The sequence below is a fragment of the Amblyomma maculatum genome, chromosome 3, assembly GCF_055883805.1.
Source record: "Amblyomma maculatum isolate TAMU_Amacu chromosome 3, ASM5588380v1, whole genome shotgun sequence".
In the NCBI taxonomy this organism is placed as follows: Eukaryota; Metazoa; Arthropoda; class Arachnida; order Ixodida; family Ixodidae; genus Amblyomma; species Amblyomma maculatum.
In genome coordinates, this window is record NC_139346.1 from 36,130,214 (window position 1) to 36,189,894 (window position 59,681).

Genomic DNA, 59,681 nt, shown 5'->3' on the forward strand with positions numbered 1-59,681 from the left:
AAAACGAAATGTTTCGCTTTTTAGGCACAGAAAAGTTTACACGAATTTTATTTTAGAGCAAAAGGTCTACTACTACATGTACAACAATGTTTTTGTCAATGCGTTTGCCACCCTTCTACGTCTGTGCATTACTCAGAGAGGAAAAAGCGATGCAGTGTTCGTTGACAATAATGCAAAAAAGGGGCCAGTTGGTTGATCATACTGGGGAAACTGCGCTACTTGATAGACAGGGACAAGTGAAAGACGACACACGAATGAAGCGGCTAATTCATTCATATGTCGTCTTTCACTTGCCTCTGTCTATCAAGTAGCGCAGTATTCCCCAGATTGTTCGTTGGCAGCTTGATGAAATTCCCGATTGTTGTAGAGACCTCATCTTGAGCATGCATTTTCTGCAACTTTATGGAGACGTACGCGACGTTCATGACATCGTTGCTGAATTCCCCTGGAGTATTCGGTTGCTTTCCTATGTAGAAGTTTTTATAATTGCCTTGCGCGTCGGCAGTGACGAGGTGATATTACATATGGGACCATGCTCTCGAAGAAGCTTCGAGGAGGTTCATAGGTCCGTCATAATGTCTCCGTATCGCGAGGGCTAGTCAGTTTGACTCATGTGTATACCCATGCGCTTTTGTCGAGCACCACAGAGAAGTGTGAGCAAATTCACATGAGGTACAACTGTAGGCATTTTTTGAAAGAAAGCGTGAAGGACTGTTTTGTGCTGCAACAGGAAGCCCCATTCATCGTCGACGTGAGCTCAAGTTTTTTCGCTTTCAGGAAATGGATACCATCTTGACCTGATAGGCGAATTTTAACCTGTGTCAAGTCAGAATTGCAGGTTGGCCAAACGGTTTTGGCTAAGCATCAAATTATCACGACGACGTGGTCCGTCCGATCCGCCAGAAGCACAGAACAGTTACCATGCAGCCCGGAAGGAACTTGCAGCTATTCAGCTCCAGGTGATCGAAATGCTCAATGACCAGGTTATCCAGCGGTAGCAAATAAGAATTAGCTAACGCTTTCGATGCGTTAAGCTACGCAGATTACCTTTACCAAATTTCGGTGTATGCCTGCCACACACTGTTGGTATCAGCTGCGCTGTGTATTTGGGATAGCTACGTAGCATATATGGTTACATTAGGGAATACAAAAAACGCGGCACGTGATGTATGGTAAGTCATCATCAATCATGAATAAATAGATGGTGATGGGTGTGCATCATATTTTTGGTTTCATATACAGCGCAGAATGAATGCACGTGGCTTTGTGAAGCATAATTTGAAGAATGATATTCTGTGGCCTGCTCATGGCAAAGATGTCATTTCACGCTTAACATAACTCAGCGCCTTGGTTATGACATCGCGCACTGACATCGCACAGCACACGGGCGCTTTGCTTTTCGTCTCAATCGAAATCGGCCGCCGTAGCCGGGTTTCTATCCTGCATCCTTGGGCACAGCAGTAGAAAGCCTAACCACTGCACCACCACGGCGGGGCTGAGGCCAATTTAGGTACCCACGGTTAAGTCAGCAATCGCTGATGCAAAAGAGAGGCAAGGAAATGTTATAGATTTAAATGATGAAAGACGATCATATGCAACATTAATGTATTGTTATTAATTTCTTTCATACTCTCATTCGCGTCAGAGATTGTAACAGGGAGGGCACTCTAAAGTACCGACAAAATGTAGCAGTGGTAAAGTGTATATAAAAATATGACAATAAATATACATCAAAATACTTATAGCAGTAAGGCGAGATTGAGGAACATGCGACAAGAATTAGGAGACAAATAGTTCTACCACAAGAGAAACACAAAAGGGAGGAACAAATTCGTAATGAAATAAGAACAGAATAATTATTGAGATCCAAGTAGCTGATTTTCAACAAGTGGGCTAAAAGTACTTAAATATGGACTACTAACTATGAATGTGGTCAAGGTATTCCATTCACCTGTAGCACAAGGAAGTACAAATATTTGAAACCGACTGTACGGACTGGAATCTAGCTTAGTTTTGTATGTGGTTGTTATATGTTTGTCATGTTTATAATTTCGAAACGGTTCTTGAACTGTCAACTTTTAATCGATTGTGTATAAGCAGTATGTGGTTTAAGGCGCGCTAGTTATGCTTTGTTTTGAAGGGTTAGTAGTACAGTGTACCTTAGCAATTTTGTTTGTGAGTCTGTCAACTTGTGTTTATTAAACATACATCTCTGTACTCATTATTGAAAGAAAACCAAACGGCATTAGCATATTCCAGAAGTGGCGTGACAAATGTTTGATACGAAGTGATTTTGTTTCAGATTCTGGCTAAGTGGTTGATGTGACATTGTTAAATGGGAATCGCATCAGTGCTCAAAGCTCAGTGTTATTCCTAAATTTTTGTATTTGGAAACCGATGCAAAAGAAATGTCATTTATTACGTACTGAAAACGTTTCGGTGTTTATTTCTGGTTACAGATGACGTAAGTGACCTTTTAACATTATTATTCATCTGCCATTCTTACATTGCTTGGTAATTGCTTTTAAAGTTTATATAAAGCTATATAGTCACTGACACAGTTAATTTTCTGGTAAAGTACACAGTCATCGGCAAAACGTTTAATAGGAGAAATAATCGCAGGTAAGTCATTTATACTCATTAAAACAATACTGGGACCAGAAAACCTGCTGTTGGCATACCGGTTGTTGCATTGGCTGTTGCGGACTTCAGGTCATATGGCGACAAACTGGACACGGTTAGTGAGCTGATCAACAGTGCAGTCTACAACAGGGCCTGCTCCAAAGCTTGCACTGAGTTTTAGAATACATTTAGTATGCGATGCGAGGTCAAACGTTACTTAAAAATAAGAAAATGAGGTCAATAGCGAAGGATATGTCATTATGCAGTTCAATTGGTTACGTGAATGTAGAAACTTCATTACTAAAGCCGTGATGTAAAGCTGTTATTTTTTGGCTTTCTTATAACTAGGTTGTTATGTGCTTTAAGATAATGTGGTCCAGCAGCTTGCATACTTTACTGGTTAGTGAAATTGGTCTCAAGTTTTTAGAGATCTTATATGCTTCCTTTGTTGTGTATTGGTAACACTTTAGCTATTTTCCATTCTTTAGGAAGGGTATGGAAGGACAAGCACTTGTCAAAGAGTATTGCTAAGAAGTTTGCTAACAATTCGCCATTCTACGCAAGAAAACATTGGAGATGCTATCAGGCCCTTTCCTTTATTTGTGTTGAAGTTTAGCGAAAAGTTTAAGACTGCTGCTTCTGTTACAGTATGGGGTTCTAGATAAGTTCCTTTGCAAAAGCTACTACTAGGTGTATTTCCATTATCTGTTCTTAAAATCTAAAACAAAAAAGTTATTCGGTGTTGTCGCAATATTTCGTTTTTCGTCTCGAGACACTTGGTTTTCATTTGCTGATTTATGGTTTAGGTACCGCCACAGCTTTTGGAGAGCATCTTTTAAGAAACGAGTAAGTGTATTTCTAAAGTAAGATGCTTCAGCCGGTTTTATTTTCGGGCTCAAATAAGTGATGTCCAAGGTTAAGTTTTCAGCTGTTCTATGCTATGAATGATGTTTTTGAGCATTGTTCAGTAGTCGAATGTTTTGCTTGGCATGTATTACGGTTCTAGCTATCTATGAATTACTTTTATGTATTATCTTAGCCTTGGTAGGCACATAGTAACGCAATATGCCACAACCATTTTACACGTCTACCACATTGCTCTATAGCACAATTTAGGTCATCTGAGAATTGTTGGAATGATGTTAGTTCCTGAAATAAGGTACCAAGTATAGTAGCGTCGTTAGCTTGGCTGTAATCACAATACGTTATTGTGGATCACAAGCAAGGCTAAACATTTCGACATTAGTTTCTTGATAGGGGAAGTTATTACACATGATTATTATGATGGTGTTGATGAAAGTGTGAAGTTATGAGTATGATTTTTTCTCGAAATTGTGCTAAATATACAGAAACGGATGTGACGAAGAAAAATAGGGCGAGTAATTGTAGAAGCATACGCTGAAATATATGCTGAAATACTTCTTGGGAACAATTTTCTCAAAGCTAACAAAAGACGGATAACTATGCCGCACCTCCACTAGGGCGTTTTTGTACAGCCTGCAGTTTTGTGTTGACACCTGAGGCTTATACAAGCTGCCATTCATTGCTTATCCGGCAAAGTGGGCACACAGGCAACTCCGAGGAATAGAAAGATCACTCTGTAGGGTAAATGAGCAAAATTCAAAATTTTATTTGTTACAGTGCTACTTGTGAAGATTTATTCAACATACTTTAAAGCAATATAAGGGGCTGAAAACATTTACAATGGTGGGGCAGCATACGTGCCTTCTCTTGTTTTCCGCTTAGGTTTGACCTTCCCACGGCCTAATTATTCCACTCAACCTAGCGCAGCTATTTGCCCTCGTTGGCGCATTAAGCTTTAATTTCGGGAAAGCTGCTGTGTAGGCACTGCGCATGCTCCGGTTAGAAGTCACAGGAGCCCGAGTCGTACACCTGGTACTTTGGCGAAGAGCCGCAGTTTTCGTCGTAGATGAACTCGCAGCAGTCGTTGGGCTGATCCAGTGTTCCACGTCTGCGCCACAGGGAGCATCCGCGACCTGTGGAGGTCAGCCCAAACGAGAAGGAGGATGCTGTTTTAGAGTGATCACACTTGCCTTCAACAAAGTCACCAGAAATTGGCAGCTGTGGTCGACCTCTTCCTAAGCGTTTGCTTATATGCACGCGCAATGGCGGCTGTGCCCGCTCTATGGCGGAGGCTCTAATTTAAACATAGTTTACATGTTTAAATGTGACCGCAGAAAGAGGCCAAACTTTCAGTCATGTATTATTGTTTGTCATAGAAACGATCCACCGAAGCAGTTAGTGGGACGATGGCATGCACAAAAGATATCCTTGCGGCTTTTCAAAGGAGGAGTGGATAAAGAACCGTCAGAGGTGGGAGGAGGGTGCCGTCAAAGGAGCAGAATGGGTACAGAGGATATCGCACTACCGGCCACGCGGTGGCTCAAACCACAGGACAAACCCTTCGGAATCAGGCATCGTGCTGAATGCTTTTCGTGAGCGAGTTTTCGCCTGTATAAGCTTACGTTGTCTTAAGTGAGTGTGCCTAAGTTCTTATTCGCATATACTGCAGGTCCGCCAGAGCTATTGCAGGATCAGGGATCAAAGTACAGCACTGGCAATTGTCAAGAACAAATCTGTATACTGTAATAAATCATCACCGGAAGCAAAGATGTTAAAAAGGATGTTAATCGGAGCAGGAAACAAGGCAAACCGGAAAGCTTGAGAAGGAAACACCATAATGAGGTATTTCCAATAATGTTCAAATTTTTATAATTATAAGACTACCGTACATCACGGTGGAGAAAATTCCAGCGCTCAACGACACGAGGAAAGAAGCTGGATTTGAGAACTTCTGGCCGCAAGTAAGAGGTGATGCATTCAAGGGTGATAATTCGTTTTACATTAGTTTTAGAAACCTGCAGATGTTCAGTGATTAGAGCAAAGGGCTATGAATGAACAATATTGTGAAAATACTTTAATCGCTCATTCTCGCCGCGAGGGCACACGATAGACTTAGGGTAGAAAGAGCCACCGACGGTGAAGCGTTCCTGTCGTACCATCGAGAAATACACGGCACATGTCTCACTTGAACCAACGGAAGTGGATGGATGATAGTATTGTAAGTTGTCAATCTACAGTCTGTCGAGAGGAACAAAGAACGCCTAATTGTGTGCAACCTAACAGGTGTTTCAAAGCGTTACTGTTCAAACAGTAAGATTAGGAATATCGGACTGCAAGGTCACAAAAAGGCATGCACACAGATTTACGAAAATGTATTATGCATTTGCTGCGTTTTACACTTCGAGGTTGTGAAGCTTGAGGGTGTTAATCAACCCATGCCCTGTACGCCCTCGTCTATGCATAATTATTTATACCATAGTATGAATATTTGGTGAGCTTCTGCAAGGAAGCTATTTGATTTAAGAAAGAAGGAAATTATTTGCTCTATCTCCAGCTGCAAGTATGAACGAAATGTCTTGTAAATGCTTGTATGGTAGTGAAATGTACCACTCTCCTTGAACATTAAAGTTCTGGTTAATTTTTCATTGACATTACGTTGTGGTAAAGGAACAGATTTTTCTTTGTTGACTAGACTCTTGCTAAAAGTCTGCGGAACTGCCCGGAACGTTAGGAAAACGAGACACTTGGGTGCATCTAGAAATGATAGACGGATTTATGCTTCAATCATGTCCAAATTCGATTGCGTTCTAAGAAGTGACCCTAGTCGTAGTTTTTTGCTGAATTTGAATTCTTTCAGCTATTCTATTTCACACTTAGAATACAAATCGCAAAAAATTTAATTATCTTACAGTAACGCTCGCGGTGTCTCAACAAAAAATCGCAAAATTCGCGCGCTTCTTGATTGCTTCAAAGGTGCTAATAAGCAGAAGAACCTTCGAGTTAAGTCTCATCTTCGAGTCCCAGAATCCTTTGTGAGCGTAATTTGGTAATAATACCAACGTGTAACATAAAAAACTACAATGGTCAATACTTTCCTTGAAATTGAGGACCCCCCCCCCCCCCCCCCCCCCCCTCGTACAATGTATCAGATAAAACCATTTCATTTGCAATAAACTCGGGGCTACACCTTATCATCCTGATCAGCTTACTTTAATTTTCAACTCGATATCATGTAAGTGTGTAATCGCTTGAACGTTGTGATCGGTGTTTCCTTCAACGCAAAGTACCATGCTGTCAAGCATACGGTAAAACGGATGATGATCCTCATCAGTTGCAGTATTGCAATACTGCAACTCCATGGGTTTGATACCAAATGCGGGAAACAAGCAACGCTCTTGTAAAGGCAGGCACTGTGCGCTTAAGCCACCACCTAATTTTTCTTGCATTGGTCTGGCAAGTGCTTTTAGACATTACTTTTAATTTTGCAGCGATATCTACATTACGCCAGGTTTTCGCCTCGTCGGCGCCGCCACAGTGTAGCCGTGGCCGCACTGTGACGTCACACCACGGCCCTCGATTCTCCAGTAACTCGGCTCATCGCGGCTGCCGTGGGGCGACCACTCCTGCCGTTGGGCGCTCGCCGGGACAAGGTATAGCCGGGCTTCTGTGTGACGTCACACCACGGGCCTCAATTCTCCGGCAACTCGGCTCGTTGCGTGCACGTGCACCACGTGGCCACCGCCCCTGCCGTTGGGCGCTCGCTGCGCCCTCTGCATGACGTAACACAGCGCACTCCGCAGCTGTGATAACCGGGAGTGTAGAAGGGGAGATTTTACGTCGTCGCAGCCATAGTTAAGGCCGCAGTATGGATGGTGGGAAGTTGGCAAGCCTGAAGGAGTCCAGGGATCGCTGTAGAAATAAAGTGTCTAACAACATGAAATATAATGAAAGGAAATGTCTTAACTACAAGCGAATCCTAAGTGTATCCGGGGGTCTGTAGCTATCGCTGCCTTACTAGGTTTAACCAGAGATAAACCAGTGCTATTGTTTTAGTAAAGTTTCGAACAATTTTAAATACTACAATGAGGTGAAACCTGGAGGCTAACGAGAAAGATTGTACTTATGTTGAGCACAACGCAGAGTGCCACGGAATGGAAAATGCTAGTTGTAACATTATTAGACAGGCACTATGTAAAACAGGTCAGAGAAACAACTCAAGTTTGCGGCATGCTACCCAAATTGAGTTTAAATACAGGTAAAAAAAAGTGCATAATTTTTATGCTCATTAATAGACCAGATAACGTAAATACCGCCTACAATAGATCTCTCATTGAAAAGGTAAAAGGACAAAAAGTCTTGGGCGTGTGGTTCAGCGAAGAGCTTTCATTAACAACCGATGTGAACAAATTGAAAGTTGAGTTAGCACAGATAACTGGAAGCTTCTATGAAATCGGAAATTTCATGCCTATTTTCATAAAAAGGCACGATCTTATTTTATACTCTAGGATAAGTTATGAAATATAAGTGTGGGGAACCGCGACAGCCTACAATTAAAACAGATTAAGAACTAATTGCTCAATAAAAGTGTTGTGGGCGCCACTGACGACAGCGCCCCAAGCGGCAAGCTAACCAGGCGGACCGCCGGGAGACCCCGGCATGGGCGACCGCGCCAAGCAGGGCGAAAACGGGCGCCATTACCTGATGTATAAATAAACAGTTTTTCTCGTTATACCGGCGACGTCTACCACATGGTGGCAGCGGTGGGATGATTATTCTGTCGCCTTTGAATAGCAGACCATCAACGAGCGAAATCTCACTAGCCACCCTCAACGTACACACAAGACGGAAGACGAAACACTTTCCAGGGTGGCTACCTTCTGCACTACGTCATGGCCAACTGTGCATGGGCTGTCACCTGACCTGAAAAGGTACGTCGAGGTGGCTAGTGAGATTTCGCTCGTTGGTAGTCTGCTATTCAAAGGCGACAGAATAATCATCCCACCGCTGCCACCATGTGGTAGACGTAGCCGGTATAACGAGCAAAACTGTTTATTTATACATCAGGTAATGGCGCCCGTTTTCGCTCTGCTTGGCGTCGTCGCCTATGCCGGGGTCTCCCGGCGGTCCGCCTGGTTAGCTTACTGCTTGGGGCGCTGTTGTCAGCGGCGCCCACAAGAAAAAGGAACTGTGGTTGTGCGAGAACTAATGTTGACAGGCGCCACTTGCGAACAGGGCCTCGTTTATCAAATACAATGTGCTAAAAGCAAACAAGATCCGTTATTTTAAGCTACTGCAGTTGATTTATAGTTTCACTGTGTTGGTGACTGGGGCTAGCTTAACAGAGTCGCTACAGGTGAAATTCCACGGTCCGTGTTTTAGCTACGTTCGGCGAGTGCGGAGCTGATTTACTTCAACATCTTTCTTTCCGAGCGCTCCCTGGCACTCCTCCCTCCTTAAGCATAACGCACACAGTCACACGTGCACACAAGTGGACAAAAGCAGTTTTTCAGTTACCGCACAAAATACGTCTTCATTCTCAAGACATGATCTGTCTCTGGATGAGGTAGCCGACGGCCTCTGTGCTCTGGTCCATCCGGGAGCACCTCGTAGTTGACGTTGCTGAGACGCTGCAAGATTTTATATGGTCGGAAGTAGCGGCAAATTAGCTTTCCTGATAGGCCGCAGCATCGAACAAGAGTCCACAACCACACCTGGTCCCCGGTGTATTAGGAAGCTTCTCTGTGGCTGAGGTTGTAACGGTTTGAATCGTTGTCCTGCTTCTGGGCGATGTGGACGCGAGCTAGTTGGCCTGCTTGCTCAGCATCTTGGGCAAACTGCTCTGCGTCAAAAGAAAGGTCGCTATCTGTTTCGCTAGGGAGCATTGCGTCCAGCATCGTCCGAACCTCCCTGCCGTAAACAAGGCGAAACGGCGTGAAACATGTCGTCTCTTGGACTGCCGCATTGTACGCGAATGTCACATATGGTAGGATTGCATACCACGTCTTGTGCTGGGCGTCGACATACAACCCCAGCATGTCCGCGACGGTCTTATTAACCCTTTCTGGCAGCGCATTGGTCGGCGGCTGGTAAGCAGTAACTTTTCGATGCGTTGTATCGCTTAGATGAAAAACGTCGGCCATCATTTGCGAAGTAAATGCAGCCCCTATATCAGTAATAATACAGGTAGGAGCATCATGCCACTGTATGATCTGGTGCACAAAGAAATGGGCAACTTTAGAGGCTGTACCACTAGGTAACGCTTTGGTCTCGGCATAGAGAGTCAGATAGTCTGTGGCGACGATTATCCAACGGTTGCCACCGGACGACCGAGGGAAAGGAGCGAGAAGGTCTATACCAACTTTATCAAACAGTCCGCGAGGTGGTATTATGGGTATAAAGAGGCCTGCAGGCATTGATTGTGGAACCTTCCAACGCTGACATTGCCGACAGCTCTTGATATATCGTGATATATCGCTTAACAACAGTGCCAAGGCTGGGCCAGTAGAATGTCTGTCGTATTCTAGCAAATGTGCCAGAAAAACCCAAGTGGCCAGAAGTTAGTTCATCTTGGCACACAGAAAGGATTTCCTCTCGCACAGCACTGGGTACCATGAGGAGGTAGGTTTTCTGCTCGGATCTAGAGTTGTGCTTATAGAGCACGCCATTTCTTACGCAGAAAGTTGAGATGCTCCGAAAAAAGCACTTAGGTATAGTGGCTGGCTGGCCTTCTAAATAATCGATCAGGGCTCGTTACTCTGAACCGGTATACTGCTGAGGAGACATTTCTGAAGCATCAAAAGCTCCGCGGAAATTTGCAGCGTCAGCCGTGTCTGGTGAAGCGAGCTAGACAGGCGCACGAGAGCTTGTCATCTTATGTGCGGAGTTCAGACTGTATATACTGAGGTCGAACTCCTGTAGGCGAAGGCTCTATCGCACCAGGCAGCCGCATGGATCACACAGGTTTGTCAGCTAACACAAATAATGGTGGTCAGTGACAACTTTAAATGGGCGACCATAAAGGTAGGGACGAAATTAAGCAGCAGCCCATATAATGAAGAGGCATTGTTTTTCATAGTTGATTAGTTGATCTCGGCGCAGGATTAAGTACGGCTGGCATAAGCAATGACTCGTTCAATAAATACCCTCATGACATTGCACGAGAACCGCCTCAAGGCCATAGTCACTGGCGTCGATGTGTATTTTTGTTTCACCCTGCTCATCGAAATGGGTTAGAACTGGCGGCGATTAGAGACGGAAGCTGCTCGTGAGTCCAAACAAAAGGGTCTCTCCCCGGGTGAGTCGAGTCAGCGGTTCAGCGAGATCAGCGAAGTTATCGATAAAGCGCCGGTGGTAACTGCAGAAGTCGAGAAATCGGCGTACAGCTTTCTTGTCACGTAGTATCGGAAATTCCGCAACAGCAGCATGCTTGTGAGGGTCGGGCTTCATGCTGGCGGTGCTGACGACATGGCCGAGGAATTTAAGCTCTCGGAAGTCAGAGCGGCATTTCCGTGGCCCAATTGTCAGGTTAGCGGATCGAAGGGCTTCAAATACTGACCGAAGGCACTTAAGATGTAGTGAAAACGATTCTGGAAAGATCACCACGTCATCTAGGTAGACTAGGCCGGCGAGGGCACTCTCCATCATCCGCTGAAATGTGGCCGGCGCGGAACAAAGTCCGAATAGTAGAACTTCAAATTCGTAAAGGCCACCGGGTGTGACAAAGACCGTCTTCTCACGATCTCGATCATCTACCTCAATCTGCCAGTAGCCACTTTTTAGATCGATGGATGAAAAATACTTTTGCACGCCGAATGCGGTCGAGAAAGTCGTCCATCCGCGGTATATACTGTCAGTCCACTGGGGATTTTAACAGGAAGGGCATTTAGTACAAAACATATCAGGTTGAAATGTACTACATGGCTAAAAATGTCAGATGCAGAATGCGTAGCCTTAAAAGGAGCTTAAAAGATGAAATGATGGGAATACAGTGCCACACTTAATTATACAAATATACACAGAATATCACCGACGCCTGGCAAACATGATCACACTGATAAGTTCGGCATGGCCCACATAGCATCACACAGAAACCATGACATGAACGAAAAATGTAGCACTAAACACAAAGTTAACTATTTAGGATGACATTTGAAATATGTGATAATGACAGGAGGTGATTTTCAACAAATTTTGCAAACGTATCTAGTGATGTACTATTAGTGATGTGATGATGAAGTTTATTCCTCTCTCTTACTGCAAGGGGAAAAAGGAATATTTCAAGCAGTCAGTGTGAAAAGAGTGTTCTTTTAGTGTTTGGTTATTTTTATGCCTAGTCGGTCTCGCCTCTGAGTTCATGATGTACATAGTTTTATCAAGATTAAGTTGGTTAGGCAGCAATTGATAAAGCAGCTTAAGACGTGCTAGTTTGGCTCTAGTTTGCAGAGTGAGAATGCCGGCGTCAATTAGTAGTTGAGTCGGTGATTTAGTATACCTGTATCTGTTAAACATAAACCTGACTGCCTTTATTTAGGTGGATTCTAATTTACTTATGAGAAATTTCATGTGAGGGAACCAAGCGACAGTCGCATATTGCAGAACCGATCGAACAAAAGCGTTATGTGCAAGCTGTTTTGTTGAAGGCGGGGCTTGACGGAAGTGTCTTCTGAGAAAGAGGAGCCGTTTTAATGCAGCTGATGACACATAGTTGAGATACGAGTGCCATCTGAGATCATGTGATGTTATAATACCGACGTATTTATAAACGTTAACTCGCGTCAGGGTGGTATTATTCACTATATAGGAATATGAAGACTGCCTTTTTTTCTCGTTATTGTTTGTACAGCAGACGTACTAATATTAAGGTTCATTTTCCAGATGGCTTCTGCAGCGCGGTTTAGGGCAATATGGTCATCGGGAGTAATAATTTCCTGGTAAATTATACTATCATCTCCAAAAAGTTTAATATCGACATGGACGTAAGAGGGTGATCATTATTAAAATTAGAAATAAAATTGGAGCCACTACGCTGCCCTGATGCATTCTTGATGTTATTTGTTCAATTGTGGAGCACTGATTGCTAATCTCAACATACTGTGACCGATCTGTCAAATAGTCCTCAATTCAGTTGGCTGCACACTTGGCTGCTGCCAAGTGAGCATTCTAATTTATTAATAAGTTTTCTGTGTGAAACGTGGCCTTGGAGAAGTAAAAAAGTCATATCTACTTGTTTCTCTCTGTCAATGCTCAATGATAGGTCATGAATTATTTTCAAGCTCTGAGTAACAGTGAAAAGACCTTTCTGAAACCCATGCTGGAATGGTGTCAGAATGTGCTGTTGATTACCGTAAAAACGTATTGTGTAGTTTTTACTTTTAACTACAACGACCGGGCAGGACCACTGGCTATTTCAAGGCTGGATAATATCATATACGAGCATTTCCTTAACTTGTGACATAACCTGATGCATTTTGACGACGGTCAAAATCACTATCTGAATTCGAGTAGCAATGACAACAGCTGTTAACGCTGGATAACCGATAGATCAGCTGACATCGAGATTATCGCGCGATGTGGGCGGTGGCACGGTTTCTGTGGACAAGCACTCGGAGACATCAGAGATGCGTTCGGCGAAAGCTACGGAAGTGTCACGATAAACGTGCCGATACTCGTGCGAAAAATTGGTAACAAGTACCTTTGACTGGACACAGTAAAGATGGATCAAACTGCGCGCCACGCAGACTCCTTGCGTTAACAGTGACGAGACGTTAGTTTCGGCTATTGCGTCACCATTGTGAAGTGCATTGCATTTGATATTAACGAAGGTGCTGATTCGGGGTGGCAGCGTGACCTTGTCCGGATAAACTCGAAGCACATTGAGTCGTCGCTTTGCACTACTGAGGGCCGCTTCTTTCTCAGTAGAAAAGTAGACCTTGAAATCCCGGAAGTAAATAATTGCGCCATATTAACGAAGAAAATCCACGCCCAGAATCAGGTCACGCGAACAGCTTTTCAGAACAAGGCAGCTTATCACAAATGTTGACTCGTGCATTTGAACTCTGGCCGTGCACATACCTAGAGGAATAATCAGATGATCTCCTGTAGTGCGAACGTTGTGCCAGCCCAAGTAGTCAAAACCTGCTTGAAAACTGCGGCAAATTGGCTGCTCAAAATAGAATAATCAGTCCCAGTATCCAACAAAGCTCGAACATGGCGACCATCCAGTATTACGGGTATGTCCACGGAAGCTGCTCGCGAATGTCAGGCTTCTGAGCATTTGAGTGCTCTTCATCGGTGTACGTGGTCTGCTTCACCTGCAATTCGTGGTCGTTCCAGGTGCGTTCCTGCGGCGTCCGTTTCACCGGCAATTCGTCGTCGTTGCGGGTGCGTTGATGTGTCATCTCTTTTAACGGCAATTTATCGTCCTTGCAGGTGCGTGATTTCGTCGTTTGTTCCACCGGCAATTCGTCGAAGTTGCGGGTGCGTTGTTGTGTCGTAGGTTCCACCAGCAATTCGTCGTTGTTGCAGGTGCGTCGTGGTGGCGTCGAGCTGGCGTTGTGATGGGTAACTGCGGGCTGTTCTAATGTCGATGCGTAGTCTTTCCGTGTCCGCTTCGATGGGGGGTCTCCCGAGCAGCGATGTCCATCGAGCCTACCCCCGAAGGTCACTGGTTTCAGTTTTCCCGCCGGGAACTGGGCGATCGGCCCTGCGCTGCCCATGAAGAACTCGCCGCAGATGGCGAACGGCGAGCCCTGGGCGACGGGGATCTACATTGCCGCCGACGAGACGGAACAAACAAGCGCTGGTCATTGACAATATCTTCTACGGCTTGGGGTTGTTCGCCGTAGCGTGACCGCGGATAATCAGCGGAAAAGAACGTAGCTGGGGCTTAGCTTTAGTTAAGCCCGGTAGGTTACGAAAGCAATAATAGCATAGTTACGCTATAGTTAAGCTTGTAATGTAGCCCATTGTGGTTTACTATGTGGACCGTACGGTTAACACAGGACACGCATGTAATATAATGACATTATTGTAATTAATGTAATGAATGTTATGGGCAGCGTCCATTACAATCCATTCCGAGTCGTCACCGGTAGACGGACGGGAATCTGTGACGTACTGGATCACGGGGGCTTGTGTTTTCGGCACAGCTACGTTTGCAGGAATGAGGGACGGCGACGAGGGCGGAGAGTATTGCAGAATCTCGGCGTATGTGGCGCGGCGACACTCAGGTGGCGTAAGAGGAGGAGCAGGGCCGGGTTTACCACTTGGAAACAGAGGCCGGAGCGCTTCCTGCACTTCGTCGCGGACAATGCTCGCAATGGAGGTAGCAGCTGGTAGCGGTGTGCCTACAGCAGTCGGTGTTCGTCGCGCACGATCGAACGCACGAGCTCCCGTAGCGCCGATGTGTGCATGCCATGCGATGGTAACTCGGCAGAGACAGAGGCGCCGTGAACGGTAAGATCCTGTGACGAAGCTCGCTGCTGAATCACATTATTGTGGATGTTTCCGCAATGGAATGTTTCGTCAGTTTTCGGTGGGCTGCGCACCAGGCCAGCAAAAAGCTGCTCGTTGACGCCACGCATGAGGTAGCGCAGCTTTTTATCCTCCGACATAGTAGGGTCCGCACGCTTAAAAAGGCCCGTCCTATCTTCGATATACGCCGCGACGGTGTCGTTAGGCATTTGGACACGAGATTGGAGAGCGCGTTCGGCCCGTTCGCAGCGGGCTGATCTACCGTAAGTTGCCGCAAGATGACGCTTGAACCCACTCCAAGAAGACAGCTGCTCTTCATGGTTTTCTAACCACGCCCGAGTGCCATCCTCAAGGCTGAAGTAGACGTTTCGAAGCCGGGCGGCGTCATCCCAGAGGCTGAACATAGCTACCCTTTCGTAATGCTGCAACCAGTCGTCGACGTCTTCATAGGTGTCCCCGTGAAAGGTCTTTGGGACGCGGGGGTGAAACGTCACGTAGGGGGGGGGGGGGGGGTCGCTCCAGACATTGCGACGACGTTGTGGCTGCCGGTAGCCATGCCCGATAGGGAAACCTCAGGTGGTAGGCCTAGTTGGCTGCGGCTTGTGCGGGGAACAGGAGTTTCGTCGAAGGTATGACTAGCATTGCTGCTTAGCGAAGGGGCACGAGACATCAGTCCTCACCTTCACCAGATTTGTCACGGTGTTGGTTACTGGGGCTAGCTTAACAGAGCCGGTACAGGTGAAATCCCACGGTCTGAGTTTTAGGTACTTCCTGCGAGTGTGGAGACAATTCACTTCAACGCCGTTCGCTCCGAGCGCCCTTTGGCAATAGGTAGCTGGCACTGAGACAGAACATGCAGCACTGAGAAAGAGGGCTTGTAGTACGAACGAATTGTGATCGACAAGCGCTAACATTTCAGTGCACTAAACTATTGAAGCCATCCGAAATGGCCATCGACTTCAACAAACTTTCATTACTTTTGAAAGCGAATGTAAACATAATAATAATAATAATAATAATAATAATAATAATAATAATAATAATAATAATAATAATAATAATAATAATAATAATAATAATAATAATAATAATAATAATAATAATCAATCAATCAATCAATCAATCAATCTTTATTTAATGTGCGCAGGAACAACCATGTGGTCTTTGTGCTGCAGCACAAAAAAAAAAATGAAAAAAGCACAAACATGTTTACACACACAGAGAGAACACCAAAAAAAGAAATAAATAATACATGAAATGAAACTGAGACGAAAAGTATCACGGAAATTAAGCAAACAATGAGTATCATCACTTATGTACACAGTGAGAGAATTTTTTAGCACACCAGGAAATAAAGAAAAAAAAAAAAGAACGGTAGGTAGAAGAGAAAAAAAAAAAAACAGATGACTGACATTGATTATAGTAATATAGAAATATACATAAAATAAACAACCATTCCAGGCGCAACAAGTGCATGGTACTTAAAACACAGGCTAGAAATACAGAATAATACAATAAAGAAGTAAAATTGAACAAGGGACAGTAAGATTCGAATATAAAGTTTAAAGTTGAAATATAAGCAAGAAGCGGATAAAAAGTAATTCAAGATACAGACAGCATTGAACAGGAGAAAAAGCAAAAAGTGAAGTAAATACAATTTAAGGCTAGAAAGTGGGAGTTATATGTGATAAAGTACTATTTAGAATACAACGCTACGAACATCCAATGTAAATGAACAGAGCGAGTTTTGGAAGATGTCAAGGTGAGGACAAAAAGAGTTAAATAACCACTGCATCCTGTCCAGAGGGGAGTGGGAATGAAGAGGAGAAACCTGAAATGGTCTGAATTCCCTCATGCTCTTTCGCGGAACGCGCAGTAGGATGTACTCTAAGAGCTGAGGGCACATAATGTGGCCATGAAGGAGTTTGTACAGAAATATGATATCAAGTCTGATACGACGGCAGTGAAGGAAGGAAGATTCAGTTGGGCGCTCCTGGTGGAGCGAGAGGGGGAAGTTGCGAAAGGAAAGCGATAATGAAATATCCGTAAAAATTTTTTTTGTACTCTGTCAACTTTGTCCAAGTTCGATTTGCAAGTGCCATTCCAAACAACCGACGCATACTCCAAGACCGGGAGGCATATGGACAGGTACAGTTTTAGGAACGGAAGTGGAGTATGGAACTCTCTCGAAAGTCTGCAAACGAATCCGAGTGTGCGCATAGCCCGCTGAGCAATGCGTTTAGTGTGAGAGGAGAAGCTGAGGGTGCGGTCAAAAAGTACACCAAGGTCATTAATTTCATCAACCCTATCCAACAGCACAGAATTGACAGAATAATGGTAGAGAAAGCTATGTGTTTTACGAGTAAAGGACACAACCCTAGTTTTGGAAGAATTGAGGGTAAGTCGATTCATCGCACAGCAATCAGAAAAAGCAGATATGTCCGATTGCAACAACACGCAATCTTGAAAAGAATGTATTACCTTGAATATTTTTATATCATCAGCATAAAGAAGAAACGAGGAGTTATTTATCGCCGAGGAAACATCATTAATAAAAACGGAGAAGAGAAGCGGGCCTAGTACTGAACCTTGAGGAACTCCACTCGTTGCAGGGTAAACGAAAGAAGTCTGTCCATTGACACTGACAAAGCAGAAGCGATCAAGGAGATAGTTGCGTAGGAGGGCTACGAGAGAGACTTCAACGCCAGAGAGTAGAAGTTTTTCAAGAAGTAGTGAGTGAGTAACAACGTCGAAAGCTTTGCTCATATCACAGTACACAGTGTCAACCTGACCCCTCTGAAGGACTGCTGCAGAGGCATACGTCATAAACGTGACTAGGTTGGTGGAAGTAGAGCGACCCGACATGAAGCCATGTTGATTCGGTACTATGATATGTTTGAGATGGAAGGAAAGTACGCTGTGCAAAGCTAATTCGAAAAGCTTAGAGGTTGCACATAGAAGAGAAATCGGACGATAATTGGAAACATCAGTTTTGTTTCCAGACTTGAAGACAGGAAATACGCGTGCCATTTTCCACACGCGAGGAAAGGCAGCATTTTTTAAACAGTTATTAAATATGGCAGTCAGTACTGGTACGAAGATATAACTGAAGGCTTTTATTATGGCAGCTGGAATGCCATCAGGTCCAGGAGACAAAGATGGTCTCAGACGCTTAAGACTCTCAGTTATCAACTCCTCGTCAAAGAGAATGGAATTAGATAGTGCACCAGATGGGAGGCAAACGGAATCACAATGTGGATGTTTGTAAACGGAGGAAAAATGTTGTGCAAAACTGTCGGCAACATCCCGAATTTCCGAACCCTGAGAGTCAACTAAGCTGATACTTAAATCTGATTTAATGGAACGCTTGCGAACGTAACGCCAGAACTGACTAGGACGATTTGAGGCATACCTCTCTAAAGACTCAAGATAGGAGTCGTAGTCCCGCTTGTATAAGCGTTTGCAAAGAGAACGCACACGGCGAAACTCATCTGCCCAATTGTGAAACCCAGGGCATTTCGCTTTACGATGGGCCCGTTCCTTGAGCTTTAACGCCGTTATTAGTTCCCTTGAAAACCAGGAAGGGAACTTCCTACGCGTAGGAGTATGCAAAGGTATGTACCGACGCATACCATCAAGAACTATTTCTGTAAAGCGACTGACTTGTCCATCTGAATCATTAATGTCATTTAAAAGGGACCAGTCGACGGAAGAGAAGAAATTGAAAAGACCGACATAATCACCACGTGCATACGCGAAACGGGGCGAATTCCCCACCCGATCTGAGTTAGTAGAAGGTGAGGCAGAGACAGCAGTAGTAACTAGAAGCGGAGGGTGAAATTTGTCACAGCGAGTCAGCGGTATGTCCGAACTCGAGACTCGAACACTTTCAAAATTCGATAGACAGATGTCAAGAATATTACCGCAACAGTTTTCAATGAAATTGTGTTGCTGCAAAGAGTTAAAGGCTATGAAATCAAGTAGAGCGTTACACTTACTTAATATGTAATGATTGTTGTGAGAAGAAATAAGTGAGTTCCAGTTGATACCAGGAGTATTAAAATCACCTAAAATAAGAAGTTTGTGTTTGCTATGACCGGTTATAACATGTTCGATTGAGAGCAGAACATCATCATAGGCTGAAGGAGGTAGATTCGGAGGAATGTAGAAAGCTGCAAGTAAAAGTTTTTCATGTCGATTTAAAGTGAGCTCGAGCCACACACATTCTTCAACAGTTTCCAGATCGGAACGTCGAACACACTTCACAAAACTGTCAATAGCAATGAGCACTCCACCTCCTCTTGATTTGGGACCTGTTTCAGGGCGGTCGCTACGAAAAACAGAGTAATTATTTGGAAAGAAATCATTGGAAGGAATATCACTTGACAGCCAGGTTTCGGTAACCACAACAGCGGTATAACAAGAGGACAAGACGCTAGAAAAAAATTCTGATCCCTTAGTCCGAAGACCTCGGGCGTTTTGATAATAGATATCCAAATTAGGGGCCACTGAAATTTTGCGTCAGTTCAGAGGGATGAAGCATAATAATAATAATAATAATAATAATAATAATAATAATAATAATAATAATAATAATAATAATAATAATAATAATAATAATAATAATAATAATAATAATAATAATAATAATAATAATAATAATAATAATAATAATAATAATAATAATAATAATAATAATAATAATAATCAATCAATCAATCTTTATTTAATGTGCGCAGGAACAACCATGTGGTCTTTGTGCTGCAGCACAAAAAAAGAAAATGAAAAAGCACAAACATGTTTACACACACAGAGAGAACACAAAAAAAAGAAATAAATAATACATGAAATGAAACTGAGACGAAAAGTATCACGGAAATTAAGCAAACAATGAGTATCATCACTTATGTACACAGTGAGAGAATTTTTTAGCACACCAGGAAATAAAGAAAAAAAAAAGAACGGTAGGTAGAAGAGAAAAAAAAAAACAGATGACTGACATTGATTATAGTAATATAGAAATATACATAAAATAAACAACCATTCCAGGCGCAACAAGGGCATGGTACTTAAAACACAGGCTAGAAATACAGAATAATACAATAAAGAAGTAAAATTGAACAAGGGACAGTAAGATTCGAATATAAAGTTTAAAGTTGAAATATAAGCAAGAAGCGGATAAAAAGTAGTTCAAGATACAGACAGCATTGAACAGGAGAAAAAGCAAAAAGTGAAGTAAATACAATTTAAGGCTAGAAAGTGGGAGTTATATGTGATAAAGTACTATTTAGAATACCACGCTACGAACATCCAATGTAAATGAACAGAGCGAGTTTTGGAAGATGTCAAGGTGAGGACAAAAAGAGTTAAATAACCACTGCATCCTGTCCAGAGGGGAGTGGGAATGAAGAGGAGAAACCTGAAATGGTCTGAATTCCCTCATGCTCTTTCGCGGAACGCGCAGTAGGATGTACTCTAAGAGCTGAGGGCACATAATGTGGCCATGAAGGAGTTTGTACAGAAATATGATATCAAGTCTGATACGACGGCAGTGAAGGGAAGGAAGATTCAGTTGGGCGCTCCTGGTGGAGCGAGAGGGGGAAGTTGCGAAAGGAAAGCGATAATGAAATATCCGTAAAATTTTTTTTTGTACTCTGTCAACCTTGTCCAAGTTCGATTTGCAAGTGCCATTCCAAACAACCGACGCATACTCCAAGACCGGGAGGCATATGGACAGGTACAGTTTTAGGAACGGAAGTGGAGTATGGAACTCTCTCGAAAGTCTGCAAACGAATCCGAGTGTGCGCATAGCCCGCTGAGCAATGCGTTTAGTGTGAGAGGAGAAGCTGAGGGTGCGGTCAAAAAGTACACCAAGGTCATTAATTTCATCAACCCTATCCAACAGCACAGAATTGACAGAATAATGGTAGAGAAAGCTATGTGTTTTACGAGTAAAGGACACAACCCTAGTTTTGGAAGAATTGAGGGTAAGTCGATTCATCGCACACCAATCAGAAAAAGCAGATATGTCCGATTGCAACAACACGCAATCTTGAAAAGAATGTATTACCTTGAATATTTTTGTATCATCAGCATAAAGAAGAAACGAGGAGTTCTTTATCGCCGAGGAAACATCATTAATAAAAACGGAGAAGAGAAGCGGGCCTAGTACTGAACCTTGAGGAACTCCACTCGTTGCAGGGTAAACGAAAGAAGTCTGTCCATTGAAACTGACAAAGCAGAAGCGATCAAGGAGATAGTTGCGTAGGAGGGCTACGAGAGAGATTTCAACGCCAGAGAGTAGAAGTTTTTCAAGAAGTAGTGAGTGAGTAACAACGTCGAAAGCTTTGCTCATATCACAGTACACAGTGTCAACCTGACCCCTCTGAAGGACTGCTGCAGAGGCATACGTCATAAACGTGACTAGGTTGGTGGAAGTAGAGCGACCCGACATGAAGCCATGTTGATTCGGTACTATGATATGTTTGAGATGGAAGGAAAGTACGCTGTGCAAAGCTAATTCGAAAAGCTTAGAGGTTGCACATAGAAGAGAAATCGGACGATAATTGGAAACATCAGTTTTGTTTCCAGACTTGAAGACAGGAAATACGCGTGCCATTTTCCACACGCGAGGAAAGGCAGCATTTTTTAAACAGTTATTAAATATGGCAGTCAGTACTGGTACGAAGATATAACTGAAGGCTTTTATTATGGCAGCTGGAATGCCATCAGGTCCAGGAGACAAAGATGGTCTCAGACGCTTAAGACTCTCAGTTATCAACTCCTCGTCAAAGAGAATGGAATTAGATAGTGCACCAGATGGGAGGCAAACGGAATCACAATGTGGATGTTTGTAAACGGAGGAAAAATGTTGTGCAAAACTGTCGGCAACATCCCGAATTTCCGAACCCTGAGAGTCAACTAAGCTGATACTTAAATCTGATTTAATGGAACGCTTGCGAACGTAACGCCAGAACTGACTAGGACGATTTGAGGCATACCTCTCTAAAGACTCAAGATAGGAGTCGTAGTCCCGCTTGTATAAGCGTTTGCAAAGAGAACGCACACGGCGAAACTCATCTGCCCAATTGTGAAACCCAGGGCGTTTCGCTTTACGATGGGCCCGTTCCTTGAGCTTTAACGCCGTTATTAGTTCCCTTGAAAACCAGGAAGGGAACTACCTACGCGTAGGAGTATGCAAAGGTATGTACCGACGCATACCATCAAGAACTATTTCTGTAAAGCGACTGACTTGCCCATCTGAATCATTAATGTCATTTAAAAGGGACCAGTCGACGGAAGAGAAGAAATTGAAAAGACCGACATAATCACCACGTGCATACGCGAAACGGGGCGAATTCCCCACCCGATCTGAGTTAGTAGAAGGTGAGGCAGAGACAGCAGTAGTAACTAGAAGCGGAGGGTGAAATTTGTCACAGCGAGTCAGCGGTATGTCCGAACTCGAGACTCGAACACTTTCAAAATTCGATAGACAGATGTCAAGAATATTACCGCAACAGTTTTCAATGAAATTGTGTTGCTGCAAAGAGTTAAAGGCTATGAAATCAAGTAGAGCGTTACACTTACTTAATATGTAATGATTGTTGTGAGAAGAAATAAGTGAGTTCCAGTTGATACCAGGAGTATTAAAATCACCTAAAATAAGAAGTTTGTGTTTGCTATGATGGGTTATAACATGTTCGATTGAGAGCAGAACATCATCATAGGCTGAAGGAGGTAGATTCGGAGGAATGTAGAAAGCTGCAAGTAAAAGTTTTTCATGTCGATTTAAAGTGAGCTCGAGCCACACACATTCTTCAACAGTTTCCAGATCGGAACGTCGAACACACTTCACAAAACTGTCAATAGCAATGAGCACTCCACCTCCTCTTGATTTGGGACCTGTTTCAGGGCGGTCGCTACGAAAAACAGAGTAATTATTTGGAAAGAAATCATTGGAAGGAATATCACTTGACAGCCAGGTTTCGGTAACCACAACAGCGGTATAACAAGAGGACAAGACGCTAGAAAAAAATTCTGATCCCTTAGTCCGAAGACCTCGGGCGTTTTGATAATAGATATCCAAATTAGGGGCCACTGCAATTTTGCGTCAGTTCAGAGGGATGAAGCATATCGTCGTAAAGCTTCCCACGAAAGTCCTTGTATATGCAACCCATCGGCCACATCGAAGGCTCAACAAGCTTACTGTAGGATTCTTCATCAACTTCAATATGGAAGGACGAGTAGGAGTCGTACCTTGTTTTCAGCTGCCGGCAGGAAATGGGAGTAATATTCACTGATTTTAGATGGTTGGTAAGGTCTACCGATGTAGTATCGGGACTGAGTTTAGAGACGAAAATAGTCTTCGGACGCTTCTTTTGGTAAATGGCAACGTTCAGGACAGATGAGCTCGATGCGCCAGTAATGGCTCGACTTCGGTGCTTCTTCATCTCACTGGGTAAGTCAACCGCACGGCGAGGAGCAGAGGCAGAAGATGAACAGGGAATATCTCCAGGAGTCATCCCTCGATGAAGAGCGGCGGAGTAGTCCACAGATGGCTGCTCCTCACGGGTAGGATTGCCCACGGAGACAACGAGAGGACGCTCGACGAGAGGACGCTCACACTGCGAAGCAGCGCACCGCACAAGCTCCTGGCGTAGGCCGCGAACATCGGCACGTAAAGAGGCGATAACCTCGGCTTGTTGTACGAAAGCCCGCGAGTTCTCTACACGAAGGCGCTCGTTCTCTTCCCGTAGCTGGGCAACCTCATCGCTCAGAAAAGAGATTCCCTCAAGCGCGTCGAGGAGGAGAGCCCGTAGCGAGGCAAACTCACCGCCATGTTCGCCGGTCGCGGCTGAAGGGGGAAAACCGGTCGGGTGGCTGGGCAGGAGCGGGGCACCAGGGACTCTAGCACCACCGTCGCTAAGACTAACACCGTCAGACGACGACGACGCACACAAATTACACAAGAATGGCCGAGAGCCGGACTTCAGAAGTTGCAGCTCGTCATCCGCCCAGGTGACGCACTTCGTGTGAACACGTTTCGCACAGTCGGCACATCGTAAAAACTGCTGCTTGCCAAAAAACGGGCGGGAGCACAGCGCACATGCGTCCTTACTGGGCGCCATCTTGGAAAAAAAATAAAAAATAATAATAATAATAATAATAATAATAATAATAATAATAATAATAATAATAATAATAATAATAATAATAATACAGTAAAAGCTCGTTAATTCGACTCCCGTTAATTTGGAAAATCGGGTAATTCGACCTTCGCGCCTGGTCCCCAGAATTATGTAAAGGAGTCTATGGGACGAACCTCTCGTTAGTTCGGACGGATTTGACCGCACAACGGATAATTCGGACAACTTCGGGCAGCTACCGTGGCTCGAAAACGAAAATAAGACGAGCGCGGCGCAATGGCGATACCCAAAAGCAGCATCGCCATGCACATCAATTAATCAACTTGGCTCGACTTGTGGCTGGATGGGAGCTTTTTCTTGTTTTTTCACGAGTCGACGTTACTGGCGGTGCCATTTTGTCGTTTTGCTGCTGTCGGTGCGCTACGCTGTTGTATTGAAGACTGCTCGCTTTAGTGCGGCTGATTGCTTCACTGTTGTGCGCTGGTATCACCGCACTCGTCCCCGATGGCAACACCGGCGAAACGGCCAAAGAGCTACGAGGTCAAGGACTTGGCTACCGAAGTGGAAATTTTGCGGGCCCTTAAGAACGGACTCTCCCGACAAGAAGCAATGAAAAAATATTACGTTAAAAGAAATACTTTAAGCACATATGTAAAAAATGAAGAACAGATTCTTCAGGCGTTCGAAAGCGAGACGTTCCAAGCGTCAAGAAAGCGTCTGCGAACAGCAGCTCATCCGGAGTTGGAAGAAGCCTTGCTTCTGTGGGTGGTCAACTCGCGTGATGCAAACCTCCCATTGAGTGGACCCCTCATCATGGCGCAGGCCGAGAGGTTTGCACTGATGATGCATATCGATGGATTCAAAGCGTCAAAAGGGTTCTGCGCGCTTTAGAGACAGACATGGTCTCGTTTTCAAGACTGTGCGGCGAAGGAGGTGCCGTCAACGAAGATGTTGCCAACAACTGGAAGAACGCTCAGCTGCTGGAACATATCGCAGCATATGATCTAAATGACATTTTTAATGCTGATGAAACAGCACTTTTCTTTAAGGCAATGCCTGACAAGACTTTGACAATGAAAGGAGATCCCTGCATCGGAGGAAAAAGGAGTAAAGAACGAGTCACCGTTATTTTAGCCGCAAACATGACAGGGACAGAGCGCTTGCCGCTTGTCGTCATTAGAAAGGCACAAAAGCCACGGTGCTTTAAGAACGTGCCTGCTCTTCCGGTGGAGTACGGGGCTAATAAAAAGGCCTGGATGACATCGGAAATTTTTCGCGGCTGGATACAAAAGTTAGACCGACAGTTTTCCGCGAAGAACCGCAAGGTGTTAATTGTCCTTGACAACTGTAGTGCACATAACAGTGCCACCGGACTGAACAACATTGAAGTTGTTTTTTTGCCGCCCAACACTACATCGGCTCTCCAACCGATGGAACAAGGTATAATTCAGTATGTGAAGACTAAATACCGCAGGCGCGTGCTCTAACGCATGCTACTGTGCAATGAAGTCGGTAAGCAGTACGACGTGGATCTTCTGAGCGCGGTCAACATTCTTGCCTACGTTTGGAAGAGAACACATGCGCACGTCATCGCTGTTTCCGACACAGTGGCTTCGTTTTGCCTGAGCCCTGCAATGACACAGTGGCAGAAGTGTCGCCAGACGACAATGCAGATGACTGTCCGGATATCGGAGGTGTGCTGCCGGATGCCGTGACACTCGCCGATTACATCAGCATTGATGACGGTGTTGTCACAGCCGGCTCTCTAACTGAGGAAGAAATTGTCCGGGACGTACTGCACGGCGAAGATTCGGAGGAGGAATAGGGGCTACGAGAGGAGCAGCCTCGGCCCCTTCGCACTGTGAAGGAAGAAGCAGAGGCCCTCGTTGTGTTAGAGGAATTTTGTTGGGGCACTGCAGATGGCATGCGCGCTGCTGGGCAGCTGGAAGGATTGAGGAAAATAGTATCCGCGCGGGTTTCTGCGGGAAAGCAGACAAACATCCGTGATTACTTTAAGTAATAAAGGTATGTTGAGATAAAATCGTGCATGTCTTTTTTTGTTCTCTCGATAATTCGGACATTCGGTTAATTCGGACATATCTTACGGACCCTAGAAGTCCGAATTAACGAGCTTTTACTGTAATAATAATAATAATAATAATAATAATAATAATAATAATAATAATAATAATAATAATAATAATAATAATAATAATAATAATAATAATAATAATAATAATAATAATAATAATAATAATAATAATAATAATAATAATAATAATAATTTTCTTAGTCGGTACTGCTGATCGAATGATGTGCTTTGCAAATTGTAAAACTTTTACGAGTTGCGAAGGCCTCGTCAGGCTTTCAGCCTTTACACTAGATTACAGAAAAAATATATTGCGAGGAGAGGATAACCGATGGTCTCCGAAGCCAGCCAAATGTCAGTCGCTAGGCGAATGTCCGTTTGTTGTATGAGCTTAACAAGTTTCCAGGAGTCAAGTGGATGCAGCTAGCGCAAGACCGGGTTAGGGGCAAGAATATGGAAGAGGCCTTCGCTCTGTGGTGGGTATAGACCGGCTGATGATGATGCCATGACAATACTAATGCCAGTGGTGTAACCTTCAGAGGCATGGCAATATGCTGGTCTTAAGTTTTGGTCTTGATTATCTGTCTCAAATGTAAAACAAATGTTGTGCGTATTTGACAACAATTACGAGGAAACAAGAGAACATTTATGATAGTATAATCAACCGGTTTATGGCAAAGCTTTAATATCCTAATGCGCAGCAAAAAATTGGTTTCAGAGTTCATTATTTGCTCATGCGGGTTAGGTATATGAACGAAAGTGAACTAATCGGACGCGTTTGCATATATAATAAGCAGTAAAATAATAAACTCACTGTTGGAATCTTACAAACGAACACAAAATATGGATTTTGTCGTGTTAGCCCAGGCAGGGGGGGCGCCGTTGCACCCGCGCCGGAACGCTGCCAGAGAAAGCAGTCCAGACACCGAGCTCCCAAGCGACGAAATGAACCCCCGTTTATTCTCGCACTCCGCTTTTATACACTTGCGCCACACTTGCGCCACAGATACACTAGCGCCACTATCGCAGTCGCAGCTGCCAGCCAAGCCAAGCCAAACCAAAACAGATGATAACAGCACATCCCCCTTTTCAAGCACTATTAACTTTACATGCATACACTTCAAAATAACATTGGAACACACCCAAGAAAACACGACAGAACACAGTCCCTCCAGCATCAGTCGTCCACGCCCAGCCTTATGGGTTTGCGAACAACTCTTCCAAATCTGGTCGTAGTTACAATTCTAGCTTGAGAATTGCCACCGTCAGTCTTCGTCTGAGTTAGAGGCACCAAAGCTTCCGGAGCTTCGTCAAACTGGTTGTCTACTCCAGTTACCAATCCGGCCCTGCTGGGCTGTTCCTGACTATCCGGAAATTCGTAGTTCCCGCTATCTACCCGGTCTTTTGGGAGACGGTTAAGCATTCTCCTGTTTCGAAGGACTTCAACCCCGTTTTCCGTTTGCACACGGTATGAACGCGGCTGTGGTGCTGCTCCGAGCACTGTACCTTTGGTACGGAGATCAGTCACCCACACCACATCACCTGCTTCCAGCTTTGGGAGATTTTTAGACCGGTGACGTCGGTCGAAGTGGCGGCTTTGCTCCTTTCTGACTTTACGGTCCTTGGCTGCCACTTCTTGCAGACAGCATTGTCCCGGATTGCGGTGCGAAGGCAGCATTGGGACTCTCGTCCTAAGCCTTCTACCCATCACTATCTCCGCTGGGCTGACGTTCAAAACACCAGGCGTGGCCCTATAAGCCAGCAAGGCTAAGTAAGGGTCGTCCGATTTTAGAATGAGATTCTTAACCGTCTTTACCATACGTTCGACTTCCCCGTTTCCCTGGGGGTGCCTCGGACTCGAGGTGACATGACGGAAGCCATACAGTTTTGCAAATTTCTCGAGCTCGGCACTGACAAATTGGGGACCATTGTCGGTCACCACACACTCGGGAATGCCATGTCTCGCAAAAATGCTTTTCATTCGGCTTATCACGGTAGCAGACTTTGTTGACGGAAGAATGGCAATGTCTGGGTATCGCGAAAGATAGTGTACTACGACAAGATATTGCCGTCCCTGAATTTGAAACAGATCGACCCCTACTCTCTCCCAAGGAAAAGAGAGCGTTGGCGATGCAATCATCGGTTCGATCTGTTCTGGCGCATGCCTCGCGCAAACGCTGCACTGTTTCACGAATGACGCTATCTGAGTGCTAAGTCCCGGCCACCAGACAGAACCTTTAGCCACACTGCGGCATCGCGAGATGCCTTGGTGACCGTCATGCAGATTGCTTAGCTCTTCCTTGCGAAGGGTCTGAGGAATGATAAGCCTCATACCTTTGAGCAGAAACCCGTTCACCAAAGTAATGAATGCACATTCCTGCCAGTATGGCAGAAGATAACAGGGAACATTTTGTTTCCTGGGCCACCCTTTTTTGCACACTGTGCGCAAGCTTCGACACACTTCGTCTTTTGCTTGACCTTCTTTTACTCTTTTCAAGAAATCGTCGCCTGTTTCTAAACCCAGTAAACAAGCTTTCGAGTAAGCGGTTACCTCTGAGACAGTTAAACAGCTTTCCACTTTCGTACGAGCTAACGGCGAACGTGAAAGAGTATCAGCAGTGGTTAGCGATTTGCCTGGTACATATAATACAGAAAAACTGTATCGCATCAGGCGCAGACGAAAACGTTGAATTCTTGGGGGCATAGCGTCGATTGCCATGTGACCCAACAGCGACACCAAGGGCTTGTGGTCAGTTTCAAAAACAACTTCCAGACCACGTATATACTCATCAAACCTTTCCGCTGCCCACGTCAACGCCAGCGCCTCCTTTTCGATCTGGGAGTACCGTTGCTCGGTTTTGGTGAGCGAACGAGAAGCGAATGCAACTGGTCTACGTTGCCCGTCTTTTTGCTTTTGAAACAAAACTGCTCCCAGACCAAAAGACGATGCGTCAGCTGAAAGAGTGGTTTGTAGCGAAGCGTCGTACAAAGCCATGCATTGCGCTGAACAAATGAGCTCTTTGAGTTCTTGGAACGCTTTTTCCCGATTGCTGTCCCAGACCGAGTCCCTATCCTTGTGCAAAAGAACACGCATGGGAGCAGTCACTTGGGCTAAATGTGGCAGGAAGCGGCCCAAATGATTCGCCATGCCCAAAATGCTTCTAAGCTCAGTAACGTTTCTGGGTGCTCTCAAATCTTTTATAGCACTGACCTTCGCTGGATCAGGATGAATACCTTCCTCATTCAGAATGTGACCCAAAAAACGCACTTGCCTAACCCCGAATAAGCATTTCTCTTTGTTTAATGTCACATTTGCCCTTGCTAGGCGTGTGATCACGTTACTTAAACGCTCATCGTGTTGAGCTTTGCTTTCGCCAAACACTAGGACATCGTCCATGAAATTAACGACCCCCGGCAGGCCACCTAGTATCTCAGACATTCTCTTTTGGAAGTATTCCGGAGCGGAGGTAATTCCAAAGGGTAGTCGCGTGAAACAGTATCTACCGAAGGGTGTTAAGAACGTGGTTAGCTCTTCCGAGTCTTTACTAAGTCGCACCTGGTGGAAGCCTGAGTTGGCATCGAGCTTTGAAAACCATTTCGCTCCCGACAGTGACCGTAGAGCTTGATCCACAGTTGGTAACGTAAATCGCTCTCGAACTACGCATTTGTTCAATTTAGTGAGGTCTACGCAAACTCTCAGGTCTCCTGAGGGCTTCACTACCGGAACTATTCCGGCGCACCATTCGGTGGGCCCATCTACTTTCCTGATTATGCCTAAACGCTCCATTTTATCTATTTCGCGCTTCAGGGACTCCCTCAGGGGAATTGGTACCCTGCGTGGAGCGCTTATGGCATGCGGGATAGCGCCAGCTTGTAGCCTGATGGTGTACTGCCCTGGCATCGTACCTAGACCGCGGAACATTTCTGGAAAACGCGTCTCGTACTGCAGGTTTCCCGACTCGACCGCGTCTGCAAATTTCACGATACCTAAGACCTCAAGTGCAGGTAATCCTAGAAGGACGTCGCGTAACGGACTGACAACGTAGCATGTTTGATACACAGTATTCTCTTTCCATGCGATCTCTGCTACGAATTTGCCTAGTACGTTAAGCTTACTGCCTCCTGCACCTAGCAAGATTTCATCGGTTTTTACCAGTCGGGACGGTAATCCCGGAAACATTGCTGGTAATACTGACACTTCAGCACCTGAGTCAACCTTTGCAAAAATGGGCACAGAATTAATGCGCACCTGAACAAATCGCGCTTTTCTGCATGCATCTATTGATCCCACGAAAGTCTCTCCAGTTTCCTGGTTGACCGCTGAGACGCGTAGCTCTCCAACGCGTACCTTTCGTTGAGCGGAAGCCGTTGCTTTCTTCAAGCAGGCCTTTGCGAAATATCCCTTCTTGCCACAGTGAAGACACTTGGCAGCTCTGGCTGGGCACATTGTCCTGGGGTGGGCGTCGCCACTGCAGAAAGGACACCGCACCTCCGGCGTTCGTTGCCCATGCTGCCGCACCTCCGGCGTTCGTTGCCCATGCAGACGTCCCTTGTGCCTCTGTTGAACCACCGCGTCCACATTGGGGTCCTGGGCACGAATTTCCGATGACTGATGGCTGTGCTGTCCTCCTAGAGTACTTTGCTGCTGTTGGACGCTTTCCTTTAAGGGAGCCTTCGACAGCGCCGAAGCCAGCGTTAGCTGAGAATCCATTTGCAAAGCTTCCGAGAGCTTTGCGTCGCGGAGCCGGACAACCAGTCTGTCTAGGATCATTCGTCCTTTTAGTTCACCGTAGTCGCAACGTTCCGCCAAGCCGTGTAGCGCAGTGACGAACTGGTCTACCGACTCTCCTGGCATTTGTACGCGTCTGTGAAAACAGGCGCTTTCGTACACGATGTTCCTCTCTTTTACAAAGTGCCCGTCGAACTTTTTCTTTACGGTTTCATAGTTCTTGGCGTCTTCGTCAGATAGTGAAAACGTCTTGAATATGTCACGAGCTTGCCTCCCCATTGTGTACAACAGCGTTCGTACCTGAGCCTCCCCGGAGCATTCGTTGAATCCCGTTGCATATCGGAAGTCGTCGAAATGTTCGATCCACGCCGGCCACTCTGACGTGCGGTCAAAGTCCAGCGGTGGCGGTTGCTGCAGTCCATGCAGCCGTATTGAAGGCGTCTTCGACATCGTGGATGGAAGGTGCCTGGCTCAGTGCGAAGATTCTTGACCATCTGACATCATGTCGTAGACGGCCACTTCTGACACCATGTCGTGTTAGCCCAGGCAGGGGGGGCGCCGTTGCACCCGCGCCGGAACGCTGCCAGGGAAAGCAGTCCAGACACCGAGCTCCCAAGCGACGAAATGAACCCCCGTTTATTCTCGCACTCCGCTTTTATACACTTGCGCCACACTTGCGCCACAGATACACTAGCGCCACTATCGCAGTCGCAGCTGCCAGCCAAGCCAAGCCAAACCAAAACAGATGATAACAGCACAGATTTAAAAATTCCTTGTTAAAATTTATCTTTGAGTTATTCTGTTTAAATTGATTAAGACTCGCGAAAGCATTATTTGGTAGGTTTGGCCTGGATTTGCTTGGCGGCTTAGCATTGAAAGATTTGCAGAGAACATGACATTGTACCTGGTGTGAAAGTAAAATTCGTTAGCTTTGTGGTCAGGAAAGGTCATTGCCTGTCTGACGTCTCTGTTGACATCTCTTCCATATTTACCGCTTACAAATGATGGCACAGTCTTCGTCAATAATATACGGCCCCGGGGGTCGTTTATAAGACTCTTGACGAGGCCCATGGAAGCAAAACATGAATATGCAGGTAAGTATAGAGATGATTGAAGACGAGATTTGTCGTCTAAGACATTTCAAACTCTGAAGATGCAGAATGAGCTTCGTTAGGGGACTTAAAAGCAAAACATTTGGGACGTACAGTTTTGACTGTACATATGTCGTCGCTTCGAATTCCTATCGCAAACAAGTCTCCCACTTGACCAGCAGGTGGATTCAAAATCGGAACTCACATAATTTGACACTACCTTGAATGCTCTATGCCATAATTTTGTTGCGACCTCATAATATATTTTGGTAACACTTCCTGCTCTGAACACTCAAGCTGAAAGATTTTTCGTCTTTAAAAAAATGTGCCTGTACAAAACTTCTTGACATCAAAGTTTCTGTCGTGACAAGAATCATTAAGTTTGGAATACAAGTTGATATGGAAATATGTGCAGCTAATTAGAACAATACGATTGTTTATGCTTTCAGATAGTTTGCAATAAGAAACATAATTTTGTCTATTACAGCTGCACTGTACTCACCATTATCAGCGTAGCGATGACGAAGCACAACGCAGCTGGAACAGTCCGCGTAGACTGCGTAAAATTCTTCGAGAGGATTATTTTCTGGAAACAAAATGGATGTGGGTAGAGAGGGGCGGGAAGAAGGACGGGCACATGAGAAAGCGCTCCAAACAGGGCTATTTCTTCCAATAATAAAATGGCATTTATGCATATATATATATATATATATATAGTTTAAAGAAGCTGACAGTCTACGAGTCTAAAGCAAATGTTGGGTTCTTTTTCCGTGATTTGTTGTTGGCATTTGACAAGAATTGGTCATATGGTGATTATCGTAATAAAGAACAATAAATGCAAAGCGGAAGAAAAAACGACGCACCGATGGCGGGAGTCGAACCCACGACCTCCGATTACCGCGTCCAGTGATCTTCTAACTGAGCTACATTGACGGCTGGCCAAACTTCCGCTTGCTTGGATATTTATGTTAACCAACCAAAACTTGCGGGCGTTCACCAGCCCCACCCTCGTCCCTAGCTGCTGATGTGGCACATCCTGCTATTCCGCGAGCGTCACGTAGCACGTGATCATTAGGGAGGGCGGCAGCTGTGCGAGAACCCACCTACGCTACCTTTACGACCTCCAGACTGCCAGAACCGAGACCCTCGCAAGCTTTTATGCAAATAATTAAAAAGGGAATGAGGGGCTCGTTATTGCAGAGTTTAATAGAGCTGACAGTCTACGAGTCGAAGGGAAACAATGGAGATTTTTCTTTTCGATGTTTTGTTTTTGGTATATGACAAAAATCAATCTTATGGTAATTATCGGGATAAAGGATATATATTGTTACGTGGTGGCATCACGTGACGATGAACACAGACACAGGATTGGGACATGAAACGCTGGACACCACAATGAATGCGAAGATGGGAATAATGCTTGCACCGGAGCATCAACTCCAATCTTCACTGTTTGCCGAAGGCCAAGGCTCACGGAGACGCCGAACGGCTTGGGCGGGGGTGCTGTCTTCGCTCGAGTGGTCGTGAGGTCGCTTCGTCGTGGGGTCGGTAGGGTCGGTAGGGTCGGCTGTGGGCTCTTCATGGTCGTCGTGTGTTGTGGTCAGGGCTGGAGACGAGGCTGGAGACAGCGGCTGGTCGGGTCTGAGCAAAAATGGCTGGGGCAGAGCCGGGCGGCGATCTCCACGCGCTTTCGGCAGATGGACCCGGCGTACGCTTGGCTTCGACGGTGCAAGGCGAGGATGGGGATGGGGAACACGGCGAAACAACAGAAACAGAACGACGTGATGACATGAACATGAAATACGCTTTAATGGCCAGCGGGCTTAGCGCGAGCGCTCCGCCCCGCGCCATTGCCCGCTTCGTCATCTTCGTAGCAATATATATATATATATATATATATATATAAAGAGGAAAGGGAAGTCACTGATATTTGGTGGGACACATTTAAAGGAAGTCAACGGTGGTGAAGAAAGAGGTAACATATACATTTGTTTACCGGATGAGCCATCAAGCATTTGCGAGGTTTAAACATGAAATATTTGAAGTAGGCCAGCAAAACCGGTTACGTAAAGCCCACAGGCGTCTTGCGCACCACAGGCAATTTGTGGCGAGAGTTAGCAAACTTAGCTGCGGCCGAGGCTGCATAGCTCCGTTTGCAGGTGCTGGCCGACATATCTAAAATAGGTTCTTCGCACGCGTGATCCAGTCGGAGCATTTGACGGCGTAAGGTTCGGCGAGCGCGACGAGATGTCCGAGCGGGCAGCAGTCATCGCCAACTTATCAGCCTAACGCCGGAACGGGGCCATCAAGACATAACTGCAAATGAGTTTGGCTCGGTCAATTCACGCTTGAGTGCAGCACAATCGCGGCGTGCCTATATCCACTTGCGATGTGAGTGTTTTATATTTCTCGTGCTTTCTTTGGAGCTCAGAAAAACTGTATACGTGCGACTTTCTAAGCAGCATATAAATGGAGTGAGCGTGGTTAAAGGTTCATTCCAACTTTGCACATCACATTTGTCGAAACTCAATATAAGCCAAATTAGAAACAAAAAAACATTAACCTAATTTACTCATCGATTGTATGAGGGCCTGCGGATCATCAAGCTCTCTTTAATAACAGCTTATTCTGCTGGCATGTAGTGTCTTGTGTTCTTAGGGACAGAAATAAAGGCATCAATATAATATTATACACGTTGACTAAATAATTTTTTCCGGAACATTTTGTTTCGGAAATTGCCCGTGGGGCGCAAGACAGATGACAGATGTTTGCCGCAGATTTCCCTAGCCTATCTCAAATATTTAGTTTGTACCCTTTTTGACAAGCTTGCTAGGACCTTGTATATAAATGTCACATTCGTGCCTCTTTCAAACTTTCGTGATAAAATCTATCACTGCGCTAATAAATTTAAAGCAGTGAATATGATTTTTTGCTAATTATAAATTCTACACTTTTGAAACTCCACCTCAGAGCTCGTTGTCTTGGAACATGAAAATCAGGCGTGTGACATGTGTAAACGTTACACACGCCTGCAGTTCACTTTGTAGCTGCCATTATTTTAGCCCTTGCAGTGTCACATTGAGCGCACAATATAATACACTTAATTTATTTAGACAAATAGTATTAATTCTACCAAAGGTATTCCAGGGTACAACAGGGGGATGCTTCTCAAGTATTGTGCTGCACATTGTTGGTCGTTGTGCAATATATTCATTCCAAGTACCGTACACTGCGCGTATGGTCGCGTCAATCAAAATTGATGCTTAGAAGTAGGATTGTTAGGAATATTAGGAGTCAACAATGCACATTTTCTTTCCGTTTTGCAATATAGAATTACTTCTACTGCCCTTGGGCGCAATTGTCAGGCGTTTCGATAAGACAAGTTTGCTGGGCTAGTTGGTGCATTGCTCATAGAATGAAAGAATAAGAGCGCTAACAAGCAGACGCTCACAAATTGCAGCGCCTGTCCTGCGTGCTATTTGTGAGTGTGTATTTGTTAGCGCTGTTAATCTTTCCTTTTATGTGTCGATAATATTGGTGAGGACACTGCATTTTGCATAAGTCTTTCTGGCCCAGGAAATGATTTACTGAAATCCAATTGGAAAGGTCTTTTTATTTTTACAGAGTAACCAGATTGGTGAAAACACAATCTCACACGTAGCTCTATTCTAAGACGAGGTATGACAGTCTATGTGTCATACTGTCCATGAATGCCTCCTTGCGGTTATACTTGTTTTGGTCTCACTTAAACTGCAGCATGGGGATCTCAGTGCTGAAACTCCCACCCTACTGTCATTAACAAAGAGTAACCCTTTCGGCACTTTAACTCCACGTAAACTAGCAGTTCTTTAAGCAAAATGGCCTGAAGGACAGTCTTTATAATTTATTTTCTGCTTTGAAATTAACAATTTAGGGCTAACCAGCGATTTGTTGCCAAATAGATAGTACGGCACCTTCCTATGTTTTAGAGCAGTCAGCACTCACCGTCATCAGGTGTGAACGTATGTTTGTCCTTTACCGTGTAGCACGGTGACGAGCTCAGCACAAGGGACCCACTCCTGGGAAATGAATATCGCAAAATGTACAATGTTGCTTCATTCATTCTAATCTAGTTAGCTGGAAGCTGGAGACACTATCCGCTTATTTTTTTAGTTTATTACTTGCGTCAGCGTATACCTATGACCATTTTCTCTCATAACGTTAGGTGCCACGTTATCCTCGTAATGCTTCCCTGTACTTTTGAAAATTATTATCTTAGATCCTATGCTAATGCGTACTTGACTTCAGTTTTTTTAATTGGTTCCAAATGGCATAAAGATTTCATTTGTTTTTAAAAAGATGAGATTGGAGCAGTGATGCAATAATTGCCGCATGCGAACTGTTTCTCAAATAAAGTGTTGCACAAAAGAAGCATTGAATTTAAATCGCGTTAGATGCTTTTATTGTATTCCTTAGACGCATGCGAGCTATCTTCGTAGCCAAATTTGCATGGATCAAATTTCAACCCCAGGCTTAATTGTTTCTGTTTCGTAATCAAAGATCGGAACAGCAAAGAATGTGCATGTATGGTGTCGAATTTCATAAATTTTATTTGTTTGGATTTCTATGTAGGGCCATTAAAAGATTATGAGTGTAACTCGAAACTATTCGCACCACATAAAATATTCTACGCGAAGTCTCTAGTAGAAAAGTGCTGGGTGTTACACATGGAATGGCATTGATGTGTGCCACAAGATACCGATCAAAGATAAAAACAGGGAAATATTATCGTTCAGTTTCCATGCAGTAGAAAACGTGTGTTCTGAGCTCGCCAAATAAGAATAAGAAATGCATCCATAGACTTGTTCCCATATGAAGCAGTCTTCATAAACGAGCACCTAGAGCATAAGCCCGGCAACGAAATCAAAAAGAGCCAGGCATGCCTTGTGCCTGCAAACACAGACAAGGAATGAAATACGTGTCGAAAAAAATAGGTACGTCTTTGAAAGGTGCACTTAATCACCCCCAGTCATAACAATCGTCCGAGAGAGCGATCTAGACAAGGCAAGAACGGAAAGCTTAGTGCTTCATATGCACAAACTAAAGTTGTCCCAGAAAACGAGCTGATCAAGATCTGCGTAGCAGGGTATTATGAAGATTATGGCCTCTCATATCACAAATAGCCAGTGATATTATTGGCTTTCAATGTATGATAAAACTTATCGGACAGAATAAAGAGAAGTGTCTGAAGCTACTGCATTTAAATGATATATTTCATTCAATGCTAGCAATCAGGACCCGAGCAGGATGGCTAGTTCGTAGCCAGCTCGTATTCTGATGGTTCGTAAAGCTTTTCGACTTTTTCTGTCTCCGTAGATGGAGACAGAAAGGCGATTTCTTAACTAAAATTTGGATCTCGCCAAAACGAACAGCCTTCCAGGGAGTCCAGGAGACAAAAATATAGCGGCATCATTATAGGAGAACAGGTGGCCGCCGTGGGCGATGTTACGTCCACAGTGGCGAGGGTCGCTGGAGAGGCGAACGGTTCAGTGAGGTAATTTAGACAAGGATTTTGATTCGTCACATGATAGGGTCCATGTTATTTGGCGATAAGCTTACTGGGCCTGCCAGATGGACTCGAAGGAGCCCAGAGCCGTACGCGAGCGCCTGGAAAGAAGGTATGGGCAGAATGACTGTTGTCGCTGCGTGCTTTCCCAGGGTTCTATGTGATGATTATGCAGTGTAAAATCGGCGTAATATCTCCATTGCTTAAGGTTGAAATTTTGATTCTGGCATTGATATTTTTCTTAGACTTGTTAGGGGAGGACGTGCCTTGTCACTCCTAACCTTGGCTGCGCATTGTGAAGTTGCAAACTTGCATAAGCCCATCACAAATGACTATATATTCCCTTCAAAAAAAGGACAGAAATCCGTTTATCGCACTCCAAACGGTACCATCGAGTCCTTCCTCTAAATCTTTGAACGTTTTCTTTCCTACACTAAGGACTTTAAATACAAATTCACAGATAATAGATATTTTAACATAGGTTTACCTACATGTTATTTTCTATAGTCACAGAACTGAAACCAATTCTTGAATGTAGTAACGTTTAGAATGCCATTTCCGTACCAATACGAGTAATTCATCAACGTGGTCTTCGCCCTAATTGGTCAACATAAATCCTGTTCTTACAACGTACACGATCAGGAAGTTTAGGTCGCGAGATTAGTTACCACCACCTTATATTTTTTAATACTGCACAAAAACGTTAAATAAAAATTGACATCAATGTGCACGTAACGCGGTATATCACAACAAGCGTTAGACAACATTACAGAACATGCTGTTGCTACTGACTGGATTGTCATTTTTGATACAGCTCTGGTCAAGAGGGCATATAACGTGTTTATAGCCAGATTTAAAACTTTTATATTCATTGCTTTTCACTTAGAACTTATACCCAACCTAAAAAGCTCGAGAGCCGTGGATTGCCAATAAATTATTTAGAAAAATAAAGGAAAAGGAATAAATTGTACCACACATTTCCCCAAAAAAGGGATGCGACAAAGTGGCGGGAATACAACCAACTTCGCAACAAACTATACAGCGAAAAAGAGGAGTCTTAGAAGGACTATAACCCTCGTATCTCTGAGGCAGATTATCTTTGGAAGAGCAATAGATTGTGGGAAAAAGTGATCACCCTACTAAACGCCAGCAGCAATTCCAACATTGAAAGTCTTATTAAACCAACAAAGTCAAACACGGATCTAACTGACTGTTAAATAATATTCTCCTTGAAGAAAAGGTACAGCTGTGCCCGGGAAAGCCACCAAGATTTCGCTCAGCCGAATATCAAGCTTCTCCTGCTAATTCGCCCCCCTTTGCGAGCCACAGTGCTACTCCGCATGGCAGAGCCGCACTGCAAAGAGGCAGAGGCGAGCGTCGTGATGAAACGCGCTCGAAAAATTCCGAATAGCCTAGCGCCAGACCCCCAAGGGCAAAAGCCTTTGCCCCGCGGAAGATTTGAAGCGGGCGATCAGCGCGCTTGCTGACTGGACCTCTCGGGCCGCCGTCAAGTGCTGCCTCCGGTTGGGATAATTTGAGTGGCAACGCTTTCCCGGCCGCTAGACACCGAGACATTCGCTAGCGCCATTCGAGTGCAGTGCCGCTAGCAAGGAGGGAACGTGTGGTAGTGTCCCCGGCCGTCCCTTTGCGGTTGCAGTTGTGTATGGCTATATCCTTCCGCCCCCGTGCCGATATCGTACTGTAAGTAATGTCCTGTAAAGTGTCAATAAAGGCACCTTTTATTCATAGCATAGAAGATGACTCGGGTTCATTGCTATCGCCAAGGGAGCAGCAGATAGTGATCACGAAACGGGAGAGGAGAGCGACGGCCTCTACCGCTACTTCCCAACGCTGGTGTGCAGTGGGATGTCCTAGGCGTGACCGTGCAACTGGATGGCACCGGTGACCTTGCGACACTGGACGGAAGCTGTGGGTGTACCGCTGTCAGACATCTCTGCGGGGTAAGTTTCCGAAGTTTCCCTCAAATGCAAGACTCTATGATGCCTTGGAAAATGGCTCCGTGTAGCATTGCGTTCACCTTGCATGTTCCAAGCCTAATGGAAAGGATATTGAAAACCAAAGGATGCTAAAATGGTAAATAAGAAAGGGTGTGAAATACATGCGTGTGTTTTGCTATAGTGAGCTAGTGAACGTGAAGTATATTCTAAAAAAGGGCAAACAGCAAGAGACTGGTGTGAAAGATGGAGAGGTACAAGGCTACAACTCCAAATTTGTGAAGTGTTAGACATTGGTTTGGGCTCAACACATCGCAAAAAGACATTCTTGAGGTCATGCAAGCAGGAAAGTGATGATAGAGGAAGCTTATAAGGCCTAGGATGATATTCAAGAGAGAAAAATGTAGGAGGAAACCTAAATGCTGGAGCGCGAACAGCGTGAAAGGCTGGAACACGAAGAGCGGGATGAGAAAGAAACGCGGTTGATGAAGGCGGAGTTTTCAGCACGTCCAATGAATGTGGAAAGGTATGAAGCTTTAATTTACATTAAAGGTAGGTGTTCGAAACCACGAGACGACCTGCAACCTGTTTGTCATTACCGAGAATATGGCAGAGGGCTTTTTCGAGCGTGTCTGCAGAAGGAAGCGCTTTGAGTGAGATAGTTGGGCACAGAGTTTGGTAGCTCTGCTCGCCGCTGAAGCGTCTAAAGAAATCAAACACTTATTAGGCAACCGCTTGAAAAACTACGATGCACGATGGACTGAGAGTCATTACTAAAAAGACTTCGGCTGTCACAGCACGATCTTCGGAACAGGTATCATGTGCTTGGATTTGGCGTATCAGGTGAAAGCTGCCAGAGAACAGCAAGACATATAATATGGTGAGGCTACCCAAAAAAAACAACCATAAAATAATGTGTCTCTGCCCGTGCCACTAGGTATAACGGGCTAGAGAGTGAGGAAGTTTCGGAGCAATTAGAACTTGCACCAGAAAGTGAAATACAGCTTGAGGAAGAGGCCGAGCCATGCATCCTAAGAAGCCAACCGAGCCTCGAATGGAAAAGTCTCGCGTTGAACTTTAGTCGAGCCACCTGCAGCTGAAACGGCTGACGCTGGCTCATCGGTAAGGAAACCAAAGTGCGTCGTCAGGCAATGTGAGCTGCACGCTAACTCTTATAGCTCTAAGTGATTCGTTTTGAGCTAATGAGAGTCCAGTCAAAAACAGAAGTTGCAGAGTGTTGCAGACATGGAGTCGTGTTAGGAGATGACAAAATTGCAGTTTCGGAAATCAGAGTCGTCATAGAGCAGGGCCCACGCATAGAAACCAAGTGTCTTTCAGGGAAATTTTTTAAAAAGTCTTTATCAGCAAAGGCTGATCCATTATGAGCGCGCGACCGGTGTATAGAGCCACACTGTGAAGCTGGCAGCGAGCGACTACAGAGGAGTCAGAATCTTTCGGGCCCTGGCGCGTTCTGTTGCACGCGCACGATCCAAAGTGCCATGGCTGTCTAAAGAACTTGCTCTAGCATCGGTTTGCGCAAAACGATGCGGCACGCGGGCAAATCAAGGTAAATTGAGTGGCTGGCCAGCACGGGAAATACCAAGCTCGGTGAATGGCATGAGCGAGCCTTTTCGGGATTAATATAACCTGCGGTAGCGACGGACGTGTTTTCCATCAGTCTAAGGTGTCGCTTGCATTTTCGTTTCATTTGTTTTATCCTGGTCATAATTTCGTTTTCTTTGTCGTTCCTTTGTGTTTGATTCATCAGCACTTCCTTTAATCTTTTTGTGCTTCATTCTGCTGCTTCTTATCAAATTTTTGTTTTCCTAATGTGGATTTCTGTGGACGTAACACTATCGTGCCATAGGAGACTGCCAGGTTCTATTTTATACCCCCTTCTATTTCTACTTCATTTCTATTTTTTGTGGGCTGTCCTGCTCCAGTCTATCAATTTTTCCTATGTTATTGTGTTCTGTACATGGTTCTCTCTCACCATATGTTCTTTGTCATTTTTTGTGTACCCGCTGTTTTGTTGCGTTCTTTACTTTTCCGGTTCTGTTTCCTGTTTCTGTCTTCTTTGCAAGTCTGGATGCTACCTTCTGTAGGTTTTTTCTGTTTTCGGCCAGCGTGGATCGCCATCCGACTCGGACAATTATTTTATTAGTGTTCTTGTTTTTATTATGTTTATAAAGGGTTTGATTCTATTTATCATTAGTGTTTAAAAAAAGACGCGTTTTAATCGTGAGATTTTGCTGCTTGCCTACGTATTGCCTTCATGTACTATAAAGCTTCGCCTGGCGTGGTCCCCCTCTTGGATTTTTGTTGTTTTTTTTCGTTGTTCGAAAGGACAAATATAAATTGGGGACAGGCGTGCGCAGCTAGCCAGGTACAGACGCGGTGAGCACTTCAATGAAGCACGCGCCGCACTCTCTCCAGTTATCGCTAGCTGGCAACATGTGGCTGCAGCAGAAAATGAAAACGAGCAGAGGGATGGGACGTTCAGACTAAGTCATGGTCATCTGTTTCTTCACACAAAGGTAAGGAAAGGACCAGAGCTTCAAAAAAATCGGCAGAGGGAGAAACCCATGCAGTACAGCGGCGGTTCTGCTGTTTGTTCGAAGAACGCTTAAGGAAATCTCGGACGCTTTCAGCCGTGTATTCGAGACATAGCCGCCTTCGACCATTTCTTTGCTAATTCAACCAACCGTGACCCGTGGCTTTACTTGTGGATTGTTTTATTTCTTTTAGGAGAGGACGCGAGCCGGCGAAGATGGTAAACGCCGGCTTCAAGTGGCCAGCAGCTTTAGTCCGGGCCACCGAAAGTGCAAGCTGCTTTGCGATCACGGCAGGCCAGGGCCTCTTTGGCCCCGACCGACGACAATCCGAGGAGGAAGACCCCCAAATCTCTTCTGTGAGGACCGGACGGGGAGAAATGCAGGGACTAGATTGACATGCCCACATCATGTGGGAGAAAGAGCAACGACTGTTCATATGTGGGCATTCCGGTTTAATATTTGGATCGTAGCGAGCAGCCTGGACCGTGCACAAAAAAGTGTTGGTCTACAGCTGTCGCAGAACGTTTTCGCCGGATTTCGACAGTCCCTTCGCCAGTGGTGCGTGCCGTTGGTGCCGAGCGTTGCAGTCATCCATACCTTCTCGTAAACACAGCAGCGGTCGGCCTAGCTCGACAGTGGGGGATTGGAGGGTGAGTGCCCGGAGAGTGCAGCGCACGCACTCGATCTAAGTGACGGCCTTCGAGGAGGTCCGGAGTCATATTGCGTGGGAAAGAGTCCACCCACAAGTTGTGTCACTAACCCTCAGGTATACGGCGAGTTGCGTCCCCTGGAACACGAGGTGGTGCGATTTGGAGGCCTGGCCCCGTCTGCGCCAAGCGTGTGTACTGGCTAACAGGAGGTTGAGAGGTTGGGAGGTAAAATGCCCGCTTCATCACTTTCCTAATGATGACATCGAGTTGTCGCACATTGGCTACGCTGAGGTTTAAGTACAGAGTAGAATATAAGGCGCGGGTGGTAACGTGGGCCTGCGCAAAATAGAGCACGTTGCCTCTGTGTAGACCCCCGCGCCGGTTCGATACCCGCCGCAGCATGTGGCCCACTATGTCGGCAGTGCGCTTAAGTTTAGCGATTGTCGTGTCTGCTTTTAACGGACGTCATCCACCTCACGCATAGGCCCCTCGCGTAGAGCGATATTTATCGAGGTGGGATTGGTCTTGGCAGCGCGAATGTGTAGCAGTTCTGATTTGGTGGGGGCGCAGATGAGCCCGCTGGCAATAGCATATGTCTCGACTATTGTGGCTGCCTGTTGGAGGCTTTCCTCCATGACGCCAATGGATCGTGTGTTGGTCCAGTGGGTAATGTCATCGGCGTAAACTGCATGGCGCGCCCCCTCCACCTGCTGTAATATCTTGGGGAGGTTCAGCATGGCTATAGTGAACAACAAGGGCGAAAGCACAGCACCCTGGGGTGTACCTCTGGTTCTCATACGGTAAAGACCATGATCCTGATCATCGATCCGGAAGAGGGCCCGTCGCTCGGAGAGGAAGTCCCGATGTAGGCAAACGCCCATGGCCCGCTTTCGGTGCAGTTGAGGTTAGAGATGACATAGCCGTGTTTTACATTGCTGAACGCTCCAGTCACGTCCAGCGCAATGATGGCCCTGTCTCTACACTTGGCGAGGATGACATCCACTCGAGGTTGAAGCAAGATGTCCTGAGCTGACATATGGAGTCTAAAGCCATACATATAGGCGGCGGAAAACCCATTATCCTCGAGGTACCGGGAGGAGAGATTGTCGCATACCATCGTCTCTATAAGCTTTCCGACACATGAAGTGAGGAACATTGGGCGGAGATTATAAAATTGAACCGCCTTCCCGGGCTTGGGGCTGAAACTCATGAGGGAAACCTTCCATTCTTCTGGAAAGTGCACTGAGCCAATACAAATATATTGGCGAATTCCAGGAATCAGGCGTACTCCTGATCAAAAAGATTCGCCTACATCGTGACTGTTATGCGGTCTCTGCTGGGAGCTGTGCCGCGCCTCATCATAGCGAGAGCTGCGTTAAGGTCATGAAGCGTGAAGGGAGCGTCCAACTCTGCGTTTGGTTGCCGAGCATACTGGCGAGACGCAGGGCTATTGGAAGTGGTCGAGGCAGTTTGGCGACACGATTGTGAGCTGAGATGTTGCCCGGAAAATGAAACCCGCGCACGTGGAGCTACTTGGCGCCTGGACACTGGACGTTGATTTGGGAAGACCTGGCGAAAAAGCGGGGTGTGCATCTAACGCACGTGGGAAGCAGCTCGTTTTACCGGTGCATTGTCTCATGATAGGCGTGCTGTTATGCCCGGCCAAGCCGCTCGGATTCCGCTCCGGCGAACGTCTATCTCCTACTTCAAAGCCCCTTTTCTTCTAGGAGGCTTTTAGCCTCCGGCCCCTTGCCCATATAGCACTATAAATATTGCCTAGTAAATAGTGCATAAAGACGCCATTTGTTCATCGCATCGACAAATGCACGGTTTCATCGCTACCGCCAAGGGAGCCGGTCGCTCTCTATCATGAAACTGGTGAGGTGAGCTTAAGCCCAATTTCAATGGCACAATGGTAGCAATAGCTTTGGCGCATTCGACAAAGGCATACCAATAAACTTGCGTGGTGTATTTACCAAGCCAGAAAAGTACGCACAGTTTTCCAGACATTTAACAGTCTTATACACAGATGTTGAAGGCTTAGAATTTGTCTGTTAAACACGTGATCAATGTGACTGCACCTGCGTTGGCAAATATATATTTAATTATGCACTCGCTCAGATGTGGTCGCCTAAAATACTTAGAGCTAGTGATTGTAAAAATAAGGCTGAGTTGGGTTTTCTGGCGCATAAGTAACTATAACTACCATGAGTCACGAAAAATGTGTGTTTATATTTTTTAAGCAAGGAGTAATATGTTTTCCAGCAATTAAAGCTTGTTAAGGCGCTTTGCTTCTTGTAGAAAACAGAAATCGTGGGAAATTTCGACGAGTACATCCTTTTCCAACAACAGGCCGTGATTTCATTTAAGTTCATTTCTTTATTTCCCCAGGTAACATTCTGGAAGGGTCCTTTACCTGTTAGCAGATGGCGTTACAGCACCTAATCGATAGCAGCAACGTAGAAACAAAAACAGTGCATTTAAGAACAATAATCAAGTTAACGATTTAAAACAACAGTGCAAAACAGAATGGAAATGGCATAATAGTGCATATAGCAAAATCGCAATGACGAGCACTTTTACAGTTTAAAGTATCTGCCATATGTGCTTTAAACTTTACAGCGTTTCAGATTATAACGTGGTGTAAATTATCTAGAACACAATTCGTATAAAATATATATATATATATATATAGGGAGGGGGTTGAAGCTCGAATGGGTCCGGTAGGTCATAAACTTGAAGTAGGTGACACACGGTGAAAAAACAACAAAAACAACATATATATATATATATATATATATATATATATATATATATATATATATATATATATATATATATATATATAAAGACATAAAGTACCATCCCCAACGCTTTCTTTGGCCTCGCCGACTGTTGGCTTCTTTCCTTCATATATATATATAAACTAGCTACGCAATCAAGTTATAACAATAAAAAAGCCTTCTCGATACTGAATAAAAGTGATCGGACATCATTCATATTGGAGTTTTGTGCCATTCGTTATGTATTTAGATGACGTTTTAGATTTATTGAAATCTATTTGCATAGATGGAAGTTATCTAAATGGAAGATAGGTGGAAGTGATTCACTGTTAGCTTACCTCCGTATCTTTCACATAATGTTTGTCTGTTTATCATGAAGCCTTGTTTGACAAAAAAACGACATAAAATTACATCTGTGAAGCGTTCGTGCCAACTGCATGATTTCCATTACCTGATAATTGGTTTCACAAAGTGTAGTTGGTTTGTTTCGTTGTTGCATGAAACCTTGCTGCCATTTGACTCTCATTTGTACAAAAAATATAAAACATCTTCAATGGAGTTTTGGGTAGCTGTATTTTAGCATTACGGGCTGAGGCGGAAAATGCATCAGCTCTCTCATTGCCGGTAATTCCATCGTTTTTTGGTACCCACCTGAGCTTCATTGAGTTACCCTTGTTTGTGCAGCTATTACAATAACTGTGATCTCTCCATATACTTGTTCCACAGAATTTCCTTCATGTAGTGCTGCGATTACGCTCAGGGAATCCATGCAAATGATGCTGGTTTCAATGTATTTCTTAATAAGTGTTCTACCGCCGAAAATAGCATGGCATACAGTTGTGAAAATTGATGAGCGCTCAGGAACGCATCCTAAAGTAGGCTACAGATTGGGCTGAAAATAATAACGATCGCGAAGCAAAATTATTTCCTGTCAGTGCACCAGGAGAGTCATTGCCGCATTATGACTGTATTTCTCATGGTCCTCATGTATTTAACAGAGAAAAATGTGTCTAAATACGTAGAGGTTTTTCGCTGAACTTTATATTGTTTATGCTGTGTATGGTAAACCCGTGGATAAGAAAGTCGTTTACGGGAAAGAATCTTCCGGCTTGAAATTTGTCAGCTATGACAACGACTGTGATTAAAAGGTTGCAATAAATATATTCATTTTAACACGCTAATTCAGATATCGCTCAGGCAAAATGTATAGCAGACTCAGTTTGTCTCCCAATATAATGCATATAATGCGGCAATCACGGCAGCCCGACGTATGATCTTGAGCGACTTCTCGGTCTTTCTTATTTCATTTTCGCGATGTTTTCCTGTCGACGCTTGGTACAAGATACAAGCGGACAACAGTACGACGCGTGAAGCACTGCCACCCGCTGGATTTACACACGTTAAGACATCCCGTCTTTCACAGTGTCTTCGTCGCAGTGCATTGATATTACGAGGTGTTCCACCCTTCTCTCGTACACGGACATTTGTTCGCCAGGGGTAGAACATTATAGCGACGTACCTCATGACGGAACTGTATCCGACTATATTTTAAGTGAGTTGAACAGCCTGCTAGTAACACACAAACATGACGCTTGTGCTTTGCCGGTTTTCGATCGCAGAGAAGAACGGTATTCACTTCGCTGCATACACCACATGAGAGAAGGCACACAGCTGCTCTACCCGAGGATGCGGGATCGAACTCTGACCGCGGCGGCAACGTTTTATGAAGCCACAGATCAAGGCGCCTGTCTGGTAGGCTATGCCTGTGCACGTTAAACAAACCCGGTGGTCTGAAGCCTTACACTAAACTGTCAAAGCCAGAGTCTATTTGGGACTGTGGCTTTGACAGCCCATAAGCCAAACGAAGCCAAGCCTCTACTGCTGTACACTCTACTATATTTTTCTCATCCCTCTCCTGGCCAACTAGAAAGTAAAAAAGTGTAATAAACTCAACTGTGTGCTTCAGTTAGAGTGTGGCGCGGTGCGAAATTGAGATGCAGTATTCAAAAACAAATGTACTGTATGCACCTTGCATCTGTCAAGTTAAAAGAAAGGGCAATCATTCATTCACTGTTTTTTCATGTCTTTTTTTGTGATCATGTGTTGCAGCGAACACGCGAAGGCGAAGCAATCAACATCAAGTTTTCAAACATTATGCCTATATTTGCTATACCATGCTGCATGAGTGTATTAAATTCCCTGGGATCATGGAAGCTCGTCGGTTTATTTGTAAACGACCCACATTGCAGGGCTCAATGGTCTCACCGGCACGTGTTCAAGTGACATAGTTCTCCTTATTACACATAACTTGCGTTTTAATTTCAGCCTCGTCTCTTTCATTAAGAAAATGCACCAGCTAGCAAAATGAAAGCCTTCATGAAGTGTCTACACCACTAGCGAAAAAGTGGCTGCTAATCTTAACATGCAAAATAAGAGAGAAAGAGACGTTAGCTACAACATTGCTATGACACAAATTAGACATCACGCAAAACAAGAGAGCTTAAAATAGCCGAAACGTGCTTGCGTGCTTACGTTGATCCATTTTTTCCGAAAGTAAACCGCACTTGAGCAGTGTAGTTCTCGTAGGTTCCGTATCTCTGAAACTTGAGACACTTGGAGGAACCACCAAAATCTGCATCAGCGTAGTAGTTCCGGTACATGCACATCCACTCTCCTACATCTGGGTAGCACTGAGAAGATGGAAAACAGAGGAAGTGGTAAGTGATAATGAACAAAAAATATTGATTTTGGCTGTTTACGATATTTCAAAGAAATTATAGTTCCTAACTCGGTAGGAAGGTTTGTTTTTCTTGCGTTTAAAACATCAGCACCAGGTGGCGTAAGCTGGAATTCCTGCCTAGCTCGGGAAGAGCGACTGTCCCTGAGAAGCGGTGGCTACTTGTTCGACTTACATTTTCATTTGCTGCGAAGCTTCCGATAATACCACACATAATCCTCTGCAGGCGAAGTGCCCTCCTGAAGGAGATCTTAACCAATATGGGCTTCTTGAGTTAGCTTATGTTGGAGATTGAAGTATATAGAGTTTTATTTGCGAATGCCGCGTGCAGCAGCTTATCTCGTAAGGCGAATTTCTAGACACCACAACACGTGTACAACTGTGGGAACTGTTCTATATATTACTTTCAAGAATTTATCTTTTGCTTGACACGATGAAAGCTAGTCTTGTCATGGCTTTGTTGTAAATTACATAAATCAGAGTTGTGCACGTAAGCCACGCATGTCCAGCGCTGAGCCCTACGCGGCACCCGCACCTGGTGGCAACTGGTCTCTCACCAACGCAATCCTTTGTCACGTACCGCTAGACACAGGGTACGCATCATCGTTCACTCCTGGATTTCCTTGCATCGGCTAATCTTTCTTCAATTATTTCAGCATACCCTGAATCTATCATACCATATTCTTTATGCCCCGAAGTGATGGACATCGCAAAAGGTTAGCCTCCGTCCGTCAGCATTTCAATATCAGCTGAAATGTTTAGCGCTTGGTCGTACGTTATTTTATTGGCGTGGTGAACATGTTTGGTTCATTGGGTTTAACGTCTCAAGGTGACTCAAAGACGCCCTAGTGTAAGGCTCCGAAAATGTTGTCCTAGTGTTCTTATACCTGCACTGACATCGCACAGCCCACGGCCGCCTAGCTTTTTGCCTCAATCGAAAAGCATCCGCCAAGGCAAAATTCGATCCCACATCCTTGGGCACAAATATCGAGAGCCTTCATCACTGCACCACAGCGGCGGGTGAACAAGTATGATGGTGCCAATGATTTTGTTTTCTCTTTGATTGCATTTTATCCTGCTAAGTGAAACATGTTTGTACGATAAATGGGGCTCAAATTTCGTCTTGACGGTTGGCAATCTCTACATCTGCTCCAATCCTGTGCATAGTGAAGCCCCCATGATTTTGCTAGACGACCGCTTATGTGAATTGTTTTCAAGCTGCTGTGTTGTGACGCCTGAAACACTGAGTTCATCCATCTAGCCAGCTAGATGCCGTGGCTACGCTGTTATACGAACACGCCGCTAGCATACTGTCTCCTACGTCCAAAACTATGACTAGCGTAACTAACACCACAACCATGACTTAGGTAGTTCTTTATATGTAAGTGTTTGAAAGGAGTACATTAGAGCAGCTTACATAATGTAAGTCGCTTGTGCATCAGAGATTTGGATGGATGGATGGAATATAGGAGCGTCTCCTTTGAAACGGGGGTGGTAGCAGTAGCTATCATGCCGTACTATATGATTACGACATAGCTACATTATTTCTCAATACATCTGAGCGCGGCCAAGCGAGTGTTTCTAGATTTACGAAATAAATGCTATGGCAAGCTTATGTTCGTTTCTCGTTCGGTAGTCACGTGCTGCTGCTGTACGCTTTCTCGTTCTTTATTTTTACTCGCATATTTCGTTCGTTGCTGTGCAGACAGCAAAATACGCAATACTTGCATTGAAATGTGATGAATTCTAATTATCAAAGGTTGATCACGCCGTCTTAATAGGGGCATGTGATGTGACTGCTTATAGGCTTCGAGAGCGTAGCGTGATGGCACTGCTGCACTTGACGGGCTGAGCCATCTATGGCAAAAAAATAAAAACTGTGAATATGGGGGCTGCGGCTTCTGACCGTAGTACGGCTCGAAAACAAACAGAGACGCTGCAAGTGGCACTAGATAAAATTGATAACGAGCTTCATTCTAAAGGCATGCGCCCCCCCCCCCCCCCCCCCCCCATCCTCTGAAAAACAAAATTTCCTGTCGTACATCCATCACCTGGCGGCGTGGGCTTCAACCTTCCCTTCGGCTGTCGAATAATTGAACAAACCCTAGAACCTCCTTTCCGGATTCTTGGCGTTCCTATCTATCAGCATGGTAGTGCAAAAGATTGGATCCAACAGCTGAAATCTCAATGGTATCACGCTCCATTTCATCAGGCGGCTCAGTAGCAAGATAGGCCGCGCAGAGATGAAGGTAACGCGTCGTCTCATTACCGCTATTCTGCTCCCTAAGAACTGCTACGGTGCCCCGTACTTTACTTGACAGCAGCAAACTACAAGACACTTCACTTACTTTATAACTCTGCCTTGAGGGTTATAACCGGTCTACCTGTATACACGCGCATCATGGACCTTCACAGATTTTCTCAACTTCCACCAGTGGATGCACTTATTGCTACGCATCGAGCCAATAATGGAACTCGACTGCGACACACACCCAACAGCCACCACCTCCATATTCGAATCTTTGACGAAGCAAACCTTCACTTGCCCATATTGGACCACCTTACAGCACCATGGATCCATACATTGGTAACGGATCCAAAATTCTTCCAACTAACACCCAAGTGCTAGAAAGAGATCACCGGAAACGCCAGGTAATTGACATACAAGACCAGCACAACCGGTCTCCGCATTTATACCGACGCCGCTCTATACCATGAAGATGACATCGGCATCACGTTTTCAGCCACCGCGTATACCGGGAGGGTTCAACAGCTGCACGCCATAAACCACAGTGGTCGCAGATACTGGTCCGCAAGTGAACTGAGTTAACGGCCACCGATAAACAGATCGTATCATCCACATCTACACCGACATTCAAGAGGCTGTAAAAACTGTGAAAGCCCATTCTTGCAAGACCTCAGTGCAAAACCGCAGTAAACAGCCCTGAGGCTACGTGCAACACAAGTTTCGGTACGGATTCATTGGACACCTGGATATCACGCACAAGGAATCGGGAACAGGACTGCCCACGAGGCCGCTGGCTTTCAGCTAGAGAAAGACCGCCGGCATAGCGTAGATATGGGCCCGTCCAACTCGGAACAGTTCCTCATCGTGCCTGACTCTGTTATCACAAGGCTTAAACATGAGCTGAGGGATTTGCTGCGGGACCTTTCCCCGACATTACTGCTCCGATTCCTTTCGGTCTTTCTCGCCCGGCCCAGGTTCTCACAAGGCATGAGCCGGTTCAGCGTACACATCGCACATCCTGTGTTGACGGCGCCGAAAAAGGATCGGCTGTTAATTCCGTTGTCGTACAGCATTTGATCTAGACCTGTCCTGGCACGGTGAGCCTCTGCGCCTGCTACACATCTGCTTACCACATTCAGACTTACGAAGACTGAACAGACCCCAATACAGACTCCAAGCTCATTCTTAGTGCCATGCTAGACTGCATATCGGAGTCTGGAGCCCTCAGCCTTACCTAGCCCACCCTTTTCATCCCTAGGTCATCCTTATGAATAATGATTTACCAATGAGTGAATGCGGCTTCTGGCGGGCTGCGCTATCTATGGCAGAAAAATAGAAACTGGAAATATGGGGGTCGCGGCGGCCGCGCGTTCTCTTTGCACTGCAGCATTACCGTTGAAACGGAGAAGCATCCGTGTGCTGCGCGATGTCAGTGCACGTAAAAGGTCCCTAGGTAGTCTTAATTACTCCGTAAGCCTCCAATACAGTGGCTCTTCCTCTCTTTACACTTTTATTCCCATATTTCTGAAATTCCTTAATGCGCGGCTGAGGTGCCCGCAGAACAAATGTTACAGATACTGCGCCTTACCTTTTTCAGTGAACCAATTATTATTACTATTACAATTCTGTGCGCTGCATCGGCGGTGCACGGCAGTGTACCGTCACTGGTCCAGTTAAAAAACAGTTTTTTTTTACTTGTATTTTCCTTAAATCAAATTTGAATAAGGCTGAAAAGTTCTTTACCAAGTGTATTCGCTGAAGCACACGGTCGACAGCTACAATTCACAACTTGATGCAATGCGCACGCCTCGGAAGTCAGCAATCACACTGCATACGCCGCGTCCTTTGTATTAGGGATGTTAAAATGTTGCTTATACAGTTCTTTCGGTAGAAGCGCCGCCGCCGGCGTAGTAATGATATTAGTCCGTAAAGTTCGTCAGAAATTTTTGAGGGGTGCGTAAAAAATCGTTTCATTTTAATTTGTGTTTGTAGTATTTGATGACTGATTGGTGTGAAGCAGGCGACAGCCATGTAATGAAATCAGTGTAATTTATTAATTAATGGATGTATTAAAGGAATGAAGATTTTGAAAGGCAGTTCAAAGGTGTGAAAATTCTCAATGAAAATTCAAAGCTTGATTATGCTAATTATAAAAATTTAGAGTGCGTAATCGATCAATTCATTTCTTCGAATAATAGAAAAAAATGACAAATGCGTTTAAAGGCGTCAAATGCTGAGAGTGGAAAGCCAATGCTTGCAGATGCTATGTATGATTGCCAAAAATAAGAATACAAAGATAAACAAAACGTAAAAATTAAAATTAAAAAGTGCAAAACATCGTTCGTGTGTATGTGGCAAACTGTCGCGTCATGACTCTCCAAGGGTCGTGAAAAGGTCTATTGCTCCAACTCAGAAGCATAAGGCATTCAGACTCCTTTTTGGAGCCGTGTTTAATGTGAAGCGCCCACGCTCGAGCTAAGCGACGGCCTTCGTGGAGGTCCAGATTCATATTGCGTGGAACGAAGTCCACACACACCTTGTGTCGCCAACCCTCAGGGATACGGTGCGTTTCGTCCTCCGTAACAGAAGGAGGTGCGATTTTAAGGCGGTTGAGCAGACGTAGCTCTGGCGCCGTTTGCGCCAAGCATGTGTACTGGCTAACGGAATGGGCCTCCCTGAACTCCTGGAAAGCACCCCCAGACCACGAAGTCAGCGGTGGAAGTTGTGATTGGGAGGTCTAATGACTGCTGCACCACTTTCCTAATGATGACGTCGAGTTGTCGGGCATTGGCTGCGCTTAGGTGTAGGTAAAGGGTAGAATGTAGGATACGGCTGGCAACATGGGCTTGCGCAAGACAGAGCGCATCACGTTTCCGGACACCCGTGCGCGGGTTCAATACCCGCCGCAGCATATGGCCCACCATGTTCCTGGTGCGTTTGAGTTTGGCGATTGTAGTGTCTAGACCCTTTGATCCAACAATGAATATGGAGGCCCAAGACCACGACCTTATCCACTTCGAGCACAGCTTCCTCGCAAAGGCAGAAGTTTATCGAGGTCGGATCGGTCTTGGCAGCAGGAATGTGTAGCAGTTCCTATATGGTGGAGGCGCAAATGAACCTGCAGTTGTTAGCATAGTCTCGACTATGCTGTGTTGGCCCAGAGGATGACGTCATCAGCGTAAATTGCATTTTGCAATCCGTCCACCGGCAGCAGTAGTTCGAGGAGGTGCATCATGGCTGTGTTGAATCACAAGGGCGAAAACACAACACACTGAGGTTTGCCTATAGTTCTCGTACGTAAGAATTATAGTGCTGATCGGCGATCCGGATAAGGGTCCACCGCTGGGAGAGGTAGTCCCGAACGTAGGCAAACTCCCTTGACCCGCTGTTGGTTCGGCTTAGGTTAGAGAGGATAGATCCGTGTTTTACGTTGTCGAAAGCTCCCCTCAAGTCTAGAGCAACGATGGCCTTGTGCCTACGCTTGGCGAGGATAAATTAAAGTTAAATTGGTTCACAGGAAGGGAAAGGCGCAGTAACTGTCACACTTGCTCTGTGGACACCCGAACCGCGCCGTAAGGGAAGGGAGGAAGGTGGGAATGAAAGTGGAAAGAGAGAAAGAGGAGCCGTAGTGGAGGGCTACGGAGTAATTTCGACCACCTGGGGATCTTTAACGTGCGCTGACATCGCACAGCACACGAACGCCACTTCGTTTCGCCTCCATCGAAACGCAGCCGCCGAGGTCGGGTTCGAACCCGGGAACTCCGGCACAGTAGTCGGGCGTCTTACCACTGCACCACCCCGGCGGGGCAGGCGAGGATGATGCCTTCTCGAAGATGAAGCAAGATGTTCTGAGCTTACATAAGGGGTCTAAAGCCTCAGATCGCGTCGGTAAAAAACCGATTATCTTCGAAGGATGGGGAGAGACGGTCGCTTACCATTGTCTCCATAAGCTTTCAGGCCCATGAAGCAATGGAAATTGGGCACAGAGTATCAATGCGTACTGCCTTTCCATGATTGGGGACTACAGTCACAAGGGAAGTCTTCCATTCCTCCGGCATGGGCCCTGAGCAATGCCAAATATCTTGTGTCTTGCTTGTTTCTACCTGATTCGCTCCGCAGTAACTTAAGTCTGTGCCAATGTGTGCGTTTTTTTCTTTTTATTTGCTTTGTTGTTGTTTTATATTTGTTATTGTTGTTCTTTTTGATGCGCTATAATTTGTGAACGTATGTATAATGTACCCCTTCCTGCCTTGGCTACCAAAATGCGGAATGCAGTATTGAATAAATACAATAAATATGATAGATGTACTACAGGAGTCGTGCGTACTCCTGATCCGGCGGATTCGCCAACACCCTGAGTGCTATGCGGTCTCTGCCGGGAGCCGTACCGCTCCTGTCTTAGCGAGGGCTGCCTTAAGGTCGTGAAGCATGAACTTAGCATTGAGATCTGCCTTTGGTTGCCCAGGCTATTGGAACTCAGATCCCCCTGAATCCTCTATGCGACAGAGGTAGCGCGAGCAGAAGTCAGCAACCTGAGTGGTAGTGCTCGTGTATTGTCTAGAACGAGTTTTAGATTTCGTTGGGCTTCACAACATGTGTGGTGAAGCCCAACGGTGAAGCGTGGGCAACAGTTTCCAGGTTCTCTTGGAGCTCATTTGCCTCGTAGCCCTATCACACATTAACCGCCACGGCTGCCCATGTGACTGCCCTCCTGGTACAAACCCTTCAAAATGCCCTCGACACTTTGATGTCACCTAGACCCGATTGTGGTGTTGAGGTTTGGAGACAGCCGTGGACCAGTCGCTCGCTGGAACCAGGGTTTCGGCTGTGCTTCCTGAACGCTCGCAGACAGTCATGTAGGACTTGAACCACAGAAACTGCAGTTGCTCGATACAGCATGCTGTGGTTATGACCACAGCATGCTGAATCTGTTTTCCGCTTTGTAAGCTAGTTTACTAACATGACACTACCTTGGCTTAGCAACACACCGTGGTAATGCATATTAAAGCTCTCTCGTGCATAACAAGGCTTAGCGGCAGCCATTTTTATACAGCGTGTTTATTTTGAAATATCCCGGCAGTGCTGTTTCTAAGGGAAGCCTAATGTACTTGTAATTTTGATTTGTTGCTGCTGGCAGCCGCTTATGTGATGCTTTATTGTTTTGCGTGTACCGCTCGCAAAACAAATGTCCTTTGTTCAAGCAGTATGTCCCCGAAGGCGGCTTTGTCATTTTCGTTCTCACACAGGACGCGCCGGGTTATGTTTCGAATGGTTCCAGCTACTCATGTTTTTTCTACATCGCTTCCAGATTGTTCTGGTCTCCTTGCGCTATTTAATATAGTACTTAGTATAGTATAGTACATATAGTACTTCCCTGAATTTAGATTTATCGCTGAGTATTGCAGTGGACATTCCTAGTTAGACGATGGACGACAAAGCTTGCTGCCGTCGCTGCTGAGGTTTCGTAAGAGAACGCGGGGCTAAAATTGCAATTTCAACAAAAAAAAAATGTATTTAATATTTTTTACTGTTTTTAATTGTGCACCTATAAAAAAAAACTTTTACAAAGTTTGGTTGTTATCTGTGAAGCGGGAAGATTTAAATTCATTTTTTTGCGTGATGAAGTGCACTCACTATTGAGAGCTCCTATGAACTCTGATTTCACGAATTCGACGTATGGAGGCAAAAAAACTGAGCAAGGTGTGTATCCCCAAGTTGGAATTTATGTTTTTTGCGTTCGTTAGCCAAAAAGAACCTGCTTTCGAGTGTACAGCAGATACCCAAAAAGCGCAACAGAAGGAAAAGGAAAATGTTTGGCCTTGGCAACAGTAATGTCTTGTTGAAATAGACGTCCAAATGTATGCCCCAGGCAACTTTGATTTATTAATTTTGGTATTAAATTTTCAAGCACTGAATTGTTTGAACTCTTTTTTTCAAAGTTCACAATTTTGTGAGAGCACATCCCTAAGGAAAATGACCTTTAAGAACGTTTTCTTCAATGGATGCTTTAAAAATGATTTCTGGATTTTGCTGCGTACAAGATAAGGTACCTCTTTTTATTCCTTATTATTTGTTCAGAAAAAGAAATGTATAGTAAGCAATGTACATGCACGTCACCTTCATCTGTACTTATTTATCATGATAGGTTATCTCGTCGGGGAGAAGACGAAGTGGGAATGAAACGCGGCTGGTTTGTAGCTGCTGCTCCGGCTGGCCAATAGAAAAGCCGACCTGCCGGTGCTTCTCCCTGTCTCGCATGTGGTGGATGTGTGGGGTAGACAAGAAGACCGGTAGCAGCGGTAGCAGGTAGCGCAGCAACTTTAGCGTACGTCTGGACGTAGGAAACGGCTTGTGGTTCTGTAGCCATTCGAGTAGTAAAGGAAGCAAGCTCGTCCTTGATGAAGTCACGCAACGCAGTAGACGGGACAGGTGGACGAGAAATGGCAGGGGCTGAAGAAAGGTCACTCTAGCCCTTCACGATAAATGGAGCGGATCATTGTGCGCAGATTGGCCTCGGGAGTTTGACTTGGATCCCAGGTGTTGTTCAGCCGCTACTACTGTAGGTGGTTGAGCCGAAGGAACGTGGCACGAATGTCAGCTACCGTTGAGGGTTTCTGGAAGGCAAAATAGACAATGCCTTTCACAATATGGCTAAAACAGTCGTGTTCAACCATTGCAGTATTGACGCTCGGACAAAGGGCGAGCACGTCCTCGGTATGAGATGTGTAGGTCTCACCCAGATGCTGAACGCAGGCTTCTAGTTTCTTTTGGAAAGCTCTTGCAGCAGTACCAACAGTGCAAAGCTCTGTCGGATCTGGGAAGTGAAATGGGTCCAGTCAGGAATGACGTTCTCATGCTTGAGAAACCACGTTTTCGGCATGTCACTTAGACAGAAGGCGCCGTTGATAAGCTTCATGGAAATGTCCAAGCGATTAAAATCGCTCACTCGATCGTAGTGTTGTAGTCGATCGTTTACGTTGTGACATCAGGGACCAGAGAAAACAGGAGGGTCGCGCTGACGGGAGCTGACTGACGACGTAGTCTGGCTGAGAACTGAGGAATGTCCGATGTCCGGTTCACGAAAGAAGTATGGGCGCACAGTGAATGCAGCATCAAATACGAGACATAACGACAACAGAAAAACTAAGTTCGTGTTTAAATTGCTCAGGTATTTATTAGAATGTCATCATATCCTTCATCTCGTACCATGCCCTACTGATGCCCTGAGGCAATAAATATTGTTAATAAAAGAACACGGAATTGGCCTTATCTTGCACAATGAACTACTTGGAAGTTATCTAAGCACAAACGATTACTACATCTTTATGATTTTTGAAATGATAGTTTTCCTGAGCTGACACACTTAAGTACTCATTATGACAGCTGCAACTTTGTCTTTTTGTGCTAAGGGGAGGAAAGAAATCATATTCTACTAAGAGGAAGATAAGCTATCTAAAATTTTATTGCAATTGGCGGAACAGTTTAAAACTTGTACCTTCAGCCCCGCATCCTTCCTAATTTTCTTGATGGCGCAAGTCAGGCCAATAAACAGTTCACTTAAATACAACCTGCGTCTATTCGATCGTTGCCTATGGTCTTGTCAGCACAACGTGACAATAGTAGCGTTTATTTGTGTCGTGTCGTCTTGCACTCTATGGTAATCCTTTTAGAGCTTTAGTTTTGCTCAGTTCTGTTGCGAGTTTCGCTTTTTGAGGCTAGAGCTTAACTACGTCATACAAAGCCAAGCACACCATGCCGGCTACAGGCTAGAGCTGCACATCTTCTTGGCATCTTCTTGACATCGTCTTCTTGGCATCTTCCGAATCTTCTTGCTCAATTTGACAACTTCTGTAAATTTATAGCTTACCACGCGTAAACATTAGTTATGAAGCTTTCGCTGACACTGCAGATTTAATCAAGCTAAAAGAACTGCAATTTTTTTCTGACCACTGGTACCACATGCGTTCCACCCATGGCGCCACGATCACACATGCCGCATGTTTTTCATCTTGCGCTGTGGAGCAAACATTCTCGGCTACGCTTTCCCCGCAGCCGATCAAGCCTCGAGCAAATACGCAACACAGATCTCGATGCGCATTCAGCATTGCCGCCTTCACCAAGTTCTAAGTTTAAAATATTCTCGCGCTAGGCACTGGGCATTGTTGACGACGAAGTTCCATCTGCGGCGCTTCTTTATTTAACCTAAGTAAATATATCCTCCACATGCGCCATATCTCCGAAGACAGGGACCGTAGCCGTATTGGAAAGGCTTCTGAGACCCGCGAACAAATAGAATCCAGACTATCCCGTTGCCGGGAACCTTATCAAATGCAGAAGGGAGCCAAGGCCAAAGAGGCCGGTGCAGCTGCGGCTGATGGCTAACTCTCATGAAACTTTGTTCAAGGATAGTTGAACCTCTGCTATATTTTTGCGCTTCAGGCAATACAAGTACAATAATACAGAAGGCTCTTAGATTCACCATCGAAAAAATAATAGGATTGTAGAAAAGCCGACAGGCGCTTACCTTGCTGACATCCTGGTACTTTTGGAGGTCACTCCGTACCTCGGGATATGAGCTCTGATAAGCGGACGCTCCTTGCGGTTCCACGACAAAAGCGACAATAGCCGCTAAGAACATCTGAGCTTTCACGTTCGCCATTGTGCGTTGCCCTCCACAGCGCGAACTAGTACCAAAGCGCATTTATTATAACCCAGGTGGATCTTGCGGGATAGGTGGTGTAGCGCTGCTAAAAGAGATCAGCAGTCACACCGGACGACAAAGACCAATTATGGCAGTGGGCTATAATGTATTTCGTATTTCTGGGCATGCGCTCTTGCATTTTAGGAATGTTATTTTAAAGAGAGAGTGTACAGGAAAAGAGAGGTTGGATCTTCCTGCTCTGTCAATCATACTTTCCCCACTTGCACTCCGATAATAGAGGCGAGAATGCACGGGAAGTCGCGTGTTGTAGGCCATTAGTGCATGCTCTTCTGGGCATTTAAGGGAAATTAAGACCTCTGAATATGCCACTTAAATAACTTCAGCTCCATAAAAAAAAATCCTGAACCAAGGGTATTGACTCTTGCTGACAGCCGATGACAGCCGATGCGTCTGCTCCTGCTACAGACAACCTGGTCATTTATTTTGCAGAAGGAGGATCGAAAAACATTTATTGTGTTTTGACTTCCTTCCTG

The 59,681-nt window shown here is 45.1% G+C and overlaps 1 protein-coding gene across 1 annotated transcript; it reads right to left on the reverse strand.

The window, feature by feature from the left end:
* Positions 1 to 4,163: 4,163 nt before the first annotated feature.
* LOC146194518 (uncharacterized) lies at positions 4,164 to 59,145 on the reverse strand. Its single transcript, XM_084596578.1, has 5 exons — positions 59,011 to 59,145; positions 48,034 to 48,191; positions 35,998 to 36,071; positions 32,516 to 32,599; positions 4,164 to 4,619 (listed from the first exon to the last, which is right to left on the reverse strand). Exons 1-5 carry the CDS (start codon positions 59,143 to 59,145, stop codon positions 4,486 to 4,488), a joined length of 585 nt encoding a protein of 194 aa, XP_084452704.1. The 3' UTR covers positions 4,164 to 4,485.
* Between the last annotated feature and the right edge of the window lie 536 nt (positions 59,146 to 59,681).

Excerpts from the sequence above, each read along its gene's own strand:
- LOC146194518 (XM_084596578.1), bottom strand. The coding sequence starts at position 59,145 with ATGGCGAACGTGAAAGCTCAGATGTTCTTAGCGGCTATTGTCGCTTTT. Across the intron at positions 36,072-48,033 it reads TTCGGAAAAAATGGATCAAC|GAGTGGGTCCCTTGTGCTGA; the intron begins GTAAGCACGCAA and ends TTCATTTCCCAG. Across the intron at positions 32,600-35,997 it reads TACGTTCACACCTGATGACG|AAAATAATCCTCTCGAAGAA; the intron begins GTGAGTGCTGAC and ends TTTTGTTTCCAG.